The following is a 60,948-nucleotide window of genomic DNA, read 5'->3' as shown; positions in this document are numbered from 1 at the left end:
GTACACATTTCAGTCCTTTAACTTATGTGGTGGTTTTCTAGCAATGTTGATTGCTAGCTTTTGTATTACCACTTCACTTTTGAGTTGTAAATAACCTTGAACCCCAGTGTAAAATTTTGATACTGCTATCATAGTTAGCATAAATAGTAATACTTCTCGTGTCTTGAAACTCTCCGTCTTTATTTACTTATTTATTTATCTTTTAGTACGCGTTTCCCTTATTTCCCAAAACGGGGGCGTGACAATGAGACAACTTCAAATCATCACTTGTATCCGGAAATCATAAGAGATACCCAAAAATCATCTCAAAAATCGAATAGAAGTAAAACAATTAAAAATCCAAAGCCCATAAAATCAAATAGCATAAACAAGTATGAAAACATAATTTCTTTCATCCTCAACCCTAAATGAAATTTTAGCTACACATAATAATAAAAATAAAATCTAAAACCTTGAATTAAAAGCATAAAAATAAACACTTACAAAAGGAAAAAAATATGGTAGAACAAAACCTCTAGAAGAGAGACTTGGTGCGTGAGGGCTGTGCCCCACTCCACACACGTTCTCTTCCTCAGAGAAGAGAGAAATATATACTGCAAGCTTGACAAAAATTAAAGAGAAAAACAACAAAGAAACGAAATGTAAAATGGTGCCACTGCCCTTCACTTTCCGGAATTCTTGCTGAATCTGCAGGTTGTCTCTTTTCTGCTACCCTTTCACGTGCATGTCTTGTTCCTATCATGGAGACAAGAGACAACCTAAATATACATAGCTACAGGTCTAATTTGTGTGTTGATTTTTGATTTTCATGGAAATGGCAAATTCAAATTATGCTCCTTCTCGAATTCGCGCATGGAAATGCGGAGAGGCATACAAGTATTGTGCTGCCCTTTCCTCAAGAAGACCGTGTGGAAACTGAAAGAATCACGTGATGCGTCTTGGAAAAAGCCCCTTTGCCAAACCTGTTGGTTCTCGGTGCTGACCATCCCTCTTATGCAGCACCTATGTGTTTCGGTAAAAATCTGCTGGTTCTTGCATGGTGCCCAGCTCATTGGATGGAATTCTTGTGCTGCTGGCCATGCTTAGGAGTTGCTGTCCATGTGTGCAATTCGGTGGTAATGGGGAGACAAACTTGAGTGCTGCCCATGTTGGCTGGCTTCTTTATTGAGGGCTAGTTTGTTGGGTGCTGCTGGAGCAGTTTTGGAAGGACAGCAGCATGTGAGTTGCTGTCCAGCAGTTTAAGAGCCCATGCTAGCCTACTTTTGCTAGCTTTGAAAGGGGGGAAACGCATGGGGAGACGAGAGAGAGGTGCTGGCCTGGTTTTGTGGGGAAATGGTGCTGTCCAAGTTTGCACAATTCCAGCTTTGGTTCTCACGGCTACAAGTCTTTCCGCCAATATATATATATATATATATATATATGCATTTCTCTTCACATTTGAAAGTGAGTCAAAACGAGATGGTTTTTCCACTTCTTTGCAATTTTAATTAAAATACTGTCATTTTATCTCCAAGTCCTGCAAAAACGTAAAAACACCAAAACTAGCCAAAACATTAGATAATAACAAAGCTAAAAGTCTAACTAATATAAATTAAGGGGTCCAAATATACACTTTTTGGCACTCATCAGTGCATGACACACATAACTTTATAGAGAATAGAAATCAATAGGATTAGTGGCTAGGGTTTGGAGAAAAGAGTTCCTATTTTCCAGCAGCTTCTTGGAATGAAACTCTCTTCAACAAAGGCGATTTCCAATATCACCATAAGCGGCTAAATCCTTCATAAGGTATTTATTTAGCCCTCTCCGAAGTAATAATGGTGTAATTGTATTTTTTCTTGCGAATTTTATATCATGAGTATTGGTTGTTTAATCTTGAAAATATTTCTTAATGTCTAAATTCAATTTTTGATAAAATTTTGAAAATTGTTTATCTTCATTGAACTCAACGTTCATATTTTTTGTGATTGTATGAACGATGGTTTTACAACGAAATTAATGGACACGAAATCATGAGGGTTTAATAGGCTATGCCTAGGAAGAATAAATTGTTTTAAATCTTAGTTAGTTTAATTTAGGTAAATCAATTTGTTCTTACCGAAAAATGAGATATTCTTATTCCTTTGATTACGTGTATATTAATTAATTGATTTGATAATTCATACCGAGGGAAGAACGGATTGTTCCGCATCTGAGTGGTTAGGTGGACGATTCATTCCAACCAAAGATGGATTATTCTTATTTCTTAGTACAAGTACTTTCTTTATGACATCGTTGGGTGCTTGACACACACTCATGAGTCCTAATACTCATGTTCATGTTATTCACTTGATAACTGCAATTTACGATTATTATGAGGTTAGTGGTGAAATCAATACTCTATCTTTCTCCTAACTACATTCTCATTTACTTTTGTGTATATTAGTGATAATTAATACAAAAACAATAAACTCTTTCTCTAAATTATATTACAATTAATTTTGAATACTTTACACGACACAAACCGACAATCCTTGATGTACACCCTCACATAGACCCTATCCTATAAAGATTCGTTCTATTACAAGTGGTTTAATATTATTGACTCCACACCACATCAGACCTTGAACGATCAAAGTTCAATTCTGAACATTCGATGCTTGTCTGAAGGCTTTTTTTATTTTATTTTATAAAATAGACCTTACTCTTTTGGACGTGTATGAGAGCTTATAAATAAGGGTCTTACGCCCCTTAAGCTCAATTTTTTCCATTTTGAGCTGAGAGAACCCTAGTGGGAAAGATAGTGGAGGTTTGGAGAGAGGAGTTTGCCTTTGGTCTTATCTTCTTGAAGAGGTAATACCCTAGACTTAAACTCGTTTTGTTTGATGTTATCAGCAGGAATAGCTTCTGTTAATGTTGTTTTGGTAGATCTAGGGTTTGGGTTACTCTTATAAGGTTGTGTTAAGTCGTAAGACAAGATTAGTAATGGTTAGTCTTTATTAAATGTTCGACCTACTTTATTATGTATGTAGGTGCTATTGTGGTTTAAGACCGTGGTTAGTGCCGTAGAAGAACCTTAGGTCCTAATAGACTAGGAAAAGTTTGGACCTTTGTTAGAAATGGAGATTTTGATCAATTAATGAACGTTCAGTACAGTTACTGAACAATCGACATGATAACCGAACGTTCGTTGGTTAGGCATAATGACCATTTTGCCCATAATATAGATTTAAGGGTATTTTTGTCTAGGTTAGAAATTGAAAATAGATCATTTCACAAATTTGGAGGTTGGTGACTGGCCGGTGGATTGCTCGCTGAAATCGCATGAGCAAAGTAAGTAAAATTTACATGGATACTTGTTATTTAAATTCTTACATGACATGACTATTTTGTGTATTAAAGGTTCATGCGTACAATTTTTTTACATGAAATACATTTTAGAATGATGTAAACTCCACTTTTGTGAAAATGATTTATGAACAATGGAAAGATGAAGTATGTGGGTTTTATAAATGCATGCATGTAAAAGACAGTAATTGCATCATATGACATTGTACACCGTGTAAAGGGATAACGGCCATGGGTAATGATAATAGCTTAAAAGTGCATATTTTCTCTATTAAAATAAGCATTATCATACTACGTTTTATTATAATTCTTGCATTTTATATTTAATTGGGGAATATTGTTTAATTATTAAAGTTGAGCTTAAATTGGTATTAATGCAATGAATTGTTATTTTGTAGAAGACTAAAAGGAGAAAGAGGCGTGGAGGACCAAGGAAATAAAGAATAAATTCGTGGGGTGCACGTAGAAGAAAACAAAACATGAAAAATAAGAAAAACATCTCTTTCCATAACAAGGCAATTGATTTTCTTTCCTTACTTGGCAGATTTATGGGGACCTAACTCACACATATTTCCTACCATGAAAGGATCAGCATCTAATCAGCTCTTTCCATGCATAACTCTCCAACACATGTACGGAGATATGGAAAAGTCATGCGCTGCATTAATTGTCGAGATACGTGATTTGTTTTCCATGAAGAGTCAAACTTGCAATAATTCTTAAATAAAGAAAGAATCAAGAAAGCATGTGTGTGGCATCGAAAGACCTAGCAAATTAGTCTATATATATCATGCTTTGCTTGTACTAAAAGGGGGGAAGGGTGGGGGGGGGGGGGGGGGGGGGGAGAAGAGAGGGGAGGAGAAAAAAGGAAGAAGCGAGAGCCCCGGTGAAGGGGGCAGTTATGGAGGCTCCTAACCGGTTTTGTTGTTTGTCATTTATGTTTTTCATAAGCATTAGTGGCTAAACCTCTAGCTAAGGCTAGGGGTAAAGCCTAGTATTTTTATTATGTATTCTTGAGACTATGTTATTTGTTCTTCATAGATTAATGATTAAATTTAAGAATGATTTTTATTTAAGAGTAATTTAATGAAACAACTTTATTTTGATTCATTATGATTTTTGTTTATATCAAATGCTTACTTTGTTTGATTTGTTATGATTCGAAAATATATTGAATGCTTAATTTATAATGTCATGTTTATGAAATCAAATTCTCAATCAACTCATGTTTGATCTATTTTATATTATGTCTCAAGAATATGTAATAAATTGCTAGGTGGATCCCTGAAATCTTAGTGTTTTCTTTCAATTTTTCTTTTTATTAATTTAGTTTAGTTAATTTTATTTTAGTTTATTATATATCCATTGCTCCACTTTTTAGTGGAAAAATCCATTCAATTTACTTTTTTGCACAATAATAAGAATTTTACTTAGTATCTACCATTCCCTGTGGATCGACCTCGTACTTACCGAGAATTTATTACTTGCGAAAACCTACACTTGGGTTTGCACCCTTTGTGGTCTAACAAGTTTTTGGCGCTGTTGCCGGGGACTCTATGGTAAAAAAGATTTACTTTTTATTTTATAGCTTTTGATCTAATGGTTTTATATGTGACTGACGCACCATGTTCGGATGTGGGTCACAACTACGACATTGTTAGTAGTGTGGACCAACTGGGGTTTAAATTGGGTCATGCCACTATCGATGATTGTACGTAGCAATATCTAGGGCACTTGTGTTGTACTACAGGTCCCTCATGATAGTGCCAACCCTACCAAGAAAGGATTAATATCATGAGTAAACCATATGGATGTTTAACTTATGATATGTTTACTTAATATATCATGTACTATATCTACAATGCATTATCATGACATTTTTTTTATTCAACGGAGGACTTCATTTATATTACTGCTTGTGATTTATAAACTTTTGCTAAATAACTGAGTTCGTTACATGATAACTTGTACACCATGTGTATTATTACTCACTAAGTCGTGGACTTACTCTTGTACCCTTCCACTTGTAAAACATGTATTGTTTTATAGTTGGACGACATTTAGATGTTGGATTCAAGAAGGACCTTGAGGTAATTGCGGCCGTTTGGAATAATGATAGAGATCTAGTCAATGCTTGATGACTTATTGTGGGATTTTTACTGGCTGTTCATGGTAATTAGTACTTTTGGGTGACGTTGCAGACTTAGTGTTTGAGACATGTTTGTGTATTAAGATTTAGTTTAAATCTTTTATAGTGACGATATGTACAATATAATTTCAGTTAATGTGATGATTCTTAGTAATGCTCTAGTTGTAATGATTAATGTTGGCAAAATAAAACAAAAATCTTATGTTTTCACTGCTTAGTATTTTCTTTTGAGGAATAGAGATCCATTGGTCCTATTCTTTGGAGGAATTAGAATGGGAGGCGTATTGAAAAGTTAGTCACCAGTTAATTAATTTCTCAGGCTGTTATAAACTATCTCTCATAGACGAGGGGTGGTGGCCTTTCATCTGAACGTCCTTACAGTGAAAGGGTGACGAACCCTCACTTGCGAGGGGTGGTAGCCCTTCACATTTGGGAGGGGTAGTTGCCCCTCAAATTAACAGGGGACGATCACCCCTTATCTGTGAGCAGTGGCCCTCCACCCCTCCTAGACGATGGATGGCCTCCCCACCTAAATAATGGGTTCACAAATGAGGGGTGGTAGCCGCCTCCTTGAGTTGTTGTACGCCCCTTGTAAATGAGCAGCCACCACCCTTCATTTGTGAGGGACAACAAGCCACCCCTCATATATGAAGAGCAGCTACCCCTCATAGATGTGTGGCAGCCGTTCCTCACACATAAGAGGCAACATCCATTCACAAATGAGAAGCGGCAGTTGCTACCCTATCGAGGCCACCACCTTTATTTATTTATTTAATGGTGACATGTCTTTTGTTAATGATGTGATCTTTTTAATTGAACAGCACTTGCATGTATTGTCCGACGTGGCAACACAAATTGGTTGGCTCACGGTTATGCCATGTGTCATGCAAAGAGATGCTAACGTGGAGGTTTAACGGGTTTCCATCTAACATTTTTCATCTATCAATTGAACGATAAGGATCATTTCGGACAATTAACTTACATCAGGAATGAATAATTTTGATATTGCAAAAATTTGTTTGATTCAAATGCTCGTATCAATAATTTTCCATCATGAATACATACAAGGATTGAGGTACCTTACAATTCCAATGATTCAGGCTATTCATTTGAAATGAATGTTCTTTATTAAGCCACGCCAGCAATAAAATAAAAAAAATCAAAAGAAGCTAATGGGTGGCTGAATTATCTCTTAAGGTGGTTAGCCACCCCTTTGAAGGAGTGGCCAACCACCCCGTCAGCCTCAATGGGGGTGGTTGGCCATCCAAAGGTGGAGTTGGGGAAGGCAAACTAGCCTCAAGAGAGTGGTCAAGTATCCATTCACCTTTTTAGGGGTGGTCAACCATTTAAAGAGTGTGATTGGGGTGGGTCAACCACACCTCATGCTTTTGAGGGTGGTGGTTGCACCACTCGCATGAGGGCTTAGGGGCAGACGATCACCCTCAATGGTGGAAAGGTGGCCTTGAGCCCTCAAGGCCGGTGCGCTACCCCTGATGGCTTTGGGATAGCTTTGAGCGCTTTGGGAGTGATGCGAGTACTAGTGATGGTTCAGTAGAGACCTTGAGCCCTCAGAAGATAGTACGACCACCCCTTGGGATGGCTGACCATTACCCTCAGGTTGAGGGTAGTGGTCGGCTACCCCTTAGGGGTTGTTGGCCCACCCAATCAAACTCTGAAGAGTGACGGACCATCTATTTGAATCTCATTAGCTTCTTTTATTTAGTAATTAATTTTATTTTACTAGCGACGTAGCTTAATAAAGGTTTGGGTTGGAATTGTAGCCCTACAAGGCCTTCAATCTTACGTGCAAGGAATATGTGATTATTTCAATTTTAAATAAAATGGATTAAAACTATTATTTTTAATGTTGCTGCATTTAATGGTAGAGCGATTTCATGGTGAGATCCTATTCCTACGTGCATACCTTTTGTTTGCAACCTCTCCTATTCCTACGTACACACCTTTGTTTGCAACTTAATAAAAGAGATGTGGACACGACTCGACGGCATGCCAATTTCTGAGACTCAGCCAACTGTAACAGTGTCACTCTCCCGTGAAACCTGCATTATCATTTTCTACTCCAAACAAAAAGACACTCCCCTTCACCCTCCAGTGCCCTGCTGACAAATATCATATTGTTTAATTCCACCGCAAACTCATCTCTCTCTCTCTCCCTGCTGAAAAATATCGTATTGGTTAATTCCACCGCAAACACACATCTCCCTATCTCTCTCTCTTTCTCAATCTTTTATGATTAAAATCTAGCAACTTTTTTTCTCCCAAAAAATCTGGACACAGGGAAGTGATAACATTTCCCTGCTCTTTTGTTTCTTCGAAACAAACAAACAAACAAACAAACTCCTCTCTCTCAGATTCCCTTGTTTCTTCTCCACTTCTTCTCATTGATAAACCTATCGCTCCTCCGAGTTTACGTGAAAACATATAGCTTTGGATTCAAGTAAAGGTGATTAGAAGGTGGTTCATTATCTCAAATGGCTTTGATTAATATTTAAGCTAAACATTGCGAATTTTCATCTGGGTTCTCTTCATTTTCTCTAAAAACAGTTCAAGTTTGCGTCGATTCTCCAAATTTTTGATCCGTACCTTCCTGGGCTTTGTAAATTTTACTCTTGTAGAGTTGAATTGGAATTCTGGTCATTATTTTAGTAGTTTCTGATTCAAGTCTGTAATTCAATTTTGGGTGTCATAATACTAACAAGTTTCTCTTGGATTTTCCCAGATTGAAAATTTTCAACTGGGTCTGATCCAATTGTCGAAGAAATGTTGAATTTGGGATTGTTTTCTGGGAACAAGTCAATGAAATCAGTGAATGTGAGTTTCAGATTGCCGTATTTTACTCACTGGGGTCAGAGCTTGCTTGTATGTGGCTCTGAGCCAGTGCTTGGTTCATGGAATGTGAAGAAGGGCCTCTTGCTGAGCCCTGTTCATCAAGGTGATGAACTCATATGGAGTGGAAGTGTTGCGGTCCCCAGCGGGTTTGGGTGCGAGTACAGTTATTATGTGGTCGATGACGATAAGAATGTTCTGAGATGGGAGTTGGGGAAGAGGCGTAAACTGTTACTGCCTGAAGGGATTCAGGATGGCGAGGTCGTGGAGCTCCATGACCTTTGGCAGGTGTTGCTTTGGTTCTCTTTTTTCTTTCTGATGCTTTATGAATTTTTAAAAGGTTTCTTTTTGTTCCTCCTGGGAGTACTATGTAGCTACTTAATCGAATCAAAGTCATTGCTGAGATGTTTGGGTTCTATGAATTTATATTTATTTCCTGTGGACATCTCTGCTCTGGGAATCTCAGAATAATATGGCCGCTGATACCTTATAGAAGTTTAATTTATTGAAAACTTAATGTTATAATCAGCTCTTCCGTTTGCTTTGTGCTCTGGTTGGTTTCGTTGGAAAGATGGATTTTTTTTTTTTTTAAAAAAAAAAAAAAAGCAAATCTGGAATCTTTTCACAGTTTTTTTAAAAAAGGCTTAAGATATCGCATTTTTATTTTTCTTTGTTTTCTCAGCAACCACTGGGGACCATTACAATATTCCTACGACAACTTTCTGGACATCGTATTTGTTCCAAGCACTATGTTGTAATTTGACCTTTTCTTTTTCTGGACTTTTACTTCTGTGTTTTATGTTCCAAGTAGATGCGCTCTTTATTCTGAATGTTATGGTTTACTTATCTCTGCCCATTTAATTATACTGTTTGGTTGCTTAAAAGGGCAAGAAATGAAGGCGTTTCTCATGATAGCCACTCCATCCCTAATTTGTATTTTTCCTTTTAATTTATTTTGGGTCCTCATTGTTTTTCAGCAATCAAATGGAGTACAAATCACTTTTTGAAGTCAAACTTATCCTTAATTATATGTTGTAATCATATCCTCGTTCTAAATCAGTTTGTCTTGGTTTTTCTGATTGTGATACTAGAGTAAGCTTAAGTTGTTTTTTAATTAGGGAAACATAAGATATGGATGACAAATTCTGAAGTTTATGCCATAGATGTCAATTAGTTGACATTTAACAAGCTTTTTTTGAAGCACCCCCATACATATTTATGTGACAGAGAGGGACGAAGGGAGGGTACATGACCTTGACTGGCTCTCAGTCAATGCCATCTCTAATTGGAGGCCACTTAAGTTCAACTTTAATGCTTGGGTAAAGTTTGAAATTATGGCAGTTCTATTGGAAAGATTGAATCCAAGATTCACTGCGTTTATTGTTCATGAATAAATGCACCTTTCAGTATGTTCAAAAGATAAGTTTTGATGCCCAGGTAAAAAAAAGAAGAAGATAAATTTTGTTGGAAGAAACTTAGACAAATTTTGAAAGAAAAATGTAACACGAAGGTAGAAGATCAAGTACCTGCCATGGTGGCAATGAGCAAGAAGCATTCATGATCAATAACTTTTAGGTTTCCCTTTTTTTTTTTTTTTAATCAGTGAGAAATTTATATGCCGTATAAAAGTGGCTGTTCAATGTCTGGTGAAGAAGCTATGGCCTTTACACATTTGAACACAAACTTATTATATGTTAATATTCATTGTCTACAGTTATACATAATATTGCTAAAGCTTCTAACTTTACTTGATGCCGCAACTCACCTATCCCTAAGTTGGTTGCGAATTTTCTCCCCAATTTTGCGTCAGAGGATCTTCAAGCTATTGTAGCCTTGATTGGCTTAGATTCAGCTAGATCAGTTTCCACCCAAGTAGCAGTCATCAGACTTTGGGTGGAGATTTAACTATGGCTGCCTTTTTAAGATGAAAATTAGTCAACTGTGTTTGTGTTTGCTTAGTAATGGTAACTTTCATGGCTTGCTATAATTTACGCATGGTGGAAACTGTTTGTTTCTTGACATTAACAAATTACTGATGAAAAGTTCTGTCATTATCAAATCCCAGACGGGTTCTGATGATCTCCCTTTCAGAAGCGCATTCCGAAATGTCATCTTTAACAGAAGTTGCAATTTGAACATAGAGAGACCTCTAGGCACCGTTCAGAATAAGCTGGAGGAAGGTAATTGAATGCAGTTTGTTCATTTGTGACTCCTTATGTAATATTCTTTGTGAACGGTCATTTTGCTAACTCCATTTATTGTTTGTTAATTCTGGTTATCAGTAGATACAGTTCTCGTCCAATTCAAAATTTGCTGCCCAAATATAGAACAAGACACATCAGTATGACATCTTTTCTCCGGACGAGATTTTACTGCTTATATGAATATAGCTTGATACTTCTAAGTTCTGTAGGTTATCTTTTCCACCTTGTTTTTGTTAGATAACTGATATTGGACTCATGCAGGTTTATGTGATTGGTAGCCCTATAAAGTTGGGGAAATGGAAGGTTCAGGATGGACTTAAACTTAGCTATGCTGGTAATTCAATCTGGCAAGGTGACTGTGTGCTGCGAAAGGGTGATTTACCAATAAAATATCCTTTTTGGTGTCTTAATCTTCAATTATTTGATGGCATACTGTATATTATTGTTTACTGTGTATATCTGCTAATGGTTACCTAAAGTATACACATTCTCTCGATTTTCCTTGATGGTTGTTCCACGTATAAGTATTGTAAGTATGACAAGGCAGGAAAGTTTTCTTTAGAAACTGGTACCAATCGGGAACTAAATGTTGGCTCCTCAGAGAACCAACCGAGATACATTTTCCTTTCAGATGGCATGTATCGAGTATGTTATCAAACATAGGTTCCATACAAGTGAATGTTGCGTTGCTCAGGAACTATTACTGTGGGTTCTTATTATTGATCTATTCCCCTAGGAATTGCCTTGGCGGGGTGCTGGTGTTGCAATTCCCATGTTTTCTGTTAGGTCCGAATCTGATCTTGGAGTTGGAGAGTTCCTTGACCTCAAGTTACTTGTCGACTGGGCTGTGGATTCTGGATTCCATTTAGTTCAGCTTTTACCAATCAATGATACATCCGTGCATGGAATGTGGTGGGATTCATATCCTTACAGGTATATGCCTTCAATTTTGGATTACGCGAACAAACTTATTTGTCTTGTCTCTTTCATTTTTCTTGGGTTTTTTTTTTTGTTGGGGGGGGGGGGGGGGGGGGGGTTATTACTGATCGAGGAAGTTGATATATCCAAAAAGTGTATGAAGTTGTGAATTTCCACACTTTACTATGTTTGGCACTTTTGGCTGGCACGTATGTGCATTCCCAAGTTCCATCTATTATTTCTGCTTTAGATCTGTAATTGAGTTTGGTTCTGATAAAATGGGCATAACCTTAAATTTTGTCCGGTTTAATGATTCCCCTTCTCCTGTACTTTGTTATCAGACACTAATGATACCTTTAAATGCTTCACTTATAGTTTTTTCAGTGAGTTCAATACACTTGAGATTTTGTTATAATTTAACCTACCACTTAGTTTGGCTTCACAAATCCTCTTGCTTCTTTTGTATTATGTATATCTTTCACATTGTTTTTTCAGTGACTTCAAATACACTTTGAGTATTTGTTATAGATGTGCAATCGTGATCTGACAATCATTTTTCTCCCACCTGTCTTGGTGGTGCAGCTCACTTTCTGTATGTGCATTGCATCCATTGTACCTGAAAGTTGAGGCACTTTCAGAAAGTATTCCAGATGATATCAAGGTGAAGTGCATGGCCTTTTAATTTTTCATTTAAATTGACATTGTGTTTTCCCATAATTTATGTAGATATCTAAAAAGTTTTGCTTCCCTTGTTTCTTTTCTTTTCTTAACAGCAAGAGATTCAGGAGGCAAAACAACGATTGGGTGGAAAGGTAATCACTTCAACATCTTATTCCTTTGGCATCATGATGACAGAAATTTTATAGTTTACTCATTTAACATGTCAAATATTATGCAACTTTATAAGCTATCTTTCCAGAACTTGGATTATGAGGATGCCTGCATTAGTTGATACTGGCTTACAGCTGCGGGATAGAAGATTACATCATAATGCGAACTGGTCTTCCTAAAACCAAAGTTTATATGTTATCCCTGTGTAAAGATCTATAATACTTACTTTTCCTTTGGTTACATCTCTAATAATTCATTCATAAATTTATGTAGCTCCCCTTGAAACCACCTTCCACCCCTGTTCTTTATTTTGCATGATACTATACTACTTGTAGTGTTGGTCTACCTAAAAGTACAGAAGTCTCTGAATGGCATCTTTATTATAAAGTCTTGAAACTGATATTAGCACCTTTTTCTTTTTTCAATTGACGAATTAAAATCACCTCCCCATTTCCCTGACATAACTTTTCTCCCTCAGCTAGGTGCCTTTAGAATCTTTAGATTGCTATTCTTTTAAGATACAGCCTTTGCTAGTAGACTCTCGAAAGGAGACAAGAAATTGGTTCCGCATTCCAAACTGTTCTGCTCCTGTAACATCGAAAGTTGTCTCTCCTACAATGAAAGATCAACCACAATCATAGCTGTTGTTATCCACTGAACTCCCAAACAGCAAAAGCAGTTGCTGCCATATTTCCTTCAAGATTGATCAGTTGTTCAGTAGATGATCTACTGTTTTGTTGCTCCCTTGTACATATGACACCAATCCACAATATTTTTGGTTCTTTAATATGGTTATTTACTGTAAGAATCTTTAGCAGCAAGCAGCTTTCTTTCTGATAGAAAAAAGCAAACTTCGGCTGTCATTGGAGAGTGCCAATTGGTTTTCCATGAGAAAAAGCACCTTTAGAGTCCTCAAGGTTTATTATAAGAGTGAAGATCAAACTGGATATTCTTTTTCAACCTCCAAAATATTCTGTCTTCTACTTCCGACTTGAGTGCAGTAAATCAAAAAGCGAATCCACTACCTCTAATTCTTAATCTTGCTTTGGCGATGAATAAGATTCAAAATGTTCATTAGGAATAAGCTGAAAAGTTAAAGAAAATGGTGTTGAAATACATTAAATCTGTTGTATATGTAAGAAAACATATGAGTCATGATTCTAGTCTATATTTTTACCCACAATCTTGACCTAAGCAATTTGAATGATTAAGAAAACAATATATGAACACAAGGACTGTTTATTGATAAAGAAACAGAAATCAGATTGGTCTTGATATTAAGAAGCTGCAACTCGTGTTGTTATACTTGAGTTTATATCTTTAAATCACAAATGCACTCATCTTCATCTGCAGTGATCGTCTTTCTTGTGATATCTGACAATTGTTATTGACATGTTTACTGTCAAATATATAGTAATGATAGAAGTTCATTTTTCCATCTATGTTTTACCAGTTTATACTAATATATTTGGGTTTGTATCTGTGCAGGATGTTGATTATGAGGCTACTATGGCTACTAAACTTTCAATTGCCAAGAAAATTTTTACCCAGGAGAAAGATTTGATACTTAACTCCAAATCCTTTCAGAAGTTTTTTTCTGAGAATGAGGTCTTACTGTGTTCTACTTTCTTCTTTTTATTATGAATATTATAGCAAACGATTCACATTCTGTCATTTTACTGATTGCCTTTTGCTTCTGAATTTTGACTTAATTGATTGTCAGTTGTACTCTTTTGAAACTTAACTGCTATACTGAAATCTGTGTTTTGAGTGGTAAGGATTGGTTAAAACCCTATGCGGCCTTCTGCTTTCTGCGGGACTTTTTTGAAACTTCAGATCATAGCCAATGGGGTCGCTTTTCTCAGTATTCAAAGAATAAGGTAATATGCCTTGTGACTTCTTCTCAGTATTAATGAGACCATGGTCCTTTCTCTGTAGCGTAACAACAATATCCCTTTTCTACAGCTTGAGAAACTTGTCTCAAAAGACAGCCTTCACTATGACATAATTTGCTTCCGTTATTATATCCAATTCCATTTACATTTACAAGTAAGTGGAAAATTAATCTGTCATATTTTTTACATCAAGTCATGCTGTTGAACAAAAAGGCATCTTATTCTTTGGTACCATCACCAAATGACAGTTGTCAGAAGCTGCGGGATATGCAAGAAAGAAAGGAGTGGTCTTGAAGGGAGACCTTCCTATTGGTGTTGACAGGAACAGTGTGGACACCTGGGTCTATCCAAGTTTGTTTCGGATGAACACAGCTACTGGAGCACCTCCGGATTATTTTGATAAAAGTGGGCAGAACTGGGGATTCCCTACTTATAACTGGGAGGAAATGTCAAAAGACAACTATGCTTGGTGGCGAGCTCGTTTAACCGAGGTTTTATTCTTTAAAAATAATATGATCGTACCCTCAATGTGCCTTGGTTTGAGTACAATGTCTCTTTCCCTAATTTTGATATATAAGGAAATGTTATTTTCTTTGTTTCCTTGACAGATGGCAAAATACTTTACGGCTTACAGGATTGATCACATATTGGGTTTCTTTCGAATCTGGGAGCTTCCAGAGCATGCTATGACCGGTCTAGTTGGGAAATTTCGACCATCTATCCCTTTGAGTCAGGTAAAGTTAGCTTTCCTAATAAAAAAGCCAGTTCACTTGGATAATAAATGAAGTAGATGGTAGATCATGGTAGTCGCTAAGAGAAGCAATTGTTTTTCATGTTGTTATGGTGAATTATGCAAAATTAATGCTTCTTCTGCAGGAAGAACTTGAAAGAGAGGGAATATGGGACTTTGATCGCTTGAGTCGCCCATATATTCGGCAGGAACTATTACAGGTTACTGAACTTCCTAGCTGGCTGTAATCTGTTTTCTCTAAAGTTATGTTAACTAATTGTAATTGACCTATGACTTCAATTTCTTTGTTGTAAAAGTTTCCTCTGCACTTGTATACTGATTTATCTCTTTTCTCAATTTTATTTCTTGATTCAGGATAAGTTTGGAGCTTATTGGACTTTTATAGCCTCAAATTTCCTCAATGAATATCAGAAACAGTGCTACGAGGTGATAATGATAGTTTAGTAGATAAAGGGATTTGGTGTTTTCTTGATAACTCGTAATTAATCTTTGGAGGGATTTATTATTTTATTATTTTTCTGTCAAATATTAGGCTGAGGGGCCTCACCATGCTATTTTTATGTGACCCTATATTTAGTTTAGGGAGGACTGCAACACAGAGAAAAAAATTGCTTCCAAGCTGAAGTCATGTGCAGAAAAGTCCTTATTGTTGGAGACTGAGAATAAGACTCGGCGTGATCTTTTTGATCTTCTTCAGGTGAGAACAATTATCAATTTTGAAAATTTTCAAAACCTATAACCCAAAAAACTTCTCAACGCTTTACCAAACTCACCCTTAATTTTGTTATTCTCAGCTCCCCAACCTGTTTTTTTGATAATATTTTATTGGATTATATACTGGGCACTTTTCTCAACCGTTCTATGGGTTTTGAATTTCCATTACTTGTCCTGGTCCTAGATTATGACCTGTTCAATTGTTCCTGCAGAATATAGTTCTTATCAGAGATTCAGAGGATCCAAGGAAGTTCTATCCTCGTTTCAATCTTGAAGATACTTCAAGTTTTAAGGATTTGGATGATCACAGGTAGGTGAAGTCTTTTTATTATTGGGAAAATTAGCTTATTTCATACATATATATGGTCCTGATACAGACGAATATATGGCTAGTATGAATTAGAAACACTCAACTGTGGACAGATTTTGATATTTAATCATTTTGGTTATCTGTGGTACCCAAAAGAATTATTTTCCTACTTTCCCTTTTCAACTCTCGCAAGATACTACCAACATAGCAGCTTACTTGCCATCCCGTGATACAGCAAAAATGTTCTGAAAAGATTATACTATGATTACTATTTCCATCGGCAAGAGAGTCTTTGGCGGCAAAATGCTTTGAAGACCCTGCCTGTCCTCCTGAACTCATCAGATATGCTAGCCTGTGGGGAAGATCTGGGTCTTATTCCTTCTTGTGTTCACCCTGTATGTTCATTGAACCATTCCCAATTCTCCCCTTTTCCTACGAGGGGTCATCTTTCTTTTATATTTCTGATTTTGAGCATATGATTGACCAAAAAAAAAGTGTCTTCTAATAGATGAACTTTTATGCAGGTCATGCAAGAGTTGGGATTAATAGGTTTGCGCATTCAACGTATGCCAAGTGAACCTGATTTGGAGTTTGGTATTCCATCTCAATACAGCTACATGACGGTGAGATCTTTTGATACTGCTCGTCTATCTTGTGCCCATTTTATTGTGGTGCAATATGGTATCACAAGAGTGGAATACTAAAAGTTATTTTCTTATGTGTCATTCTGTAGATGGTATATAAAACAATTACCACAAGTTTAACAAACTCGACTTATAGTTTGTGAAGTTCTAAAATGGATTGTTTCCATACAACTACATGACAGTAAGATTTTGTCATATCATGTTAAATTACCAATTATTTTAAAAGCTTAAGCTAATAGGAAATGATAAATTTGATCATTTAATTAATACTTTAACAATGCTGCTAGTCTATCTTGAGACTATTCTTTACGGGTGCAATTGGTTGCCATTGAGAGATGGAATACTAGGAGTTTATTTTTCTCGTATAGCATTCTGGTGTGGTATCTAAAACCGTCACCACAAATTAACACAAAACAAAATATTTTTCCTTACAAAGTCTGCAAATGCAGTTGTTGAGCCAGGATTTGATTTCTGAGCAGCCAAGACTTGCAGTAAAGTCTGAAAGGCTTACAATAAAGCACTGAACATTTTGTTAAAAAGATTAATCAACATACATTTGATTGCCTTTTAAGATAGAATGCAATTTCATTTGTTCTTTTATGCATGTATCATAAAATGTATATTTAGTATCTATGGCTTCATGATTGAGAATCAACATGCAGTAGATTTGTCCAAATATATTAATATATAAGAAAAATATGTAACAAATGCTAATAAAAAGTTCAATAGTCTTGAGCTAAAAAAGGATAGTGAGAAAAGCTTTGAGGACTGTATGAGGATTTGAAGGAGATTAAGTCTTTATTTTTCAACAGCCTATATCTTTGGACAACTGCTTTGTTTTTTCTTTGTTGATTAGCTCTCATAATTTTCTTTTCTCTTTTTGCTTCTATTAGTTAGGTGGCTTCTCTTATATACTTCCTGTGTACTTGGAGGGGGTACCTTATGCTTTTAATGAAATTCGATTACTTATAAAAAAAAAGAAAAAAAGTCTTAAGCTCAAAAAGGCTTCAATGATAAAACTAATTAAAAAGATAATATCAATTATATCAATTCTTAAAATAAAAAAATAAATCAATATAATAGCATTAAATATTTGAAGACATACCATAGAATTTCTTAAGATTCTAAACTTTGTTTTACTTCACATCTTTGCATCTTTTCTGATAAATAATAAAGTTCTTATTTATGTATTTTTGTATTCAACTTGTTGCCCTTTTACTTCCCAACCCCCTTGCCTTCGAACCTTACAATAGTTTTGAAGTATAGTATGATGATAGAATAAGTTGGAATTTCAATAGATATAAAAAGGAATGCAAAATGGTAATAGAATATATAGTAATTTGGAAAGAGAGTTTTGACATCTTGCCAGTAAGAATAAAAGTTTGTATGTTACTTGCCTATATATATATGTATATTTCCTTATAGTAAATACAGGTCGCACTAGTTAAGGCTTGGGGGCATTTCTCTTTTTGTTAAGCATGGAGGGGCATATAAAGGAAACTAGCAAATGAATAAAGTTTGCTCCAATTGCATTTGGGGAGGCGGGACCCTTTTCCCTGACTCCCTTGGCTTTCTGCCACTGCTAAAATGGATCCTACCTGTCTGTGCCATGAAATAATGTTGCAAAAACATAGTGGACTTGTTTTAACTGATACCCGTAAACACCAGTAGAATAATTTCATTTGGGCTTGATGATTCCCCGAATTTATAATGCAAACCATGTAAAACTGAACTTTTAGGGTCTTCACCTTGTTTGTGATTATAATGTGAGTAATGGGTAGGTGCGTTAATATGTTACAGGTGTGTGCTCCTTCTTGCCATGACTGCTCAACCCTGCGTGCTTGGTGGGAAGAAGATGATGAAAGAAGACGTCGATACTTTAAGAGTGTGGTGGGGTCCGACACGTTGCCACCTAGTCAATGTGTTCCAGATATTGTACATTTCATTATAAGGCAACACGTTGAAGCCCCATCCATGTGGGCAATTTTCCCTCTTCAGGTATTATAATGGTCATGTTAATAATGAGCTCTTCAACAATGTTGTAAAACTCTGGCTGTTATATCTTCCAACTTCATATATATATTCAGTGTGCCCTGATGCCTGTGGTTGTGTTGGTGTTAAACATTGTGCTGATTGATAAAGAGTGTAAATTGTGTGTTTGATTTGATGATCAGGATCTGTTAGCACTGAAAGAAGAGTACACAGCACGCCCGGCAGCGGAGGAGACGATCAATGACCCTACAAATCCAAAGCACTACTGGAGATACCGTATGTATTCAATATCAGACTAAGGCTGCAGCTCTGTTCTTGTTTCCCAACTAAGATAACTAGAATTGCATATTGTGATCATCTTCTTGTTCTTCTTCAATTTGGGATTGTGTTGTACTCAGGTACACATGTGAGTTTGGAGTCTCTGATGAAGGACCAAAAACTCAAGGCCACCATTAAAGATATTGTACGAGGGAGTGGAAGATCATATCCTGTGGGAGAAAATGAAGAATCAGAAGGCACAAGTAGTGAGAAGCGGCAGGTTGCTGCTAATGGGAAGGAAAAGATCCCCTTAGCTGCTTTGTCCCAAGAGAAGGAGACCCTGGCGGTCCACTAGTGTCTCCTTCAAAAATAATCACAACTCAGAAGAATTCATTTCATCTTCACCAAAGGCAAGGCAAGGCAAGGCAAGGCAAGGCAGCTGTTGAAATTGACCCTCTTTCCATAATTTCCATAATTTTCAGAATAAGAAATTATTAAAAAATAAATAAATAAAAATTGGATGGGCATAGTTAAGTATATATATAATATGTTTCTTCAGTATGCTCCCTCAAAGTGACTAATAAAAATCTAGTTGCTAGAAAAGTAGCAACAAACAGTGTAACAACTAAAGGTTACGAGGTTGGGAGATATTTTTTTTTTTAATAGAAATAAATTTGTCTATCAATGTACATTATGTTGGTGCAACTTTTATATTTTCTTTTTGTGCAAGTCGATCTTCTACTCGGCACATGCCGATTTCATCTCACGTGCATAACCCATTTTTCAATGATAAAGAAAAGAAGTCCCTAATCACGTTAGAGACACGTTACTTGTTCATTTTTTGTACAGATTTTTTTTTTTTTTTTTTTTTTTTCTAAATCATCTATTGGATCGGTAGGATTTACATGTAGGTTCTTGTGGGTCATACAGATCCAATCGTTAATTTAGAAAAAAGATGTACAAAAATCATTTATTCAGATATTCTTGATGTACCCACGACCATATGATTGTACCATGGGTATCTTTTTTTAAGGCAAAATAAATATAACAGAAATGCTAGAAATCTTATTTTTATCTCTTAAATATGGTACAATGTTGTTGCAATTCTAACTTTTATTTTTTTATTTATTTTTTCCTTTTTTTAATAATGATTGGTCTTTTGGTTTGGTAAGATTGTAATGTCAGCATTGTGCAATTATTATGAGATTAAAAATGTGATTTCTTGCATTATTCTTACAAGAGTAATGCTAAAAGAGACCTGATATTATTCTAAGTTTTGTTCATTTTTTGTTCTTTAACTCTTTTTCAAATTCACCATTAGATACGTAGAATTCACGTGTGGGTCTTACAAATTCAATAGTAGATTCGAAAAAAAATTATGGATAGAGTAGGACGGGTGTTGGACTTGGCTGCTGTTCCAACAAATCTTTTGATTTTATTTTATTTATTTATTTTTTTTTAAGCAATACATAATCTAAAAGTTGATTGGAATTGTCACGTGATAATTATGTGACAAAAGTATAATTTATATAGCCTTACGACTTTCAATTGTTTGAGACATGAGAAAGATGTTGAGAACCTTTTATTTTATTATTATTATTATTATTTAATAAAAAAATTGAACATTAAATGGTAACTTTGTGGAATAAAATATATTGTTATGAGTAAAATTAATCACCCTGTCTAAATCAGATTAGGATTCCCTACAATTTGAAAGAAATTATAGATTCTAAAATTAGGCAATTTAGGCCGTTTTTAAGCGTTGAATCGCTTGGAAAATGCCACGCATTAAAAATGTGGCATGTTATCGATGAAGCTAGAAAGAATTTCCATCCGAAAGGGCTGCATTTTCACTTTTGCAGAGACGTTTCTTTTCATAAGATCAAAATATAATTTTTGGTTCAAAGCTTGTTTAAAGTATATAGAGCAAAAAACTTGATGAAAATATACTCAATTCACAATTGCAACATGTAACTTTTTTAATAGGTGACATTTTTCAAACGTTTCGATACTTAAAAACGGCTAAAATTACATAATTTGAGAATAAAAAATTTATTTAAAATTATAAATGATGCTAATCCCGTCTAAATCACTGGTGCCCTTCATCGCACGGATAATTTGATAAAAATAGACCACTACGGAGACCGGTGAAACCGGTAACAAACCGGCAACGATCAAAAGTGGCAAAGCCGTCAATTTGATTCGAAATTAAGATTTCTTTATTACTATATTTACTTTAACAACTGATCAGTTTATTTACCATTTTATTTTATTTTTAGTTGAATCATTAAAAAATAAAAATAGTAAAATTTGAATAATTTAATTTAGGAGATTGATTGTCTCCCCTCTCATGAGGCAGATATCCATCCATTAGGTTACCAGCGAAATACAGTTATTAGACCAAAAAAGAAAGGCTCAACGGTAATGTCGGGAAACAGGAAACCGTTGGAAGAAAAAATAGGGAGCATGGGAAAAAGAGATGGAAAAATATAATAGTAATTAATATATATGGACGGTAGGGGATGACAGTGGGAGGAGTGCAGGAGTGAGGAGGAGGAAGAAGAAGATCGAAGGCCGCACCTTTTTCCTCCTTATTTCTTGTTCTTACGTACATTGCAGAAAAATAAAAAGGGCACAGCGGCGGGAGACGGAATATAAAAGGGCGCGGATCGAGTAGATCGAGTTCAATTGGTGAAGGCCTTGTGCTCTCTCTCCCTCTCTCTCTCTCTCTCACGCTCCCGTTGCTGTTCGTCTGCCTGAATGCCTTCACCAGTGTTCAGGGTACGTCCGTCCGATATGCATCTCATAATTCCTGTTCTTCCAACGTTGTTTTTCTATATATAATATATGCATGCATGGCTTCATATATATATATATATATATATATATATATATATATATATATATATTCTTTTCGATCTCTTGTTTGATAAAAATTAAGCATTGTATTTGTGCTTGTATATATGTTTCAGAAAATCGTGGCGATTTATGTGCGGAGGAGCGGGGGATTATGTTGGATTCAAGCATAAATGGGTGGAAATTGGCCGTTAATCTGTAGGTCCGATCCTCCACATATTTAAGGAACAAGCAGAGTCCAGCGCACAAGACTTTTGGGACCGGCTGTATGCCAAATTCTGGTAAGGAGATTTTGTCGATCGATCAGTTTGTTGTTCGATCGTTTTATATATTCATGGTTGATGCAATTTTGTACATCTTTTCTTTTTAAATATATTGTTCTGATCACTCCAAATAATTAAGGGACACGGACTTCTATATAGAATATTTCTCAAGGGTCAGCGCAATCTAAATATATAGTTATTGTATTTGAATTTCATAGAAGGGATTGAATGCAATGATCGATCGATGATGCAGACCAATTTTGATGATTTTCTAACTTAGGCAACAAATTATTTCAATTTGTTTTTGGTTGACTACTCTTTGATTTTTAGTTTATTTTGGTGCTGAACTCTAGGATTTCATGCCCATCTTAAGAATTAATGATCCTAGCAATTAGTTTCTTTCCTTTTGAGGCCTTGTATTTGCCATTATAAAATGAGTGTTGAATGTATGGAAAAGGGGAGTTCAATAATGAATTTTGAATATTAGTAAAATTTTCAAGTTCTTTTGCTTTTCAATGTTAATTTCTTAGCTAGCTTGTTTATGTGTTAGAGGATTGAAGATGCCGATCTTCTTTTCGTTTTCTATTACTTGCCACCATACAGATGTGTGACCCTTCAACTTAATGGCGACAAGCTTCACCTCCATGCAATTTGGAACCTCTTTATAATCAAAGATCCGCTCTACTTCGTACGACCGATCAATGAAACCTTCAGCTTGCAAAGTGCTAGAAAATTCTGGAAGCTCAATTTTAAAGCCTAAGTCTCCATATCGCTTGTCCTGACCAGCCTGTTCTCGACCAAAACAACTCATGAAGCTCAATTTGAACTCAATCATCCAACTCATGATTCCTCTCCAAGTTTTGCGCTGCTAAGACGCTGGGTTAATTCCATCCACAAGTTGCCTATGCAAGTCTTCAATTATCAAGAGCACACTATGTTCTCAATATGAGACTTCTTCATTCAAATCCTACCCGCAACTACCATACATGAAATCTGATAAAAAAAAAAATTTCACCCTAAGAAGATGCTAAGCTCTGATACCAACTGTTGCTGAACATAACTATAATTGTTCTAACAATGTATGACGATAAACAAAAACTAAGATTGAAGGCTGTAAAAGAGATTCAAGAAGAGAGAAAATAATAATTAGGGAAGAGAAAAATCCCAACCACCCCAAAGAAAATAGAGAAAAACTCTAAAAAACTATAAATATTATTCTCCAAACTAAATTGAAAAATAACACAAACCATATGCCTTTATATAGGCTAAGTTTCAAGTGCTCTCCAAGAAAAATACTTGGAAATAAAGAAAAAGAAATACAAAAATAATTTTGAAACTTGGAAACAAAGCAAAATATTTGGAGACAAAGCCAAATACTTGGCGACGTATACCAATGCGATGAGGCACCACACGATGTGCAACTAGAGTCATGATTTCAATGGTGGGAGGTGAGGCTTGATGCGTTGGACCAGCTGTTCGTTGCCTTGAATGTTGTTAGCAAGCTTCAAACCTATCTACCAGACCCATCTTATGTGGAGAAAGAAGATAAATTTGTTGGGAGAGATTCTTTAGTAGATAGAGACTCCTCACCTATACACGACATTTTGCCTGACGAAGAGGGTCTATTGAAGAAGGTAAGTTTTTCGGTGGATATCGTAAAAATTCTTGAAGAGAATTATGCTCACCATGTGTTTGACAAAAGTTCAAAGAGTGAAGTATCTCAAAGAGGTCCTGAGAAATTAAATATGTTGATTTTATTGGAATTGAAATTTTTTTGTCAAATTATCTTTAACAAAATTTTGATATTGGTTTTGGCATATTGGAGAAAAATTTGATTTCCTACTGTCAAGAAATAATCTTTCATTTTTGTAATTTTTTTTATGAAGAGTTAATTGATCAAAATAAATGAAGAGTTTGTAAAAATCTCAAGTTGGTGCGAGAAATTTTAGATTTACTTTTTAAAGTCATGTTGTGATTGGTTGCAAGCTATTACTCTTCTTGTAACAAATTGTTTTGCTATTGAGAAGGAATTTGGCTTAAATGCTGTAAAAAAAAACTACAGCATATATGTTATAGTTTTATCAATTGTTTATATTAATTCTAAGTTTTTCATGAAAAAGAGGGAGAAAATTAAATTAAATTTAGACCATTGAGTGAAACTACAGCACATGCTTTATTTTATTTTTTATTTTTTTACGGTACCTAAGTTAAACCTATTGAGAAGTACGAGATGAAATGGATTGATTGGCCATTCGAAAATCAACTTAGGCAACAAATCAACTCAATTTATTTATTTTGACCGAGTCTTTGATTTTAGTTTATTTTGGTAATGAATTAATTTCCATATTTCCTATAGAATTTCAACTATAGGAGTTCCCATATTTAAATTATTGTTAGCATAAGTTATGTTCTCCATATTTAAGAAATTGCCCATACTTAGAATGATTTTAGCAATTAGTTTCTTTCCTTTTGAAGTCTCGTAATTACCATTATAAAAAACTTAATGAATGTATGGAAAAAGGAGAGTTGAATAATGAATTTTGAATATTAGTGGAGATGGTTTTAGTGATGCCAAATTGTTCACAATACATTCATAATTTCTTATATATATATATATATATGCATGCATGAATATTATTTATACATGATGTAGTACTATGCCTTTGCATATTGACCCATGCATGCATTAATTATCTGTGATGACTAATCTAGCGAAGAACTGGATCTAATCCTCAGGGGATCCTCACCGGCCTGCATGAGATTCTTCGAAATGGCCGTGGCCGTTGATCAACATCATGGATTTAAGCCCTTCAGCAGATCCCAGAGATGCAGACTCCAATCCTACACTCACCTCGATCACAAATTTCTTCAACTCAGCCAAACCAGTTTAGCCCACTCCTTAAACCAAGCAATTTTCGAAGGTTATCATCACATCCACCGTAGCTTATCCACCCCATGCCTATCCCTAACCACTACACTGGAGGAGGACTACCTCGTCGACACTAATCCCAGGATTGAGATTGTCGGTGGCCACGACGATCCTAGAGCACGTGCTCTTGTTGTCGAGGTTGCCATTGCTCTGGCCTCCGGCGTTCATCCCATGCCGGTTTCAACTGGGTTAGGCGGCGCCTACTTCTTGCGCGGCCGAAATGGTAGTAATAATATTGCTGTGGCAAAGCCAGTAGATGAAGAGCCTCTAGCCTTTAACAATCCTAAAGGCTTTGGTGGTGGTCGGATGCTCGGCCAACCTGGCTTGAAACGCTCCGTTAGGATAGGTGAAACCGGCGTGCGTGAGTTGGCTGCTTATCTTCTTGACCATGGCGGCTTTGCCGGGGTTCCTCCAACAGCTTTAGTGAAAATTTCCAATGTTGCTTTCCATGTTAATAATTATGAAGATCACATGGCGGATTATAAGATCGCCTCACTCCAACGCTTTGTACACCACAAGTACGACGCCGGAGAGTTGGGTTCTTCTAGCTTCTCAGTAGCATCCGTTCACCGGATCGGGATTTTTGATGTCCGGCTCCTGAATCTTGACAGGCATGCCGGGAATATACTTGTTAAGAAGTATGATAACAATTATTCGGAGCTTGTGCCGATAGACCACGGGCTTTGCCTTCCTGAGTGGCTGGATGATCCATATTTTGAGTGGTTGCATTGGCCTCAAGCCTTGGTTCCTTTTTCCGAGTACGAAATTGAATATATATGTAATCTGGATCCGTTCAAAGATGCCGATCTTCTAAGAACTGAGCTTCCTTCCATAAGGGAGTCCTCTATCCGGGTGTTTGTTGTTTGCACCGTTTTCTTGAAGCGAGCTGCGGCTGCTGGGCTTTGCCTTGCCGACATTGGTAAAATGATGACTCGGGAGTTTCGCTGTGGGGAGGAAAATTTTTTGAGCGCCATAGAGATTCTCTGCGCACAAGCCAAGGCGCGTTTGCCTGATATTTGTCTCGATGATCAGAGAGAAGAAACAAGAAAAGAAAATGAAATATTTGAATTTGACAATGATGGTGAAGATAGCAGCACTACTTTTAGTGAGGTCTTGGACGACCTTCCTCGTCTGTTAAAGAGCCATTTTGTGGTGGCTAAGCCGCCAGTTAAAATCTCAAGGTTTTCATCCACGGGATCGATGGCAGCTGGGTTGCCTGATGCAGCATTGCCTCCATTGTATGAGGAAAATGACAGTAGTTTTCATGATAATTACGATATCAGTGGCAGCGACGACAAGCATAAGGTAGGGGGTTTTATGAAGAGCGTGAGTTTCTCAGTACCCGACAACCATAATAGTGAAACCGGGGGGGTTTCTTTTGAAGACATGAGCGAAGATGAATGGGAGTTGTTTTTGGAGATTTTTGAAGAGCTTTTGCCCGACGAATTTGAAGGCAAAAAGTGCACGAGCTTGAGGCAAAGGTTGGGAACTTCTTGCAAGTTTTGAGGGAATTGAATTGGAAAAAGAATATCATAACAAAATTAATTAATAAACAAATTAACAAAGTGTATATTATTACCAGATGGGTAGAGTAGATTGTAAATAAATCGATTTTATAGGGCAGGAATGGAAAAGTGATTGGTGAAATGCCATCCTAGCTTCCATTTTACGTACCTTTCAACTATTTTCTTTTTTTTTTCTTTCTTTTCAGATATATATCATTGTAAAATAAAAAAGAAAAAAGAAAAAAAAAGAGCCGACCTTCTTCCACATGATCTTGGAAGGATTTATCATTGAAGATTGTTTGAATTATCGATATTTTTGAATATATAATTGTAATTGGATCTGTTTAATCAGTTATAAAATAAATAATTGCATGGTGAAAATTCATTTTTATACATAATAGTGCTTTGACGGAATTTGACTACAAGGACCGAATTGTTATTTTAGTCTACCCCGAAGACATTTGAATTATTTTTTTATATTAAAGGAAGTGATTTGTAGTTTAGGCCAACCACAACCAAAAATTTAATAAGCTAGACTAATTTTATTTTATTTTTTAAAAAAATTACTTTTTATAGTAATTTTTCTAAGTAATTTTGGTTTTTCAATGGTCAAAATAAAGGTATTTTCGGATGATTTTGGTCAAATTAAATTTTCCATCATACATATAGGTTAAGACTGACGGATAAGGCGAAGTTTGCAACAAAATAATATATAGTATGATGGACTTAAATGACACATTTGTCAGTTCATGGGGATAAATAAAAAATGGTTGTCAGTTCAGGAGGCCAAAGTATATTTATCCGGGAAAAGCTTGGTGCACAACAAGTTGTGCACAACTACTTACATGAGTGGGACCCACTTGAGTGTGTGGATCCCACCCATGTGAGTAGGTGTGCACTTGTTGTGCAAGTAACAAATCCCTATTTATCCCCAAGAAATAATAGTATCCTTAATTACTTCATTAACATATATATCGCATAGTAAAAAAAGAACAGTTCCGTAAGAACTTACTTACCTCGGGCGATTCTCCTCACTTTCGGACATCTTAACCTTCAAGTCATTGTAAATCACACTTTACTATTAGAAATCTTAATCTCGGCACGTAGAACCCTAATCAAGTGATCAAAACACTAATATATAATTAAAATTCTATATAAATGTTTTTGGTCACCATCGAACGTTCGATCCTAAGTGATAGAAACTCTAATTAAAGGATTTAAACCACAAACCCTAATCTCATGCAAAAACCTACATTTTACCCATTACAGAAGTCCTAAAAGTACACAATCTATCATACATGCACACATCAATCGTACCCAAACTCATGCATCGTTCTAAGCATAAAAAGTTGGTAGCTTTTACTTACCATAACCTAATCCATGATTAAAACATTGTGAAAGAAGGTTTTAAAATTCTGTATCACAGTTGCCTAGCTATTGTATTAACTTGAAAAACGAAATATACTCTTTTAAATCTCATGTGTTATGCATAAGGTTGTAAACGAGCCGAGTCAAGTTTTGGCATTCTCGAACTGGCTCATTTTAAAGGACTCTAAATGAGTTGGGCTGAGAAACCCTTGTCCGAACAAGGCTTTGTTGGTTACATACCCTACCTTGGGCTCGAGCTTGGGCTTGCTAAGAAAGCAATTTCGAGTTGAGCTTGGTACTCGAACAACTTGACTCGACTCGAGCTCGAGCTACACTCAAATTTTTTGGAATCTTCGATCCAAGACCAAGCTTGAGCTTTGGCTTGTTTAAGAAGCCTTGGGAGCCCTAATTGGGCAGTTCGACCCAATTAGGGCTCGTTTGGTGTGATTTGATTTTAGTCATTTTTAAAATGTCATAAAAAAAAAAACTAAAAACAAAACAAAACTTGATTCTACATATATCAAATAAGTAATCTCGGGAATTTACAAGCAAATTTGAAAGGAAAAGAAAAAAGAAAAAGAACTTGAATTACAAATAAGAAAATAAAAAAGCAACACAAATGAAAGAAATACAAATGAACAAAGAGATCAAATTTACATAAATGACCAAAATACAACTCAAATTACAGCATTGTAAGCTGTAAAGTGTGAACATAAATACGATTTAGGTTGCCACTTGCCACTTGCCAGATGCCACACTACATTCAGTCAAAAAAATTTGTTAGCTATTTTTATTCACTTGCATGTTTAATCAAAGTTCTTTAACCTTGATAAACATGTCGAGAGAGCTTTATTACTTAAAATTTATCTAGACAAATGTAATGTACAAGATGTTAATAAAATGTTAAAAAATGAATTAAAGTAATTAAGTGATTAATTATGTCAAATGAGAAAGAAAAACACTTAGAAAACATTTAAAATTGAGTTTCTGAGTTGTATGTCTGGATGGACCAATTCTGTGTTTGGACGGGTCATGCAATAGAATCGTGTCTTCTGGCATGTCTGGACAACTTGCAGACGGGTTGGGTAGTAGGTTCACTTCTCTGCACGTGTCTAGACGGGCAAATCTTGTGTTCGGATGGGCTTGACAGAAAGTTGCATTTTCAGCGCGTGTCCAGACAGCCCACTAACGCTTTTGGATAGGCCTCGGTAGAAATTGCTGTAAGCGAATTTTCAACTCATTTATCTCCTCCCAAACGATTTCTCTCCATCTCCTCTCCTAGGGTCTAATAATAAACCCTAGATTTTGGTAGATTAAAGCTTCCAAACTCAAATCCGACAACGAAAACATGATCCTTGCTACAAAATTTACGTTATCATCGATCGTTTTGAGGTAAATCCGAAAATTCTAACTTTGCTAGATTTTGAGTAAATCCTTAGATGTTTGAGCTTAATATCTCAAATCTCTTCTGGTATTTGGTGTTCTTGAACTATTCCAGCAATTTCCAAGTATTGGGTTTCACTTTTGGTGAGAAATCAAGGTAAGACCCAAAACCTAGATTTTTAATCAGTGTTTAAATTGTGATTTTTGGTGTCTAACCCAAAGATAATCTTATGAGTTATTGTTATTAATTAATGGGTTGTCAAATGGAGCCTTAGAAATTTATGGGTTTTCCATGGGTTTTAGTTCTTGAGCAATTCAAGAGTTAAGTGCGAATTTAGAGTTAGAAAACATTATGCAATAGTATTAATTGTCATCAAAATGTATTGTACAGTGATACATTGCATGGCTTACAAGAAGGATTTCTTCATAGCCAATTGTCAAGTAGCCTATGTGAGTATTCAACTCACTAAAGAAAAGATACTAAGTTTTGTAGTTTTATAATATGCAAAATGCTATATTTGCTTAAACCCGAGCCAATGATACTAGATGATATATGCTTGTGATTGATTGCAATACCTTCAACTATGTTAAATTATACCTTTAGATGATTTCAAATGAGTTGAGAATTATATTTTCATGATGTATAGCATACAAAGTCATACGATGCATATGTGTACGTATGATAGCATGATCATGATAAGTATGAGATGTGATGAGCATAGAACGAAGGTTGAAAGATATCTTGGCAGAGCAAGTGTAAGACCAGTGGGTGGGTATAAAGCTCCACAGCATCAGAAACAAGACTGGGGGATCGAGTCTCACGGCACATATCAATCAAAACAAGTATAAGGCCAGTGGGTATAAAGCCCCCCGGCATCAGCAACAGAAAACAAAGAGAACAGATGTATGGCAAGCATGACCTGATGTGTGACATGATTTAGGTTTTATGATGTTTTAATAGCTAGATGTGCTAGTATGCTTATGAGTTTGAATGGAAAGAACATATGTATATAGTTACAGTTAGATTGCATAAATGAATTATATGGAATTTTATACTAGACGTACCAATATGCCTATGAGTTTGAATGGAACAGAGCATATATATATATATATATACATATACAACCATCATTCATATTAATATTAAAGCATAATTTCAAAATTAAACAACCATCATTCATATTAATAGAATTCTCAAAGAAAAACACAATTACATCGTTACTACTTGGAAATTGCTACATCAATACCTATGGATGAATTTGTCGCTCATGGAGATGCTGGAAATCACCTTCGCCAAGGAGAATTCCATCCCAAGAAGCTGTTGAAATTTTTGCTCTTTTCTCCTAAAACCTATCCACTAATCTTATTAATTTAAATAATGTAATGTGGCTTGCCTCTAATTAGGAGTGGGCAAATTATCCGATTACCGCCCATCAAAAACCTATTGAATGCCACCAAACCGCCTTTGACTACCTACTGTTTAATAAAAAAATTAAAAATTGGAATAAATATTTTTTCGAAATTAATGTCGGGTTGGTAATTGATGAAATATGTTTTCTGTCAGGAGCTGACCCGACCCGACCCGACAATGTCTAAACAACGCCATTTTACCAAAAAAAAAAAAACGACGTTGTTTTACAGACCTACTATATATTCATTCTTAACATTTTTTCCCCTCTCTCTCTCTCTCTCTCTCTCTCTCTCTCTCTCACACTAAAGCAGATGAAGGATGAAGCGATTCAAAGTGAAGGCGAAGAAGCCTTGTTGCCCCAGAGTCCAAACCCTCACTCAAAGTCGCCTTTCATCGTCTCTCTCTCTCAAAGTCTCAACTCTCTGACCCTCACTCAAAGTCACTCAAGGTTTGTTTTTGGGGATTTCGTTTGTTTTGTATTCCATCGCAAATATTAGGGTTTTCTTTGTTTTTGTTTATTTTTTTTCATCTTTGCGGATTTGAGCTTTTGATATGAGGTTTGTAGTTCAAGTTCTTTAACTTTTGAATCCATGTAGAATATGATTTGAGCTTCTAATATCAAGTTGTTCCGATTCCACAAGCAAACAACACTTGTATAATATGATCCCATGTTATTTGGGAATTTGAGATGTGTTTGTTTACCAATTTACCCGACCGATAATTATCGATTTATCCGAATTTTTTGAATTATTCGAAATTTTCAAAATTATTGTTTCACAGAAAAAAGTTGGGTAATTACTCGACTATACCGACAATTTCGGTCAGGAGTCGAAAATGGTGTTTCCGACACCGATATACCCGACACCCACCCCTACCTCTAATGCAAGAAAATATGGTGTATTTATAGACTGCAAGAGTAGCTCTAGTCCAATCTATGGTCTATCAGAAATTCTAGTCCAAGTGGGAGAAGTAAAACTTCTTTCATTTTCTAGTTCTGCCTTGCTGTTAGCTTCTGCCGCGTGAATGCGCTCGAGCCCAAGTATTTCTGCTCTCGAGCCTAGTTGCTTATGCGCTCAAGTGCAAAATGTGGACTGAGGTCTGTGCTCAAGCTTCCTGATATGCGCTCCAGCCCAGGTAAGCTGCGCTCAAGCCCTTTGCCTTGCAGAATGTTGGATTTTTCTTTTGCTGCTTTTGAAGCATTAAGACTGAAGGATTTCTTGTGTTTTTTCCTTAGATTCCTGAGAATGCTTAAAATACAAAAACAACACAAAACATCAAATCACAATGAAATTAAGAGACTAACATATGTGAGTTAAGGGGCTTGAATGTGCAATATTCAAAGCTTATTAGCCCATTTGTTTTTAAAATTTTCTTTTAAGTTTTTTTAATAAGTTATATATATATATATATATATATCTATATATATATATATATATATATATATATATATATATATATATATATATATATATATATATATATATATATATATATATATATATATAGGCTTAAAATTTGGTTTGACCCTTATTAGAAATAAATTTGGCTTCTCATTCATATTTTAACCCCTCTAGATGAAAAATTATGATTATGTTTTTGTCTAAATGTAAATATTATGAATGTGAAATGACAATGTCCTTTATTTATATAATGTGAGTTTAATTATATAATCCAGTACATTATGATTTGAAGTGAGTTTATGGATTCAAAAGAAAGTAAAATTTTTGTAGTTGATGGTTTTCTATTGTGTAATTTCCATTAAGTAGTAACGATCTCACATGTGAATTTAACCAATTGTACTTACGGCTTGTATTGAAAGTTGGGACATTACATCGATAGTCATTTCTTATTTTGTAGATGGCTTATCACCGATTCAACCGTTAAAAAAATTTACTATGTCCTCTCACTAGAAAAAAGCTTTGCCTTCTCTCTAGCGAGAGTAAGGTTTTTTCAACCTTTTCTACTACACCTTTTCTCTTTACCTCTCTCTCCCCTGTCAACTCTCACGCACAACAATTCAACCTTTCCCTTTCACCCATACTTTTCTCTGCTTTCCTGGCTTTTCTATCCTCTTTACTTTCCCTTTGATCCTATCCTTTTCTTCGCCGTAAAATGGACCAACCTACCATTAACTTTCAGGAAACAAAAGCCCTTAATTGTGATGATTCTTGTCCCCTGGAGTCGGGCCCTCTTGTTTTTCCACAGGATACCTCTTATCGTCTGCTAGGACGGTTGGTTTCTCCAAATCCACCTTCTCTTTATTGGGTATGTGATATTCTCAATCTTTCTTGGAAATTTGCTTTACCGTTTGAGGTGGATTTACTTCCAGGAGACAGATTTCTTTTTACAGTTTTTCAGAAACATTTAGTCCAGGAAATTATAGCTAAGGGTCCCTATAATATTAAGGGTTCTTTGCTGGTCGTGAAACCGTGGCCACCTGACCTCACCTTGGAGGAGGTTGATCTAAATAAATGTGCTTTTTGGGTCCAAGTGTATGGGCTTCCTCTTGAAAATATGATGGCTGTCAACGCCATTAAGTCTTGAGGTTCTTGATGTGGAAGATGGAGACAAATCAGGTATCATTAACCCTCATCATCTTCGTTTTCGTATGATGTTGGATGTGAATATGCCATTGGTTCCTGGTTTTAATCTTCTGCACAGTGGTCGTTCTCCTCTCTAGATCCGGCTCCTCTATGAGCGACTAACGGACTATTGCATTTTGTGTGGTTGTATTGGTCATCGCAAATCATATTGTCCGGCTCCTCCTAATTTGGGTGTTTCTGATCGTTATGTTTCTTCTCTTCGTGGATATGTTTATCCAAGCTCCAGAAAATTGGTCTCTCATCCTGCTTCGGTGGCAAGTAGCCATATCACTTCTCAGCCTCCGATTAATACTGCTGTAATGGGTTCTGGGTTGCTCCTGCCAGGTGTCTCTTCGGCCTCCTCGGTTCCTCTCCAAGAGCAAGGTTTTTTCCAGCTCCTCAACATTGATGCTTGCGGGAGAAGCATCTTTGCCTCATGAATCTAGGCCACTTACTCCCCCTGATTCGTACAATCTAGTTTCTGGATAGGGAGCTGACACGTCCCCCCGAGTTCACTCGGCCAGATCATCAAAAGGCAAAGAAAAAATATCAGGTTTTTCCTCTTTGGCTTCTTCTGATTCTGATATCTTGGGTCGGGCTCCTATTCTAGGTCATGACCCATCGACTAATCCTCTGTTCTCTTCGGGCTTTTCCTCTGCTGGGCTAAATGTTTTCGGGGCCCATGATCAGCACAATCATGGTCATTCGTGTAACGCCCCGCCTTTTATAAAAAGCGTAAGTGAAATTTTTCCGATTTTCACGTGACATTACTAACTCATCAGAGTTATAAATTAGCAGCGGAATATAATTTTTCTTTAACAATGACACATCAGAGCTGACTAATAACCTCAATATATAAAAATAATAACCTTTTGTTCTGATATAATAATTACATCCAAAATAATAACATATGTGCCACAAGCGGCACTTAATAAAGTATCAGTAATACCAAAATATTATAGCATCAGGAACATAAAAAAGAGTTTGACATATGTACATGAAAGGATAAACTAAGCAGGGTAGTCCATCACATCCAAGAGACCACAACACGAGGTAACCTAGCCTAAAAAAAGACTGCTACTCATATCCATCTAAGCATCTGGATAGTCCTGATATTCTTCATCCTCATATCCTGTATTAATATATAATATAGAGAGAAATGATAATACAAAAATACCTAGTGAGTCCACTGTTTTCAATAATATTATAATTGCTGATTTATTAGAAATAAATATCACAATGCAATGACATAATAAAATGACAGTTTTATATGCACAGTCTTATTATAAAATAAATCATGAGCTTCTTGCGTTCAATCTTTAGAGACGTAACTCTAACACATAGATTCAAGGAAGCGTAATTCCATTTAATAAAGTCTAGGAAACGTAATTCCTGTCTAGCGTGTTATAGGAGACGTAACTCCTGTTTAGCGAATAATAGGAGACGTAATTCCCGTTTAGCGAATTCTAAGGAGACGTTACTCCTCTAACAATTTATTATCTTTTTGGCACAGGCAGACGTTACTCCCTGTTCCGTAGGCAGACGTAACTCCCTACTCTGTTGTTTATTAATATTTTTGGCTCAGGTAGACATCACTCCCTGATCCGTTGGTAGACGTCACTCCCAACTTTGTTATAATTAAATTCATTAATTAAAATAACAAAATATACAAAATCCACATGCGCGACCAATTAAATAAAGCAGAAATCATAACATTATGGAAAATCAGCATCACCCTCAGTGAGTAAGAAATACTCACAGTTCTTTGTTACAAAGAAAGATCCACAGGAAAAATGACTGCACAGTTATATACATTTGATAATATATTAGTATAAAATACTAAGAACTTATTTTGACACTCTTATCACTTTCGACTTATAAATCACTTATCCTAATTTCTAATGTCGCTTAGATATTATAACGGCATAAAATAGGTTATTTATTTTACCACATATTTTATTATAACGGCGTGATTTATAAATCATTTGCGCCACCTAAAAAAAACCCTATTTAAAACACAACTTATAACGTTAGATTTTTTTAACGACACTTATAAAACATTAAAACAAAACCTTATAAATGACTTACCAAATATATCACTAGGTTATATATTTTGTATATATACCCGGTTGGGAGAGATTATAGACAGTGAGAAAGAGAGCTTCTATTTCTTTTATTTATTTATTTATTTATACCCTTTTCCTTTTCTATCCTAGTTGACCGAGAGAGACACTTCTTTTGTTTTCCTTTCTTTTTTTTTTTTTTTTTTTTTTTTTTTTTTTTTTTTTTTGTTCTTTCTAAAGACACTCCCACGGCCACTAGAAGAGAGAGTTTGAGAGAGAAGAAGACTTACCAAGAGAATCTTTTTCTCTTTTTCTGATTCTGAACCGTGAGAGATACAAGAGAATTCTCTCTCTTGCAGCAACTCACATGAGCCGAAAGAATCAAAGGGAGGGGAAGATGAGGGAATTTCTGCAGCTTTTAAAAGAAGTGATGCAGCAGATTTTCTGTTCTTATTTTGGTTAAGCAGTGACCGAAAGAGAAGGGAGGATCGGTTTTGGGTCTCCTACTCAGTTTCTTCTCTCCCTCTCACGGTCTCTCACTCTCTTGTTCAGTCTCCCTGTGTCTCTCTCAGCAAGAGAGAGTAAAGGGAAGAACGGGAAAGAAGGAGAACAGAGAAGAAAGAAGAAGGAAGGAGAGAGTTGCTGCGGGTTGGAAGAGAAACATAGAAGATGAAGAGTTTCTGGTTTCCTGCTTTGTTTTCTTTTCTATTTTTCTGGGCTATAAACCGCGAGCAAGAGAGGGAGAATTGCTGCTGGAACTAAAAGAGAAACTAAGAGAAAGAGAGAAGCAGAATTCCTGCAGAGAGAAACAGAGAATGTGAAGAAGAAGGTGGGTTGCTCTCCTCAATTTATACATATTTGGACGGTCAAGATCGCTTGAGTAGATTGTGATCAATGGCTGGGGTAAGATTCATCTCACCTGGGCGATGACCTGTGCGGTGACTCATCACAGAGAGGAACGAAAATCAGAGAAAGAGAGATAGAGGAACATAGAAGGGGGACTGCACTTAGTTTGGACGGCTGGATGATTTAATCTAAGCTTATCCAACGGTTGGGGCTGCAACTTGGGCAGCAAGTCGTGAACTGCAAGGGTGCCCGAAAGTCTCATAGAAGCTTCTCAAAATATCAGGATTCAAGATGAGTTTCTATCAAGAGTTTGGTTCTAACTAGATTAGCTTATTAACTAAATTATGTTAAGTCGTTTCCAGCCTTCTAGAGTTTAAGAAATGGACTGAGTTGGTTTCTTTAAAGTGTAGAGATGGGCGTGGGCTGTGCTGGGTTGGGTCATGGGCTGGGTTTTTGGGTAAGTAAAATGGCCCATTAATAACATAATTGAATTTTCGTCCTATTCAGAGGTATAATTTTTAGCAGATATTTTTAGGTACTAAATGGAGTCCAAAAATTATGAAATTCGGAGGGTAGTTAGAGAACTTCGAGATGAGTGTTCTGGCTTTTGAATCGATGAAAACGGAGTTTGTTTGACCCTATTTTCGTTATTCCAAAGTTTAAGGTTCATTTGAATTTTTATCAAATTAAAACTATAAAGGCTTCTAAATGAATATTTATTTTTATAAATATTCATATTTATTCTTTTTCATTATTATTAGGTCTTAAATCATATTTTAAGATATTTTATTAAATATCTTAAAATACGGGGTGTTACAATTCGTAGCTAGCTCAACAGATCACAGGGGTTATGAGCCACACATTTTCTGGGCTTACTGTTTTTGGGCCTTCGGCTTTGCACTTCTACTCAGGTTTCCCACATTCTACTGCGGGTATTCAGCTCTTCGGCTCTCCCCTGCATGGCACTGATCCACTCTCCCCTCAACAACAGGTAAGCCCCCATCATCCTTCTCCACCTTTACCTGTTCCTATTTCTGTAATGCCCGATTACCTCCATTCCTCTCTCCCTGAAAATCCCCATATATAACTCCACCGATTGTCTCACTGCCCCCCCCCCCCCCCCCTCCCCCTTTCCAAATTCACTCTAGCTCTCCCTCTTATAACTCACCACCAATATACTCCCCTCGTCAACCTCCCCCATCAAAAAATCCCCCTCCCCTAGAGCTTCTGCCCGGCACCACCCCTACTTACCAAAATTACAAGTGTCTGTAGTCAAGGATAGAGCTCCGGATGCTGGAATTTATCCCTCTCCTCTCTTAGAGTTGAGCACCCTTTCGGGTCACAAACGGGTGGTAGTAACGGAGGTTTCGGATTTATTTTCCCCTCCTTTGAAGAGATTGTCTACTCCCACTAGCCTTCGGGATCGAATGTTCTTGGCTGCTCAATCTCTCACTACTCTGAGGAACTCTCCACCAGCACTGGGTATTTCTACACATCCCCCGGATATTTCTCTGGCAACCTCTTCTCCAAATTTGACATCTTCTGGTTCGGCTCCTCCCTCTGAGCCTTTGCACCCTTCGGCAGGGAAGAAATTGTATGAAGCTCCTACAAAATCTCGCAGTGCAACTCAGCTAGTCCTTGTGGATGAAATTTCACGTGCAGATGCTCATGTGGATATTCGGACTTCAGCATCTTTTGAGGTGGCTGGCTCTACCATGCCCCCTCCAGTTCCATGATTATAATTTCCTGGAACTGTAGAGGTTTAGCCCAGTCCTCTACAGTTCGCAGTCTGCGGGCTATAATCAGGAAGCATAATCCTGATCTTCTTTTTTTGACTGAAACAAAAACTGCTCCTCACTTAGCTCGCCCTATTTTGAATCAATTGGGTTTTGTAATGATGATCGAAGCTCCGCCCTTCAGTTCTAAAGGAGGTCTATTGTTAGCTTGGAAAACTGATCTTAATATTGCTAGTTTATCTATTTCTAGTAATATTATATCTGTTTGGTACTCTTCTGTTGATCCTGCTGTGAAATGTTTATTTTCTTTTGTCTATGGCTCTCCATACAACAAGACTAACTCGGATTTTTGGACAAATTTGGCAACTTTTGGTTGTTCTTTTTCTGAACCTTGGCTTTGCATTGGTGACTTTAATGCTATTTCATCCTCGGATGATAAATTGGGTGGTAAGCCTTTTGATAATTTTTCTCTTAATCCTCTCTTAGAATTTATGGATGCTTTTGGAATGGTGGATTTGGGTTTTTCGGGTAATCCATATACTTGGTCAAATCATCGTCAGGGGTTGGATTTGATTAAGGAGAGACTTGACCGGAGTATAGCTACTAGTCAGTGGATCCATTTTTTTCCTTCTTATTCTGTTACACATCTCCCAGCTCTTTGTTCAGATCATAACCCATTACTATTGGATACCTCCAGTCCTTCTCCTTCTCTCCCTAGACCTTTTCAGTTTGAAGAATTTTGGACTCGTGATCCATCTTGTGGCATTGTTATTGAGGAGGCTTGGTCTAATCTTATTTTGGGATCCCCCTCTTATTGTTTGGCAAAAAAATTGAAGCTTACAAAAACTGTTCTTAAATATTGGAATAAGCACTACTTTGGAGTCATTCAGACAAAAGTGGATCAGACTCTTTCTCTCACTGATATTACCCAATAGGCTCCTCCTTCTGATTCAAATCTTGCTTTGGAGCTTCATCTTCAGTCTCTGCTGACTGATTATTTTCAACAGGAGAAATCTCTTTGGAAGCAAAGATTCCGGGAATTATGGCTTACAACTACGGACCTCAATACCAGGTTTTTTCATACTAGTACATTGATTCATTGACGACGGAATTCTATTACTCTTTTGAAATATCCTCTTGGGGGTTGGCTTACAGAGCGATCTGAAATAGGAACTTGCTTTGTTGATAATTTTAAATCTCTGTTTTCCTCCTCGCATCCGTCTCCTGATGTTGAATTATTGGATCTTTTTGATACTGTCATTTTGGGTGATGGTACTAATTTGCTATGTGCTATACGGATGAATTTGAAATTTTTGATTCTTTAATCAGTTTAGGGCGTACTAAAGCGCCTGGACCCGATGGCTTTACTGCTCATTTTTATGTCAAATATTGGGATTATATTAAGGATACTGTTCTTCTTGCTATTGGAAATTTTTTCCACAATAGTACTCTGCTTCGTGAGTAGAATCATACTTTCATTGCTTTAATTTCAAAGCGTTTGGGTGCCTCTTTTGTTCACCATTATCGGCCTATTAGTTTATGCAACATTATTTATAAAATTATTTCCAAATTGCTTGCTAATAAGCTGAAGCCTCTTTTGTCCAAGTTTATCTCGCCTTTTCAGACAGCCTTCGTTCCGGGTCGACATTTTCAGGACAATTCTATTTTGGCCCATGAAATGCTTCATACTCTGTTTATTATTAGTACTGAGGCTTTATCCCGTTTGCTTCATCATAGTCTTTGGGGTTTTCGGATTTCTCGGATTGCTTAGCCCTTAATCATCTTCTCTTTGCTGATGATTTGGTTATTTTTACTTCGGCTACTTCTTCAGAAGTTTCTGTGGTTAAGACATGTCTAGATAAGTACTGCCTATGGTCAGGACAATCAGTCAATATTGATAAATCCAACATTCTGTTCAGTAGAAATACAACAGTTTCTTCTATATCCGGAATTAAGGAATTTCTTCCCTATGTTAACACTCCCAATTTCGCAAAACATTTGGGTCTTCCTTTGTTCATAGGTCGCTCAAAGAATATTGCGTTTAGTGACATTTTGGATAAAGTTCAATGGCGTATTGAGGGTTGGCGTTCTAAGACGCTTTCCCAGGCTGGTAGATCTGTTCTTATTAAGGTGGTGGCCTCTTTTATTCCTTCCTATGCTATGAGCTCTTTCTTGCTTCTTGATAATTTTTGTCACAAACTGGATATGGCCTTTAAAATTTATGGTGGGGTTTCCCGAAGGACAAATCCCATAATTTATCTTTGCTATCCTGGAATTCTCTTTGTTTGCCTAAAGATCAGGGTGGTTTGGGCTTTCGCCTTATGAAGGATGTCAATATCTCTCTTATCTCGAAGTTGGGTTGGAAGCTTCTTTCGGCTAATAATTGTCTCTGGGTTTCTTTGTTCAAGACTAAATATTTCAAATTTGGGAATCTTCTTACAAGTCCCCAGCCTACTGGTTCTTTAATCTGGAATGGTATTAAATCTATTGTGCCTTTCCTGCGATCAGGTTCTTGTTTTATTCCTCATCCCTCTAGTTCTCTATCAATGTGGTTTTCTCCATGGGTTCCTACGTTACCTGATTTTAGACCTGTTCCAAGGGTTGGCAGTTTAATAGCAAATTTCCCTCTGACGGTCTCAGATCTTCTTTCTTCTGTCATAGGGAATTGGGATTTACCTTTATTGCAATTTCTGTTTAATCCATCTACTGTCTCGGAGATTTTGAAGATTAAGTTTCAATTGTCTTCTGACGCTCTTCTTTGGACTCCTTCGTCTTTGGGTGTATTTTCTAAAACTTAACCACATGCTTCGTCTTTTTCTCTAGAAAATGGTATGGAATATTATCCCCACAAAGGAGCGTATCACTTTGGCATTCCTTTCCTCTTTCTCTGATGCTACTTGTTCCCTGTGTTCTTCTTCCACAGATTCCCTAATTCACCTTTTTTTCTCATGTCCTATAGCTCGGGTGGTCTGGAGGAACTCTTTCTGGCTTCTGGATATTCAGGCTCTGCGAATCTCTTCTATGGTTGATTGGTTACAGGTTATTCTCCATCCCCAGGCTATTGGTATCCTTGCTATTGATACTCACTTTTTCCAAATTTTTGCACCAGTTGCCTGTGATCAAATTTGGTATGCTTGGAATAAAGCTCATCATGAAAATCTGGTTCTAGATGCTTTGTCTATTTCTACCAAAATTAATCGCATCTCCACTGAACACAACATGGCTTGGAACTCCAAGGTTTCTCTTTTATCTCCAATTTGGAGTAAGCCCATTGCTTCTACTTTCAAGATTAACTTTGATACTGCCATTAGGGAGCAGTTTTTAGTCCAATTGGCTGTCTGTCGTGATTCAACTGGGGCTATTCTTCAATGTTTTGCCCAAATTAGTCTCACTTGTTCGGCTATTTATGGTGAAGCCTCTGCGGCTCTACTTCCAGCTCAATTGTCTTTGTCCCTAAAGCTTTCTTCTGTGATTTTTGAAGGTGATTCTCTTATGGTTACTCTAGCCATTAATAATCCCTCTATTATGCAGGATTGGCGCATTTCCTCTATTATCTCAGATTTCATCTCCACCATTCCATCTACAACTAGCTAGTCAGCTAATCATATCAACCGAAGTGCAAACTTCTATGCCCATCATGTGGCAAATTGGGCCGCAACTAGATTCTCCTCTAGCTGCATTCCCATCCCTTCATGTCTTCCGATTTCCTTTCCACCCTGTTTAGGAAAGAAATCTTCTGCATATTTCTTTGTTCCTTAATTTTTTTGGGCTTCTCGGGATGTACTTAAAAAAAAAAAAAAAAAAAAAAAAAATTACTATTTCAACATGATAAGAGGGGAATTTTCTAACTTGGAGCCCAGTAGAGCCATAGAATTGAAAACTTATCCATGAAAAAAGAAAAAAAAAAATGAGTATCGATCGCTTAACTTGCATTTCCTTGTGAAAAATAATAAAAGGATGAAATATAAAAAAAGGTCCTCTGCACTAATAGCCAATTTTATAATATTTCCTTAAATTTTAAGTGCGCTAAAATTACCCATTAAACTACTAAGGTGTGCCAAAAAGGTCACTTTTTTCAATAATACCCTTATCCTCTAATAATAATAATAATAATAATATTTTTTTAAACAAAAAAAAAAAGGTGGATTAATGCAAAAAAAAAAAAAAAAAAAAAAAAAAAAAAAAAAGAAGAGTATTTTTTTCTAATAAATGCACAACCATTCCCTCTTATTGGCCTAAATAAAAAATTGCACACTACGGTATACAAACAACTCAGAGGTCATCAGAGGTAGGCCAAAATAAGAATTTAGTCCCTGCAGTCAAAACACTTGACAAATTCCGTTAATGTCCATGTCAGTACCAATAAAATGATGACATGTGTGACTTTTAGTAAAAAACAAAATGCAAAATTAGTTCATTTGGTTTACCTGATTTACAATTAACTCTCGCAAGTATCAAAATGGACTCAAAGGTCCCTATAGTATGCCAAAAATACAAATCACTCCCTTCAGTCAAATTCCGTTAAAAAATTTGACAGATTCCGTTAGGTGCCATATCAGTGCCCATAAGATAGCGACATATGTCACTCTTAAGAAATAAATACAATATATTAAACTAAAAATATTATTATTATTATTATTATTAAAAAAAAGAAAAATAGAAAGAAGGAAACGGGTGACTTGCGAGCCACCCCCAGCCCATGCGAGTGGCTGCACGCTATTGGGGGTGGCTCGCGGCCACCCCCTAGGATCTAGGCCTTCTTCGGGACACCTCTAAAGGTATAAGCCACTCCTAACCTAATTTATGGGGATAGCCGCCCACCATTCCTAGATGTTGTTGGGGTGGCTGCAGGACGGGAGTGACTCAGAGGCTACCCCTTTCTTTTCTTCTATTTTTATTTTTTTATTTTTTTAATTTTTAATTTTTAATTTTTAAAGTTTTTAATTGCTTTAAATTTTTAGATTTCTTTTTTTGTGTTGTTTAAAATTAGTTTTTTTTTTTATTAATTCTTTATTTATATTTAGCCCATAATAAAATTGTCAAACGTGCCAGACTGCGAGTGCAAAGTGACATGAAATATTGAAGAGTGGAAATAAATGTTAAGTGACGACATGCACATTTATTTGTTTCTTTCCGGACGTTTTCCGACTTCCGTAATAAAAGAAGATGCGCACGTGCAAGTGAGTACAAGACGGTGACTCGGTCCCCCCAACTCACTTGTTCTTAAACAATCTTCACCTGAAAGCCCCTCCACCAGTCACACCACATAATAAAAAGATAAAAAAGAAGAAGATTCCATGAATAATTGAGCTTTCGATTTGATTCGAATACAATGATACATGAAGCATCATAGTATTCAGAGCCAAACGATTCATCATATAATGAAACTTCACTGAATCTCTAACAATAAACTTACTCACTCGATCACTGAACCCACAACCTCTCTCCCTTCTTCCTCTTCTCCTTCTTTCACCTTCTCCTTACCCGGTATCACCAGATTGAAGGACCCGAATTTGGGTGTGAATTGGGGCGTGCTCCCATTGAATTTGGTGTCGAAAGTGAAGTTGAAGTTTCCTGATTCTTGAATTTTCTCCAGAGCTTCGGGGCAGTTTCTGCGCCTTTTTGGTTCTGGGGCAGTCTCCGGGTCGTCCTTCTTTGGGTCGCGGCTGCCTGATGTGGTCGGAATCGGTGGCTCGCGGCCGGAACCTGGGGTTTCCGAAGGAGTTGATTGCCGGAGGGTGGAGGTTTGGTCTGCCCTGCTGGTCTCTGCCATTTGGGCCACGGAGGCGAGTGTACGAAACAACACACTTTTCTTTGGGGGGCCATTTATCGTGGCGATTGTGGAATTACGAAAAACTCCTTGCCCACGTGTATGTCATTTTATTTTTTGTTATTTCCCTCCCTAATGAGTATCTTCCAATTAAACCAAGTACTAAAAATTCTAAATTTTTTTAAAGCATATATATATATATATATATATATATATTGTATATTGTATAAGTATAATTAAGCTATTATTCGTACGAAAACTCGAACTTATTTATGAGTTAAATAATTAAATAATTTTTTTTTATATAAAATAAATATTAGGGGTAGTTACCTTTTCCCCCATCAACTACCAGTCATTGTCAACATGTTCCCATGAACTGACACCTCGACCAAAAGAGAGCATCCAACTATCAACTTTACACACTTTGCCCCATTCCGTCAAGGAATTCCATTAACTTGGACGGAATATTTCATTTTTGGATGTTAATTTTGGTTAAAAGACCAAAATGCCCTCCAACAGTAATTAATAAAAAAATATATTAAAATTAATATGTTTAAAAAAGTTGAGGGCATTTATGTCTTTTTACAAATTAAACTGAAGGAAGTGGGCAAAGTGTGTAAAGTTGATAGTTGGATGCTCTCTTTTGGTCGAAATGTCAGTTCATGGGGGCATGTTGACAATGGCTGGTAGTTGATGGGGGAAAAAGGTAATTACCCCTAAATATTATTATTAGTTTATGTTTTGTAAAAATTCATATTAATTATTATTAGTTTACCAACCTTATATTTGTAACTAATCATACATAGAATTTGATATAATGAAATAGACTATCTATATTATAAACTTATGACCTTATCTACAATCTTAAAACATCTAAACCTAATCTATATTTTAGATTATATGTGTATATTAATTATTAATTATGCAACCATGCATATATACACACATGTATCTATCAAGACTCTCAATTCTCAATTAAATCTATCTATCACATTAGGATGTCGAAACACGTTATTTAATTATAGCTTAGATGATTTACATGCAACCCAACATGAAGAAAAAAAAATAATACTACTTTTACATGTGGGGAAGGGCATGTAATTAAGTTGAGCATGAATTTCTTGTTACACACTAGCAAGTAGCTCTTACTATGTCTCTTTGTCTTAATTCTTCAAAAAATTTCAGAGAATTTGTCTCTCTTTTCCTCCCTTCCAGTAAGATTTCCATCTCCATGAGTGCTTTGACCCCCTTTAGCAACTGCCTACGTAGGAGTGAGGACCCCAATTTCCTCCATCTTTCTCCCTCTTCCACCGTTTTTCGTTCTCTCATTTCTTTTTGGGGTAATTACCTTTTTCCCCCATGAACTACCAAAAAATGCGCAATGCCCCCATAAACTACCAACTCGACCAAAATAGAGCATTCAACTACCAATGACAACCATTTTTCCCCCTTCCGTCAGTCAAAGGGGTTAAAACAAACGGTCAACGGGTCATGTGCCGTTTTATATGGGGGCATGTTGGAAGATGATGGTAGTTCATAGGGGGAAAAGAGGAAGATGGTGGTAGTTCATAGGGGGAAAAGAGGAAGAAAATGAGGGTAAAACGGCGTGTAACTGACGGAAGGGGGAAAAATGGTTATCTTTGGCAGTTGAATGCTCTATTTTGGTCGAGTTGGTAGTTCATGGGGGCATCGCGCATTTTTTGGTAGTTCATGGGGGGAAAAGGTAATTACCCCTTTCTTTTTTCTTTTTCTTCACTCTTTTGTCTGCAAATTGGAAGCCAGAACTATCGTGCCTCTTTCCCCCTGCCTCCCATACACCACCCCAACACTGCACTGGTCTGTGTTGAATCCGTCAGTACCCTCTCACTACAAAAAACTTTGTTTTTAACCACTTGCAATTAGCCACGTGTATGGGGTCATACACATGGCTAATTGCTAGCCACCTGCATTTAGCAACGGCCAATTACACGCAGTGAATCTAGTTGTGACTAAATGCAATTTTAGCCACGTGTCCCTTTATATATGCGGCTATTTAGGCATGTAGCATTTAGCCATGTGCCACTCCAAGTGGCTAACTGAAATTTCATTTTTCTGGCAATTCTAGCAGCATGTAATGAAAGACACGTGACTAACATTTTTGTTCTTTTTTTTTTTTAAAAAAAAAAAAAAAAAAAGAGAAAAGAAAAAAGAAAAAACAGAACATAAATTTCTGTTCTGTTTTTTCTTTTTTCTTCTCCCAATCCGGCGTAAATCCAGGCCGTGACCGGCAATCACCCAATCGTCAGATTCGAACCCATCAAACCAAAAATACAAAAACCCAAAATGGGAAAAAAATTCAATACACCAAAACAACAAGAAGTCGCCGGAAATAAAACCAGAAAAAAAAAAAAAAAAAAAAAAAAAAAAAAAAAAAACCAATTCGCCTGCCATTAAACCCAGTCGCCCACTCAACCACTCGCCGAAAATCATCAAACCAAAACAAGAGAATCGATCGATCTGGATCTGGATCTCTACCTCTCTGGCCGTGATCCTTTGGACTCCAGCTCCGTCGTCGACCACGGATCTATCTCCGATCGGTCTCCCTCTATGTGAAGAAAAGAACAAAAAAAAAAAGGAGAAGAAGGAACGGCGAGCGTGAGAAAAAGGGAAAGAAGGAAAAGAAAAACCGAACGGAAATCAAACCAAAAACCGGCCGACGAGGGTGAGTCGGCCGGATCTCCTCCATCTCTGAGAGTTGGTAGACCACAAGCTCAACCTCTCGGGCCGTGACCCTCCGGACTCCAGCTTCGTCGTCATTCGCCGGATCTATCTCATAATCTCTCTCTCCAGCTCTCTTGATCTCCCTCTTCCATTTCCCTCTTAGTGACTGTGTGAAGAAAGGGGAAGAAATAAGGGAAAGAAGGAAGAAAAAAGAAGAAAAAAGAAATGAAAAGAAAAGTTAAAGGGGCGTGGGGAAATGAAAAAGAGAGAGAAAGGTGGAAATGAAAAGATGCTGGGCGGGAAAATGCAAAAGAAAAAAGAGAAGGGAAAATTAGAATCAGTAGTTGGCCACGTTTATTTGATGCACGCTGCCAATTGGACGTGTGTAAAAAATACATGCGGCCAATTGGACGCGTGTAAAATATACACGCCGCCAATTGGACGCGTGTAAAAAATACACGCGGCTAATTGGCCGCGTGGATTTATTACACGTGGCTACTTGTTTTTCATATCTAACCCGCCACGTTGTCATCAACTAGCCACATAGCTACAGTAACCGCTACTGTAGACACGCGGCTAATTGTAGCATTTTTTGTAGTGTCTGCTCTGGCGTGTGTGCACTACGTGTTGCCACTACACTCCTTTTTTGTTCAAGTGGCAGATCCATGGCTTCCCCGATCCTCTCTCTCTGGTTCTCCATAGATGATACCGTCTTTTTGACTATGGAGCTAGAATCCCATATCTGGTTACAAATCCAGATGCAGTGTCCACCAAGGCTACATTACCGGGTATCTCCCACAACAGACATCACCGTGGTGCTCCTCTTTAGTGGTGCCCCCACTTTAGATGGGCTTAATATGTATACACTCATTAATGTGATTGGTTTATCTTAGTTAAATAGATCGATGCACCCTTAAAAGCATAGGTTAACCTAGTGATCAAAGGTGCAATTTTTTTAAAAATATTTAGTTTGTCGTTTATATTTGGGGTATGAGACTATTTATAGGCAAAAATGTGAGGTCAAACCTGAATTGGGTTTATCACTCCCACTTAAACTATGAGTGTCTGCTGTTTAATTTGGTATGGGATTCCTATTCCAATTCAACTGAGAATTGGACTGTTGACCATACCAGATTCTTCAAAGAGTCCTTATTGAACCTGGATTGTGACTACTACCACAAATCGACTTGGAGTATGATTATTCCCAACAATCCCCATCTTCCTCAACATCATTAGGCTCATCATCGTCCACTTGAGGATTTTCGATTTCATTGTCCCCATATTTAGTCATTTGGTCAAAAAAAATTTCATTCTCACTCTCATTTTTCAAATGGCACTCAATTCTATCGAGTGAATTTATCAACTTCTAAAGATCTTGTATGGTATCTTGGTTGATTTGGGTTTGAATTTGTATGAAGGCTTTCAATGTGTCCTCCAAAGTATTCTAACATGGTGGCACATAAGAAATATTGGAATAAAATTCTTGAGGCTCATTGCCATATGGATCATTGTTCCAACTGAAGTTGGAATAATTATAAGCTTTAGAGTATGACGAGTAAAATGGTCTCTGGTACACACCTGACAAAGGATTGCTCCATAAATCTTGCATTTCAAAACTAAAAGAAAATTAATTATAAAATAAAATAAAAAATAACATAAATTAAACTTAGTGTCTTAAACACTTTTTTGGGCAATGGCACCAAAAGCTTGATGCGTTAAAAATAATGCAAACCTCTACAGGAAATGGTAGATACTAAGTAAAATTCATATTATTGTACATAAAAGTAAATTGAGTTGTTTTTCCACTATAAAGTGAAGCAATGGAGAGATGGTAAACTAAAATTAAAAGGAAAATGTTAGATTTACAACACCAATACAACAAATGTACAACAACCCCTCACATGAGGGTGGGTCCCACACACTGGGGCCCACTCTCGTGTGAGGAGTTGTTGTGCACTTGTTATGATGGTGTAGTGCAAGAATCAAATCCCAAATTAAAATAACTAAACTAAATGAATAAAAAGTGATTTTGAGAAAATTAATGGAAACACTAAGATTTCAGAGATCCACCTAGCATTATATTACGTATTCATGAAACATATATTTTTAACTCAATTAGGTAAAAAATCAACTCTTATAATTGAAAGATAAAACAATTAGGCACTAATTAAATATAAAATAAATTGAACATGAGTTGGCTGAGAATTTGATTTCAAAAGCATGTTAAAATAAATTAAGTATTCAATATATTTTTGAAACATAATAAATCAAACGAAGTCAGTATTTGATATAAACAAAAATCATAATGAATCAAAATAAATTTGTCTCATTAAATTACTCTCAAATAAAAAGTATTCCTAGAATTTAATTGTTAATATATGCAGAACAAATAAAATAGTCTCAAGAATACATAATAAAAATATTAGGCTTCACCCTTAGCCTTAGCTAGAGATTTAGCCACTCATAACTATGAAAATAAATTACTAAACATCAAACTTAAACAACTATAAAAAAATAGAGATTAGTACTTTACAAAAGGGTATCGAATTATACGTCTTTTTGAGATAAGATATTTACTGTTAAATCTTGGCAAAATTTCTAAAATAACCTTGTTTCTTTTTCTTTTTCTTTTTTTTTTTTTCTTTTTTTTTTTTTTAAAAAAAAAGATAAAAAATTTCAAAGATTTAGGTATAGGTATTTTTGCAAATTCCGTTAAATTTTGACTAACACCTAATCCTAGAATTTGTTTTTTTTTTCCTTTTTCTTCCTAAAAAAAAGAGAGGTATTTTGGGTATTCCGTTAGGATTTAACAGCAAATCATAACGGAGTATCCTCAAGTGACATGCTTGGAAACGTAGATATCTTAATTTGAGACGTTTGTTAATTCAGTACCCTTATCAAAATAGTGTATAATTAATTTGATACCCTTTTATAAAATTATCTCAAAAAAATAAATTAAAAATAACAAATAACTAAAACTAGTCAAAAAAAAAAAATCCCATAATTAAGCCTTTTAAATAATCCACCATGTCACTGAATTGAAGAGAAAAGGACCGTATAAAAATTATCTCTCTGTCTTGTGCCATGCGTCCTTTTGTAGAAAGAAAAGAAGCAAACCCTCTTTCATGTATATCTCGTATTCCACTTCTTGAACTGTAACTCAATGCATATCTATCATCTTTTTCCCTAATTGTAGCCAGCAGCTTATTGGAATTGGGGGACATGATGACGGGTCCCACGTTTTTCTTTCACTTTTTGCTTCTTTCTTTTGGTTAACAAGATAAGGTTTCTCTTCCCTTTTGTTTTGTCATTTTCTTGTTGACAAGGCAACTCTCATTTTTCTTTCTTTTTCTTTTGTAATTCCCTAAAAAACACAATGCATTTCATTAATATTTATTTAAGCTCAATTTAAATAATTAAACAATATTCTACAATAAAATATAAAATGCATGAATTAGAACATAAGTGAGTATGATAAAAGCTTATTTTGATAGGAAAAACAGGCACAGAGCCAGAAATTCTTATGGGCAGGAGTAAGGGCCAAACAAAATTATTAGTAGGGACTAGTAGGCTAAATTTTTTTTTTTTTTTACCTTATAATTTTTTTTTACCTAATTTTTTTGTTGTTTTTTGGAATTAATTGGGGGGGGGGGGGGGGGGGGGGGGGGCTATCGCCCCTGTCAGCCCCCCCTTAGATCCGTCCCTAAAGAAAAATATGCACTTTTAAACTATTATCACTTTCCGACACATTACTACAACACGTTAACGATCGTTGGGTGGGAACCATGAATGTTCCAGCTGATTCGGTCAACTTAAAAACTCAAAAGATCTCAAATTTCTAATTAAAGCCCAATTAACCCATTAACCCTAGATAATAATCTAGAGAACTACATCCAACCCATTGATCTTTAGTGATATACAAAGACCAAGTGGATTCTTACTTGACAATGCATCCTGGTGAAGGAGCAAACGGGTCTATGAAGTCATTTCCACACACGGTGGTGAATACCCATGGCCAAACTGTGGTGATCCCGGCGTTTGTTTTCTTCGTTCTCCGTAGTTTTCCTTTTGTTCAAGAAGAAATTGATGCAGCGTTGGCCCTCTTCGATTTGTGCTTCATGGTTGAGTTGGTTTTGCAATCCGATGGGATTCTATGGCTATAGAATATAGATGGTTGGTGTTTTTGGTTGAGATGGTTGTAGAAATAGGTTCTGCGTAGTTAGGGCCAAGCAAGGTGGTGGCCGGGGATGACATTGTTTCTGGTTGTAGAAAATATGCTAGAACTAGTGGATTAAGGGTAACCCAACCTATTACGCATATTTGAAGGAGTGAGACTCTTTGTAAGAACCTACTCAAAATTATTCTGTTATGTGCTTGAGAAATTAGGCACGTAACAACGACCTCTTAAATTTTACAAAAATTTGCTTAATGTTGTGTCATTTCTTTTCGTAATCATGCTTTGGGAATAAATGTTATTTATTTTTGGGATGGTTTAGCAATTCTAAAGTTTGGTACATACAAAAGTTTAGACACTTACGAGTTACTCAAACAACATTGCATGTAGAGTGCCTCATATTGTTGTCTTTTATCCTTCCATTCACAAATAGAAAGCTTACCCAATTGATAACTTTTATTTGGGTCGAGGAAAGGCCCAAAGCTGTTAAGGCCCATTAGTTTTGGTGGGAAAAAAAAATAAGGAAGTGTATGGATGAAGAAATCACCGTATCATACAAAAGAGATAGACCACTCTCACGTGCCTCAAACTATTAAAAAACTGTCAATGTTTCCCAAATGATGTAAATAACTTAATAAAAATAAAATAAAAATTCTAAAAACAAAAATAAAATTAAACATTAAAAAAAGTTCATCACACAAAGCTAAAAACCTTACAGGAATGATTCACGTACGACAAGTTGTTTTCTTTGAGCATATGGCTATGTCGTCTTCTTCCAAAAGTTTCTTTATAATGGCCACGTTTGCGGTGCGATCACGACTGAGTCGAATTGTCTTGATGGGTAACATGACCTCAAACTCAAAGAATTGGGATACTGAGTAGGTGACTGCAATGATGGAGCAGCTGTGAGGGCGGGGAGTAGGGTTTGGTGGGAGAAAACGAAGACGGGTATTTTTGGTAAGGGGAGGACATCGACATTGTCTTTTTCTTTTTCTATTTTAGTTTTTAGTTTTTTAGTTTTTTTTTTTCTTGAATTGATTGGGATATTTTTGGCATTGGAGGGATATTAATTAATTAATTAATTATTTATACAGTTTAGAGGGGGACATTGTCCCAATTTAAAATAAGGGAAGGAAACATTATCAATTGGATAGTAGTTTAAAAAGGGTATATAAAATTTCCTTAAATAACATTTACGTTATTTATTAGGCCATGATCAAATCTTTGGAAATGACTGCTAAATTTTATTGAAGTGTATAAAAAATGTGTGTTATTTTGATTCTTATAATTTGCATTCTATGCATTAATAAAATCAAGAATTAATGAATTTTCTAAATATTCAAGTCAAGAAAAAAAAATTGCAATCATGAATGGATCTTGTATGATTTGCAAGGATCCGGCTTAGGGGCTGTAGTTTAAAACTACAATACTGTGCTGTAAAAAAATGAGAGGCTGAGAATTTATCAAGCATTTTGTTAAAACCAAACGTCGTTTCTTAAAAGTTAAGTTGTGTGAAGTAAACGTTTGCTTAACGTTTCTGTTTGACGCCGTGGAGTTTAACTACTGCACATAACAGCTCAGATTTTATATTATTTCATTCGAAGTTTAAACGACTTCGCAAAAGCCAAAGACAAACAATAGCCAAAATCACGCCTTTTGTTCAAGATTTTCTTCATGGCACTGCATTATCTTCTTCTTTTTCATCCAAAATTTTTTCCCTTCTGCTTTCTCCAAAGAGAGAATCTTTAACAGAAAAATAGTATATAACCAAAATATATATATATATATATATATGCAGAGCTTGAAGGGGTTTGGGGAAGAAAAACAAGTTTTGGTTAACTTTTTGCATTTTTCAATCTTCACGTGAGGAAAATTTTCTTCTTCGTAAACAGTTTCTCAATAGACCAAAGGAGTTGGGACATTTGAAGGAAAACCCATGAAGGAACATGTAAACTTGTGAAGAATATCGCCAAGTGCTTTGCAGGACGAGGAGAAACCCATTTCTCTTGCTTCTTTAATTTTACATCTCCAAATTATGATAAAGGGAAGCAACTCAAAAAATAAGAAGGGCTACCATTAGATCTCTTAACAGCACAACACTACTTATTACCACTTGCTTTGTTCATGCTAGCAAAAAACAGGGGCTAACAGAGTTAAAGATTTTGGAAAGCTCTGATTTGGTTGCTTACCAAAGGCAGAGTCGTTGATCTTATTTATAGCCAAAATGCATAAAGTCTTTTACAATGAGCTTAGAGAACTAAAGCAACAAAGCCAAAAGGCTTTTCATACAGGCTTAGACGTAACTACAAAGAAGGAAAAAGGAAAAGGCTTGAGCTGCTAGTCTATACATAAAACATGGGTGCCAATAGGCTGTTATGCCTGATTTATGGAGTGAGTGGCTGCTGTTGCCTGGCATGAAATTAGCTTCAGTGTCAGCTTGAATGAGCTGCTCTTAGGTTGTGAATCAGCGTTGATCAAGGGACTAGGTGGCTCTTGTTGGGCATGATATCTGGAGTAAAGGTGGCTGGTAGATAACTGACTTGCATTTGAGATATTTATCATCTAACACAGAGGATGATAAACTTACTATATTCGGAAACAATTTAAATACTGCTTGCTCAAAATTGACTGTTGTGACTTCATCCCGTTTCTCCTTTCCTCTTGTTAATAAAAAAAAGTAGAAAAAAATGTGTGTGTGTGTGTGTGTGTGTGTGTGATGGTTGTCCCACATCGGAGAGGAAAGTAGAGTGAGGCGGCCTTATAAGCTCCTTCCTCTCTTGAAGAGATATGCCATTTTGAAGAGATATGTTGGATTAAGCTTGTAAAACTGTCTGTGTCTACCTCTTTCTCTTAAATTTTTGATGTGTTGTGACTTCATCCCATTTCCCCTTTCCTCCTGTTAATAAAAAAAAAAAAAATTAAAAATTGAACTGACTATGGAATATGTAATTTCCATTCTATTTCATTAGGCTTCGTTTGGTTTGCGAAATAGACTTCTATAGAATAGTCATTTTTATGTTTGGTAAAGATCTATTCTTTGGAATAGCTATTCTCATTAGAATACCTATTCCCTTATGAAGAGGAATACCTATTCCTCTAAAAAATGAGAGGAATAGCTATTTCAATAGGAATAGACTAGATTTTCCAGAAAAAACCACTATTATTTTTTATTTTCTTTAATTTTTTTTCTTTATTTATTTTTAAAAAAGAAAAAACGAAACCCCAATCCCCCCTTAACAGCATATGGTACCAGAGGTGGTCGTACCACCCCTGGAACACCTCGTGGTGGACCCCCGAGGCGTTCTGGGGGTGGTGCAACCACCTCCCGCTTCATTTGGGGGTGGCACAGGCCACCCCTGATTCTCATCGGGTATGGCCGGCTACCCCCTGGTTATTTAGTGGGTGGCCGACCACCCATTGTGGTGGTCGGCCACCCTATAGTTTTCAATTTTTTTTTTATTATATATATATAATTTATATCATTTTTTTTTCCAAAAATAATGTGGGAGTTTTTTTTTAGTAATTTTGATTATATTCTAATTAAAGTATATGAGTTGTTACCAAACTAAAGATTAAGAATAACCATTCCATTCCACCACTTTCTATTCCTAGGAATAGCTATTCTTTTTTTTAATGGAATAGTCATTCTGCAAATCAAACGAGGCATTAATTCTTTGTCCATCCAATATTCAACCCAAACCCAAATCCAATACACATAAAAAAATAATAAAAAATCTTACAAAAAATAAAATAAAAAATTTAGAAATGCTACACTTACAAAGAGAGATTTACACTGACGTGGCACATTTTCACGTCAGTTAAAAGAAGGAAAACTTCACTTGACTCCACTGAACATTCATCTATTATGTATTTATCCCCCAAAGTTAAAAAAAAACTCTTAATTTAGTGTATCTAACTTTCAATTTTTTGCAATGTCACTCCTCTTGTCAGGGTTTGGGGTTAAATCAAACGGTTAAATTGTGAAATGACCCTTATACCCCTATAAACTTTACAAAATTATCCCTAAATTAGAATTAAGTTTTTCAGGAAACTTCACTTAACCTCCTCTAAACTTTCATCGATTTTGCAATCATACCCCAAACTTCAAAAAATCTCAGTTTAGTGTATCTACCCTAAAATAATTTGCAATATCATCTCTTCCGTTAAGGTGGGGTTAAACCAGAAGGTAAATGGATGAAATTACTCTTATACCCTTGTAAAATTTATAAAATTACATTAGTTCTATAATTTTTTTTTATACAAAAAAAAAAAAAAAAAAAAAAAAAAAGCCAACACTGTGGGTCTGGTGAAGACTCATAGCGTGTCACAATGCGAATGTGGCCCACGTTGGATCACATTGTGACCCAACAGTAAGGTGGGTTATGTGACGCACCAGACCAAACATGGTAATTTTTTTTTTTTTTTTTTTTTTTTTTTTTTTTTTTTTTTTTTTTTTTTTTTTAAAGAAGGAAAGTCAAGGGTGTTTTGAAAATTTTCAAAGCTTCCATTAGGATTTAACAAAAAATCCTAATGGAGGAGTGACATTACAAATATTTTAAAGTTGGATTCAAGGGGTTAAGTGAAGTTTTCCTATTTTTCTATTTTTAAAATACCGGGGTATTTTGAGAATTTCTACGTCATCCGTTAGGATTTTACAAAAAATGTTAACAGATACATGACGTTGCAAAAACTTGAAAGTTGGATACACCAAATTGAGAGTTTTGAACTTTGAGAGTAATTACAAAAGTGATGGAAGTTTAGAGAGTTAAGTGAAGTTTTACCTTTAAAAAAAAAAAAAAATTGAAGACATGTTTTCCCCGAGAAAAAAATGTAAAAAGAAAAAACAGAAAGAGATATATATATATTGACTTGTTTGGTTTGCGGAATAGACCTCTGGAATTAGTGGTATATATGCGGGCGGATATTAACCGCATTCATCCGCGAATAGTGAATGTAGATAGCAGGTTTAGGGTATACAGATATAGTTATTAACCGCATTCGAATACTTTTTATATATAATATATATTTATGATATATATTATATTTAATAAATTCACCAAAACGACGTTATTTTGGTGTTTAATACAAAAATATCATCGTTTTAGATTAAGTATAGATTATGTTTACATTAAGTTGCTTGGTTATGTTGCTTTCTCATGTAACTTTGGGCAAAAAGATAAAAGTAATGTGAAATCAATATAGTTTCAAAAGATCACGACTTAAAAAAAGTCAAAACATTAAAAATCGACCTAAATTATTTTCAAAATCGTTTAAAATAGGCTTTAATAGAGACCCAAAGAATACACAAAAAGGTCTATTACCTAGATTGCGGATATCGGATAATAATCGCAATAACTACGTAGATGCGGTTAGTGAAAACATGACGCAAATGTGGATACAGATATCTAAAAGTGATATCTGTATAACCGCATCTGCATGTACACCCCTACTTGGAATAGAATAGTTATTCCCTTAAAATAATCATTCTTTTTTGTTTGGTAGTACACCATTCCAATGACTAACTATTCACATGAAAATAACTATTCCTTTAAGAAAATTAGTACTTACTCCTCTAAAAAAATGAAGATGAATAGCTCTTCCTTGAGGAATGCAATGGATTCCTTCAAAAAATTATTATTTTTTTCTACAAACTTAAATATAAATTAAAAAAAAAAAAGAGAGAAATAAATCTATAACAAATTCTTTGGTGGCCGGCCATTGAACCACCCTCGGATCTGGGCTCTATGGTGGTGCGACCACCCTCTCCTTTGCACCTTCCACCAACTCCGTTAGAGTTTGACTGTCCCCATCTTTTCCATCTACTAAAAGTGCGTTTGTGATTACGATTTTGTATACAAAAAGTGCGATTTTAAACCAAATAGCAGAAAATGAATCGTTTGGGAATTACGTTTTTAAAAAATTGCGATTTGACAACGTTGAAAACTACTTTTTGAAATTGCAGGTTAGAGAGTGCTTTTTTGAAAACGTAGAATTTTATAGGCTAACCTGCGATTTTGTCAAACGCTTAACTCCATTTTAAAAAATCACTTTGTTACGTGAATGATTTCTCAAACACGCAACATGATAAATTGTTAGATTTTGAGAGAACCTAGACCTTAGATTTTGAGGGAATCTAGACATTTAGATTCTGAGGAAACCTAAACATTTTCAAACACAATGTTTGAGATTAATTCTCGTTACTTCTTTAGTAATTGAACACCCATTAAATAGGGGACTACATGACTACACAACTCAAACTAAAAGACTTGGAGATAAACTCCTACAAAGAACAATAGAAACCTACTACTAAATGACTTTAGTATCATGGTGCTACAAATAATTAAAAGATATTTAGAAAGAAAACTATAACTAGCCTTATTTAATTAAACTGTGACTACTTTAAGTAAATGACTTTAGCACCATGGTACTACAAATAATTAAAAGATTCTGATTTAGAAAGATAACTATAACTAGCCTTATTTAATTAAATTGCGACAACTCTAAGATAAGATACAACAAAGATAATTTCAAGAGTTTTCAATGTCTTCTAACTGCTATAGAATTCTACTTTCATAACAAACTTTTTCAAATCGCACATTTTAAAATTATTATTTTTAAATCGCGTTTTTTATTAAATATATTATTATTTAACAAAATAGATTGAATATTTTAATAATTTTAATACCATCATGATTCATAAGGAGAGTATACTTGTCGTCACTAAATTAAAAATATTTAAATAACTATTCTATTCTATTCTACCTCTCTTTTCTTTTATCCTCGAACTCTTCAAAATCATATTGCTGAGATTTGTTTATTTAAATCGCTCTTTCCCTTCTCAGTTGCAGTCGCACCCTCGCTCTGTGTGCAAACCCATTCACCATGTCGACGATCAGCATTTTCGATCACGAGCTCCCGGACGACACCCACAACCGCTACGACGTGTCGTTCTACTCGGATCAGATCCATACTCTCGTCACGCAAACCCCTTCCATGGTTGATGCTTGGCTCTCCGAAATCTACCAGATCCAACGGAGCCTCCGCCGCCTAATCGTCGGTCTCGACGTTGAGTGGCGCCCCAACTTCAGAGCAAACTTCGAGAACCCCGTCGCCACTTTGCAACTCTGCGTTGACAGCCGCTGCCTCATCTTCCAAATAATGCACGCCCCTTTCATTCCCACCTCTCTTGTTGACTTTCTGGGCGATGCCAGTTTCACCTTTGTGGGGGTCGGCATAGAGAGTGACGCCGAGAAGCTATTGGAAGACTATGGTCTGCGAGTGGCCAATGCAGTTGATCTTTCGCGCCTGGCTGCGGAGGAGTTGGGGGTGAGGGAGCTGAGAAATGCTGGGTTGAAGGCCTTGGTCATGGAGGTGCTCGGAAAGGAGATTCAGAAGCCGAGAAGAATTACAATGAGTAGGTGGGACAATCTGTGGCTGACTCCTGCTCAGGTGCAGTACGCTTGCCTTGATGCTTTTCTGTCTTCTGAGATTGGGAAGTGTTTAAACGCAGCAAACTAGGGTACTTTTGGGATGTGGGTTTGGGTGGATTTCATGGATGAAAAGGTTTTGGTATGGTTTTGTATGTGAGAATATTAGTGTGGTCTTTCTTTTGTGGGTTTCATGAATATGGAATATGGAACTTGGATGGCGGGCTTTGGATTAGTACGGCAGCACTATATGTTCCATTTCTTTTTCTTTCTAGGGATTAAAATGTTCGGTAACCTTTCTTTGTCTTTACGTTCAGAGTTTTGACTTGTTTAACTATGATTGCATTTTCTGTCGCATCTTAAATGATTTACGCACATGCAGCATGATGATGCTGTTGTTCAATTCTGTGAATTTATTGTTTGGTGATGAGTCGATGACGATTGGCCCCTTGCATTTTTTCTTTTTCTTTTTTCTGGAGTTCCAGAAAATGAAATGGGCGCGGTGGAGTTTGATACACATGCACATACATACATGCATAAAATATATTTATTGTATATGATTTATATGTTATTGTTGAATTCTGTGAATTTATTGCATGATGATGACAACTGGCCCTTGATATTTTTCTTTTCGCACTTAAGAATCTTCTAGGATATTAATTTGTATGGGCGTGCATTGGTTGGTGCTCATCCTCATTAGCCGTGCCAATGGTGCTAGAGGTGAATGTGGTCTTTTTGTACGGATTTGTAGTTGCGTGAATGTAGTCTTGTTGTATGGAGTTGTTGCATAGCAACTACGGTGATCATGGTTTGGATGTGGATGAAGAAGAGTGGTGATGTATAGGAATTTGGTTTCTATTTGTTTGTTTGTATAGGAATTTGGTTATTATAGTTGGCATTAATTGTAGGCATTCAGTCAAACAAACAAACTAGTGTACGTCCATTATTGCATATCAAGAGCCATCGTTTGAGCTAGCTTCTTGGATTGAAATGAAGTTTCATTGCTAGTCTAAACCTGTGGGAAGATGTTTGGGAAGCCTAGGAATTTGATCATTGAGGCTGACAAGCATAATCTGGCCAATACTAGATGCAGAGATTTAAAGGTGATTTAGAGAAGAGATAGGTCAAGACCATTGTTTTGGTCTTGAGAATTTAAAGACAAACTTATGTTGTAGGAAATCATGTTTTTATCTTTTAATCATTTTAAATTAACTTAATTATGATTCTATGGCTTTCTTTCCTTGACGTCAACAACAATTATATCTTAAATTGTTCATTGTTTTTCTGTTGATATGTTTTGCTCAATCCCTTTTTCCCTTTACAGAAGCTGGATAGGATGGTTCCTGTCTGAAGTGTACAAATGTTGAAATATTATTTGAAGTTGAGTGTGTTTATCTTGAAAATTTTGATGAAAGTTGGGGCATTTGTCTTTTCATGGGAACAAAAGTCATTTTCTTTATATTTTCAACTTTCATATTAACTCTTTTATTTCTAATTATTTTTCGTATTAGAGTTGCAATGATAAAAATAATAGATTAATGCCACTTCATCATATGGCGAACATCTCCAATTAGCTGGGAAGATATCCATTCTTTATTAACTTATTAATCTATGATTATGATAGCATCTTTACCATTGGATTTTGAGCTCTAAGTACCATTGTTTGTACCAAAGAAGGGATAGAAAATATAATAAGAGAAAATCTATTAAATAAGAACATCAAGGAGCAAAAAGAGGCAGATTAATACCACCACGTGGTTAATTTATGTTCACCAGCAAATAATGGGGAATCAGGTCATGGTTCATGTGTTATTGGTAATTTTGGTTTTAAACCCTAGTTTAGTTTTTTTTTTTTTTTTTTTTTTTTTTTTTTTTTTTTTTTTTTTTTTTTTTTTACATACTTGAAAACGAAATTACAAACTAAAACCTTGACATACCAAAGCTTAACAGAAAACAAATATTACAAACAAGACAAATAAGAAAGTAGAAAGGTAATAAACCCCAATCAGAAATTGCAGTGCCTAAGTGGTAACAAAGGAGAGAATGGTGAGTTTTCAATTCCAGAAGAATTGAAAAGGTTCTGGCCCTATCAACCTTGAACAAAGCCAAAGGTCTGTCCATACGAGGCGAAGATAAAACCAAACCAGCAAAAAACAGGGGCATAATCCGTGCAAAGGCCTTCAACCCTGTACATCAATTTTCAGATCAAGGAATATGAAAGTTGGTTCTACTAGAGAAACTGATTCCCAACCACAGACAAAATAAATACAGAAAATATTAAACTTATTACAAATTAACAGTGATAATATAACCACTGTGTGGAACCGGTGCTGGTGGCTGCTTCAGATGAAGATCAACTGGCATGGTAGCAGACTCTGGCGGGTGGAGTGCACACTCCGGCGCATGAGTATCTAAAGACGAAGCAGTTGATAGTGGATTGAAGGGGAGCGAGCAGGGAATCCGATGGTGTGGAGCGTATGGTGGAGAGGCCATTTGGAGTTAATAGATCTAAGTTGAAAAACATAAGATTGAAGAACTTCAAAATACCGGTGTTTTCCCGACCAAGGACGGGCGCACAAGTCCAGTCCAGCTATATAGACACACAAAGACAATATAAAACCAACAACAAAAGGACAACACACTTCGGCCGTTATGTTTTCGGCGGCATCGGCGCGTGTACTCCATGCGCCAGCTCTGTACGACCGTTCTTCGGTTGTGGACGTCGCAGACAGCAAAAAACCACCATCAGTAGCGGCAGGGGAAAGCTGTGGGGGAGGAGGAGCCTTCACGTGTTGATGAGTGTGAAACACCCACTCGCGCGTGCAGGACACGCTCCGTGGCGGGGAGAGTCGGACGATGATCGGGTGGTGTTGGTGGAGGTGGAATGCGACGTACTTCACTGCTGAGAGGCACGTGACACACCGAAAGAGGAGCTGGCTTGTAGATCTAAGTTTGAAAACTTGGATCCAAAGCCCTTCCCAATTCCGTCGGTGGATCCATTTCCATTTCTTGTCTCTTCAATAAACCCTAGTTTTTAATTTGATAGATTTAAGACCTTAGTTTCATTCTAAATTCGAGACTCCCGTAAGTTTTTC

At 36.2% G+C, this 60,948-nt stretch overlaps 3 protein-coding genes across 5 annotated transcripts; all 3 read left to right on the top strand.

Annotated features, from left to right (window-relative positions):
• Window positions 1-7,569: 7,569 nt before the first annotated feature.
• On the top strand, window positions 7,570-19,569 carry LOC133872935 (4-alpha-glucanotransferase DPE2). 3 transcript variants are annotated; one of them, XM_062310603.1, is made up of 23 exons: window positions 7,570-7,951; window positions 8,217-8,611; window positions 10,389-10,503; window positions 10,609-10,664; window positions 10,789-10,916; window positions 11,046-11,172; window positions 11,264-11,460; window positions 12,028-12,106; window positions 12,219-12,257; window positions 13,765-13,884; window positions 14,055-14,156; window positions 14,242-14,325; window positions 14,420-14,662; window positions 14,780-14,905; window positions 15,048-15,122; window positions 15,277-15,348; window positions 15,500-15,619; window positions 15,849-15,946; window positions 16,182-16,341; window positions 16,471-16,569; window positions 18,391-18,588; window positions 18,765-18,858; window positions 18,981-19,569. In XM_062310603.1, exons 2-23 carry the CDS (start codon window positions 8,258-8,260, stop codon window positions 19,193-19,195), a joined length of 2,901 nt encoding a protein of 966 aa, XP_062166587.1. In that variant the 5' UTR covers window positions 7,570-7,951; window positions 8,217-8,257; the 3' UTR covers window positions 19,196-19,569. The 3 variants fall into 3 exon arrangements, with proteins under 3 accessions (XP_062166587.1, XP_062166586.1, XP_062166585.1); XM_062310602.1 differs by having other exon boundaries at window positions 7,571-7,940; window positions 10,606-10,664; XM_062310601.1 differs by having other exon boundaries at window positions 7,571-7,951; window positions 10,606-10,664.
• Window positions 19,570-21,374: 1,805 nt separating this feature from the next.
• Window positions 21,375-26,394, top strand: LOC133874253 (phosphatidylinositol 4-kinase gamma 8-like). The gene is made up of 3 exons (XM_062312130.1): window positions 21,375-21,621; window positions 21,813-21,977; window positions 24,696-26,394. The coding sequence occupies exon 3, from the start codon at window positions 24,715-24,717 to the stop codon at window positions 26,392-26,394; it is 1,680 nt and encodes a 559-aa protein (XP_062168114.1). The 5' UTR covers window positions 21,375-21,621; window positions 21,813-21,977; window positions 24,696-24,714.
• Window positions 26,395-57,252: 30,858 nt separating this feature from the next.
• Window positions 57,253-58,159, top strand: LOC133873690 (3'-5' exonuclease-like). The gene has a single exon (XM_062311433.1). It carries the CDS (start codon window positions 57,309-57,311, stop codon window positions 57,942-57,944), a length of 636 nt encoding a protein of 211 aa, XP_062167417.1. The 5' UTR covers window positions 57,253-57,308; the 3' UTR covers window positions 57,945-58,159.
• The last annotated feature ends 2,789 nt before the right edge of the window (window positions 58,160-60,948 follow it).

The sequence above is a fragment of the Alnus glutinosa genome, chromosome 7 (genome assembly GCF_958979055.1).
Source record: "Alnus glutinosa chromosome 7, dhAlnGlut1.1, whole genome shotgun sequence".
NCBI lineage: Eukaryota > Viridiplantae > Streptophyta > Magnoliopsida > Fagales > Betulaceae > Alnus > Alnus glutinosa.
The sequence above is the reverse complement of the archived record's forward strand: the minus strand, read 5'-3'. Positions and strand labels throughout refer to the sequence as shown.

Coding starts and splice junctions, on each gene's coding strand:
- LOC133872935 (XM_062310602.1), top strand. CDS start 8,258: ATGTTGAATTTGGGATTGTTTTCTGGGAACAAGTCAATGAAATCAGTG. Junction 10,665..10,788: donor ATATAGAACAAGACACATCA/GTATGACATCTT, acceptor GGACTCATGCAG/GTTTATGTGATTGGTAGCCC. Junction 15,123..15,276: donor TTCGGCAGGAACTATTACAG/GTTACTGAACTT, acceptor TTCTTGATTCAG/GATAAGTTTGGAGCTTATTG.
- LOC133873690 (XM_062311433.1), top strand. CDS start 57,309: ATGTCGACGATCAGCATTTTCGATCACGAGCTCCCGGACGACACCCAC.
- LOC133874253 (XM_062312130.1), top strand. CDS start 24,715: ATGAGATTCTTCGAAATGGCCGTGGCCGTTGATCAACATCATGGATTT.